General features: G+C 37.3%; 3 pseudogenes; 2 read left to right on the top strand and 1 right to left on the bottom strand.

Moving 5' to 3' along the window:
• Nucleotides 1–39,258: 39,258 nt before the first annotated feature.
• Nucleotides 39,259–40,230, top strand: LOC112858424 (small ribosomal subunit protein uS5 pseudogene; annotated as a pseudogene).
• Nucleotides 40,231–42,051: 1,821 nt separating this feature from the next.
• On the bottom strand, nucleotides 42,052–42,134 carry LOC112859101 (U4 spliceosomal RNA; annotated as a pseudogene).
• Nucleotides 42,135–42,609: 475 nt separating this feature from the next.
• LOC112858764 (diphthamide biosynthesis protein 3-like) lies at nucleotides 42,610–68,847 on the top strand (annotated as a pseudogene).
• Nucleotides 68,848–72,089: the final 3,242 nt, after the last annotated feature.

The raw sequence follows: 72,089 nt of genomic DNA, 5'->3' as shown, positions 1-72,089 counted from the left end.
CAATTACAGGACTCTGTCAATGACCAAATAATTATCAGTATTAACCCTGACTGCAAAGGCAGGAGGGGTGGTTGGCATTTATATCCTTTTCACTTTCTCTTGCCAACATAGAATGGGTTAGCAGTGGAGTGGGTGGCCTCTTGTAACCACTTCTGATTGGCTGATTTCACGTCCTTCGAAAGGGGAAGGTAGGGGAAACTGCAGGTGGGTTTACAGGACCTGTTTCATAAATTGGAGACCGGATGCCATTTCTACTATAATTAATTCCAGGGGGGTTGCTCTTTCCCATTCTCCCCTCCTTTGTGTTTTGCTGGTGAAAGCCAATCATGTTGACCCTTCACTCTGCTCTTAAAGAAACCCCTCTGCCAGGGCTGGTGGTTACTGCTTTCAGCCACACACACACTCAGGAATCAGTAAGTATTTCTCTGATTAGTTTGCATCTTTACCTCTGGACTTCATGGTTTGAGTGGTTGTTCTTTTCTTCGTGTTTGCACATCTACTGTCATAAGTCACTAAGAGAGCCAAATGAAGCCTGCCAATTCCATTCAAGCCCTCTGTGGTATTCATTGGCTAGTTCATAAGCTGCGATCTGTCTAGTAGGGGTGGTCAGGAGACCATGTGCTACTCTTGGTGTGGGGGAATCCCATAATAAAACTAATCTACAAAAAGAATATCACCTCTTGTGACATATCATGAATGCTGTTGTTATTGTTGAAAATTTTAGAGCAATAATCTTAGCTAGACAATATCATGAAAGTATAGGAAATCAACTGCCTTTTGATTTCAGTTGAGGGGTGCCTGAGTGGCTCAGTGGGTTAGGTGTCCAGCTCTTGATCTTCGCTCAGAACATGATCTCATGGTTCCTGGGTTCCAGCCCCATGTCGGGCCTGTGCTGACAGCACAGAGCCTACTTGGGATTCTCTCTCTCCCTCTTTCTCTGCCCCTCCCTGCAGTGAGCGTGCTCACACTCTCTCTCTCAAAAATAAACATTAAAAAAAGTATCATTGATTTCAGTTGAGGAGAGAAACTTTATCCTGTTATCTTGTCATTCTTTGTAGTTTTTGAAAATGTGTGTAATTTCCATGAAACTATATTTTCCTGAGGCTAGCAAAGATGAATGAGGACAAGAGGACAGTGATACCTATTTCTTTCTTTCTTTTAATGGAAGTTTTACTTGGTATGTTTTATCAAAACTTTGTAAAAGATATACTCTGATGTTTGGAATTTTAAAAACATCCACTTTAAAACCTCTTTACAAAAATTTATTTTCATGACATCAGGATTTTTGATTGAGCAAAACTGTTTAAATGTATTTCCATGGTAATAGGATAAAAAATATTGAATAGGTAGTTAAATCTGATTTTTCTGATTATTAAAGGAAAATAGCTACTTATGTATCTTTGGGCATTCCGATTTTTGGTATCTATTTTCCCTTTAGAAATACCCATACTTCATTAATTTGGGTGATGTTAATTGGCAATATGTCATAGTTCAGGCTGAGTGAAATTCTTCTAGCCAGGTCTTAAATCAATGGTACAGTAAATAGGTTGAGAAAACAAGATTGTAGAAAGAATGTGTCAAAGAAAAAGCAGAATACAGTTTTTAACTATTCACTCATTGTCTACGTAGCAGTAATTTGGAATCATATTTGCATTAAATAACTCAGTGGTTACAAGGCTTTTCTATTGCACCTACAAATGAGGGACACTTTATTCAGCAAATGTGTGTTGACAATCTATCTGGTCCCAAGAACTGTGATTGGCATATCAGAATGAATCGGAGAGATCTCCATCTTGGAAGAACTCAAAGTCTAGTGACATGATAGGCAGGAAATAAGTCACAATAAACATAGTTAATATTCTTGAATGTGTATCAACAAAATGTATATGTTACTGTTTATAGGAGTCAAAAAAGCCTTAAGTATTTATTCAGGAAGTGACATTTAAATTGGATTTTGAGGGGAGGAGTAAGAAGTTTAGGGTGAATGAAGTTAACGGATAGTGTACTGGGCAGAAGGGAAAAGGTCAGTACTCCAGAGTTGTGAGATGGTCTGTGCATGTGTGGATTGGTATATCTGAATGGCCTCCAGTGTCTCATATGTTGGCCTGCTATATCCTTGTGGGATGTAACTTAGACTGTATAGTATGTGGGTACTAGTGCTGGTTAACTGGAAAGAGACAAGGCTGGAAAGGGAGGTTGGGACCCTAGACCTCAGGGTCCATAGTTCCTCTCCTCTACCCTCAGGGGCACCATGGGGATTAAAGTTTGAGAAGCAGCAGACCAATGAAAAAAGCACTGAAGTTACCATATCTCAAGCTTTCTGGGCTAGTTTATATAAAATGGTGTAATCATACCTACCTCTCAGGACCAGTGGGAAAATAAATTTAGGAAAAACATGTAAGTGCTCAGCAAATTATTTAGTACATAGTTGACTTAGCTTCTCTCCCTCTTAAAATGCTATTTACAAGAATCCTCCAGGAACTGTTTTTGTAAGTGAACGTTCTTCCTACTTGAAATTTGTTTTGTGAATATGAGTTATGGCTTAAATTGAAGTAATCTTTCAAATCTCTTTGATTTTAGAAACATGAGTAGAAAATCTGGAAATTAGAAGGTTTGGATCTTTAGGCTAAATTGAATCTATCGTTTTTGATGTAGACTGGATTTAAACTCTTGTAAAATTTTTGCAAAATTTCTTTCTCTTGGCCTCATTTTTCAAGAAATAAGAATAACCTATTTCCAACCAGTCTCCAACAGGGTACTTTGAAGGATAAAGTAATGTATCAAAAGTGATTTGAAGAAATCCACATAAAAATAATCCAGGGCACCTGGGTAGCTCAGTTGGTTAAGCGTCTGACTTCAGCTCAGGTCATGATCTCACAGTCTGTGAGTTCGAGTGCCACGTCGGGCTCTGTGCTGACAGCTCAGAGCCTGGAGCCAGCTTTGGATTCTGTGTCTCCCTCTGTCTCTGCCCCTCCCCTACTCATGCTCTGTCTCTCTCTGTCTCTCAAAAATGAATAAATGTTAAAAAATACTTGGGCGCCTGGGTGGCGCAGTCGGTTAAGCGTCCGACTTCAGCCAGGTCACGATCTCGCGGTCCGTGAGTTCGAGCCCCGCGTCGGGCTCTGGGCTGATGGCTCAGAGCCTGGAGCCTGTTTCCGATTCTGTGTCTCCCTCTCTCTCTGCCCCTCCCCCGTTCATGCTCTGTCTCTCTCTGTCCCAAAAAAATGAATAAACGTTAAAAAAAAAAAAAAAAAATTAAAAAAAAAAATACTTAAAAAAATAATCCACAAAATCCTCAATCAGGTAAATGTGGGTTATTTTAATTTTTTTAAAATTAAAAAAAATTGAACTATAGTTGACACAAATGAATGTTGCATTAGCTTCATGTGTACAACATAGTGATTCAACAACTTTTCTTTTTTTCCTTCAAAGTTTTTATTTAAATTCAAGTTAGTTAACATATAGTGTAGTATTGGTCTCAGGAGTAGAATCCAATGATTCATCATTTACATATAACACCCAGTGTACATCCCAACAAGTGTCCTTCATAATACCCATCACCCATTTAGCCCATCCCCCATCCACCTCCCCTCCAGCAACTCTCAGTTTGTTGTTTATAGTTAAGAGTCTCTTATGGTTTGTCTACCTCTCTGTTTTCATCTTATTTTATTTTTCCTTCCCTTCCTCTATGTTCATCTGTTTTGTTTCTTAAGTTCCACATATGAGTGAAATCATATGGTATTTGCTTTCTCTGACTTATTCACTTAGCACTCTAATTCCATCCACATCATTGCAAATGGAAGATTTCATTCTTTCTGATGGTTGAGTAGTATTCCATTATATATATATATATATATATATATATATATATATATATATATATATATATATAATGGAATATATATATATCACATCTTCTTTATCCATTCATGATTCAATAATTCTTTTTTTTTTTTTTTTTAGAGAGAGAGAAAGAGAGTGAGAGAGCATAAGCAGGGGAGAGGGGCGGGGGGGGGGTGGAGAGAGAGAGAGAGAGAGAGAGAGAGAGATTGTGCTTGAGAATCCTAAGCAGGTTCCATGCTCAGCATGGAGCCTGACATGGGGCTCAATCCCACGACCCTGAGATCACAACCTGAGCTGAAATTAAGAGTCAGATGCTCAACTGGCACCCCAGTGATTCGACAACTCTTTATGTTATTCTGTGCTCACAAGTGTAGCTACCATCTGTTACCAAATAACGCTATTATAATACCATTGACTATATTCCTTATGCCATACCTTTTAATCTCATGACTTACTCATTTCATAACTGCAACACTGTATCTCCTGTTTTGTCCATTCCTCCACCCCCTTCCCTTTGGCAATAGTTTGTTCTCTATATTTATTAGTCTGTTTATGCTTTTTTGTTTGTTTTGTTTTTTAGATTCCACATAAAAGTGAAATCATACAGTATTTGTCTTTCTCTGTTTGCTTATCTCACTCAGCATAATACACTCTAGGTTCATTCATATTCTCAGAAATGGGAAGATCTCATTCTTTTTTATGTCTGAGTAATATTCCATCACATACATGCGTATGTATATACATATATACATAATAAATATATATATTTATTCCCCATCTTCTTTATCCATTTATCTATTGATGAACACTTGGGTTGCTTCCATATCTTGATTATTGTAAATAATGCTGCAATAAACAGGGATGCAAATATCTTTTCAACTTAGTATTTTCATTTTCTTTTTTTAAGATTGTTTTTTTAGTAATCTCTATACACAACATGGGGCTTGAACTCACAACCCCAAGATCAAGAGTTGCATGCTCCACCCACCGAGTCAGCTAGTCGCCCCATGTTTTTGTTTTCTTTGGGTAAATACCCAATAGTTGAATTACTGGATTGTATACTATTTCTATTATTAGTTTTGGTTTTTTTAGTTCTTTGAAACTCCATGCTGTTTTCCACAGGGGCTGCACCAATTTACATTCCACCAATAGTGAATGAGAGCTCCCTTTTCTCGATATCCTTGTCAAACTTGTTATTTCTTGCCTTTTTTATTCTAGTCATTCTGATAGGAGTAAGGTATATTTCATTGTGGTTTTGGTTTGCATTTCCCTGATGAAGATTAGTGATGTTGAGCATCTTTGCAGGTATCTGTTGGCCATCTCTATGTTTTCTCTGGAATACTCAGGTCCTCTAAACCATTTTTTTAAAGTTTATTTATTTATTTTGAGACCGAGAAAGAGCACAATTGGGGTAGGGGCAGAGAGAGAGGGAGGGAGAATCCCAAGCAGACTCTGAGCTGTGAGAATGGAGCCCGACATGGAGCTTGATCCTACAACCTGTGAGACCAGACTTGAGGTGAAACCAAGATTCTATCACTTAACTGACTGAGCGACCCAGGTGCCCTCTTCTAACCATTTTTTGATCACATTATTTGTGTGTTTTTTGTTTTTTTGTTTTTGAGTTGTATAAGTTCTTTGTGTATTTTAGATATTAACCCCTTATTGGATGTATCATTTGAAAATATCTTCTACTCAGTGAGTTGTCTTTTTGTTTTGTCAATGGTTTCCCTCACTGTCCAATATTTTATTTTTGCTTTTCTTTCCCTTGCCTGAGGAGACATACCTAGAAAAATGTTGCTTTGGCGGATGTCTAAGAGATTACTCCCCATGTTTTCTTCTAAGAGTTTTCTAATTTCAGGTATCACAATTAGATTTTAATCTATTTTGAGTTTATTTTTGTGTATGGTATAAGATTGTGGTCCAGTTTCATTCTTTTGCATGTAACTGTCCAGTTTTCCCAACACCATTTATTGGAAAGACTGTCTCTTCCGTTGTATAGTCTTGCCTGCTTTATCATAGATTAACTGACCTTGTAAGTGTTAGTTTATTTCTGGGCTCTCTATTCTTTTCCATTGATATGTGCCTGTTTTGTGCCAGTACCATACTGTTTTGATTATTATAGCTTTGTGCTATATCTTGAAGTCAGGGATTGTGATACCTCCAGCTTTGCTATTCTTTCTCAGGTTTGCTTTGACTGTTGTTTTAATTCTTAATAGCTTAACACATCTCAATAATCTGTCTTTGGGAAATAAATTTCTGGATGAAAATGCAAGTTTGTAAAAGCTTTGATTGTTTCCTTAAAGATGGTAAATACTCAATTCCAAATGTACTTTAGAGTACATCTTTTTCATTTGTTACAGCTAGGCTATGGCGGGGGGGGAGCTGGAGCAATGCTTTTTATATTTATTTTGCTAAAATAAATATGAATTTATTCTTACAGTTCTTAGTGTGTTGGCCAAGATCATCAGTCAGCTCAATAACAGTTAGTACATCTTGTAACAACTATTTTCAAAATAGTCCTAGATTTTAGGAAATTGTCTTAATTATTTATCATCATACATAAGGGCTAATTTCTGATTTGTAATCTTACCATAATAGCGATGATTGATAAAGTACACAGTTAACTAAGATAGACCTTTCTCTGATGTCACCCATTTTTCTTGGTCATTACTAGTTGCTCTAACTCTTTTGGTTTCATGAGAAGCTGACATTTTTTATTTGTGATTTTAATAGTGATTACTTTGTCCTTGATTGCTTCCATACATATGTCTGTGGCCTAGTGAAACTGCTTGTGTTCCTGTGGCCATAACCAGTGCATTTTAGGATGTAAACTGGAGTTATGTCCAATGATCAGTTTATAAAGGTTGTAAACACTTAGGTTTACACTAAATAGCAATATCAGTAGCTCCTGTGAACATTTTTTAAAAAAATTTTCTTATATGATATGCAGGGTATTTTAGTTGTGACGTTTAGATGTTGCAGAAGACATGTTACTATTATTACATTGCCATAGTACCTTTTAGAATTTGCTTGAAACTTTTATAGTGTGGTAAAATGGTATCATGGTTTATGTATTGCTTTAATTTCTTGCTTTAACTGAGAGGTTTTAATATTATCTCCACAGGAAAATAAAATGTTTTTCAACTAAATGATAATAACATTAATATTAGCAGTCATCATTATTTTGTTACAGGGTTTAGTACTGAACCTTATGCATCTAATTTAGCATTATTTTGTTGTGACATAAAAGAGAAAGTATGAGGAAAAAACCTCAGTAATGTACATGCAATATATTTGTTTCACCATTCACCCCTAAGAACACTTGTAATTTGACCTTCACAGGAGCTATAAAATGTTAGACTAAAACAAGATCATAATGCGGTATTTACCTAAGGCAACACATTATTTTAGAATAATTTTTAATGTAAACATTATAATGATAAAATTAGAAAAATCTACTTGTTATGCTGATGACCTTAAAATGTGAATTATAAATCATTATCAGTCATCGCTTTAACTATTTCTCTACTTTATGTTCTCAAATGGAAAAAAAATTGTCACTTTAAGGAATTCTATTTTGTTATCATATGGTGGTGCAGGAATTTCCTAAAAGGAAAACGAACATTTTCTGAAAGGGAATTGATTACCAAATATACGTTTAACAACCTTGAATACTTTTTGGCTGGGTCCCTGACAAAGAATGAATGAACAAATATTTACTGAGTGTCTCCTATGGGTCCAACCCTGTACTAGGCAAGGAGGAGGTAGCAGTCAGCCAAAGTGACTGCTTTTATGAGCTTATATTCTATAGCCTAGAATGGTCTACTTTGCAATACTTTCCAAAACCCCAGTTGATAGAAGTATTGTTTGAACTACAGTGATAATCTGCTATTTTCCTATTGGGAAACTGACCAATGGTTGTTTCAGATTCCTGTTTTTTTTTTTTTTTTCTTCAATGTTTATTTATTTATTTTTGAGAGAGAGAATACAAGCAGGAGAGGGGCAGAGACAGAAGGAGACACAGAATCTGAAGTAGGCTCCAGTCTTTGGGCTGTCAGCACAGAGCCTGACGTGGCTCAAACTCCCAAACCTGGAGATCATGACCTGAGCCAAAGTTGGACTCTTAACTGACTGAGCCACCCACGTGCCCCCAGATTCCTGCATTTTTAATGACATGAAAGTTGCATTTGGAATTAGATAGTAGCCATGTGGTCATGCTAGGGATTCATGAATCCCTATGGAATGAGAATTATTCATCAAAACTTCTAGATGGTCTAGGTCAGTGGTTCTTTTTTTAAAAAAAAATTTTTTTTAACATTTATTTATTTTTGAGACAGAGAAAGACAGAGCATGAATGGGGGAGGGTCAGAGAGAGAGAGGGAGACACAGAATCTGAAACAGGCTCCAGGCTCTGAGCTGTCAGCACAGAGCCCAACATGGGGCTTGAACTCACAAACCGTGAGATCATGACCTGAGCCAAAGTCAGATGCTTAACTGACTGGGCCACCCAGGCGCCCCTGTCTAGGTCAGTGGTTCTTAAACTTTAGAGTACATTTGAATCAACTTTGAAACTTGTCAAATGTAGATTCCTGACCCCACTTGGAGAAATTAAGATTCTTTTTTTTTAATCTCTTTCTTTCTTTTAAAAATTTAAATCCAAGTTAGTTAACATATAGTATAATAATGGTTTCAGGAATAAAATTTAGTGACTCATCATTTGCATATAACACCTAGTGCTCATCCCAGCAAGTGCCCTCCTTAATGCCCATTGCTCATTTAGCCCAGCCCCCCACCCAACACTCCACCAGTAACCCTCAGTTTGTTGTCTGTAGTTAAGAGTCTCTTATGGTTTGCCTGCCTCTCTGTTTTTATCTTATTTTATTTTTCCTTGCCTTCCCCTATATTCATGTGCTTTTTTTCTTAAATCCCACTTACATACAACACCCAGTGCTCATCACAACTAGTGTTCTCCTTAATAGTCATAACCCATTTATTCATCCCCCTGTCGACCTCCCCTCAGTTTGTTCTCTATAGAGTCTGTTTTATGGTTTGCCTCTCTTTTTTCATCTATGTTCATCTGCTTCATTTCTTAAATTCCACATATGAGTGAAATTGTACAATATTTGTCTTTCTCTGACAGACTTATTTTGCTTAGCATAATGCACTCTGGTTCCATGGCAAGATTTCATTCTTTTTTAATCACTGAGTAGTATTCCATTATATATATATACATATATACATTATATGTATATACACACACCACATCTTCTTTATCCATTCATCAGTTGATGGGCATTTGGGCTCTTTCCACAATTTGGCTATTGTTGATAGTGCTGCTGTAAACATTGGGGCACGTGTACCCTTCAAATCAGCATTTTTGTATTCTTTGGATAAATACCTAGTAGCGATAATTGCTGGATCATAGCATAGTTCTGTTTTTAATTTTTTGAGAAACCTCCAAACTATTTTCCAGAGTGGCTACACAAGTTTGCATTCCCACCGGTAGGGCAAAAGGGTTTCTCTTTCTTTTCATCCTAGCCAACATCTGTTCTGCCTGAGTTGTTAATCTGAGCCATTCTGACAGGTGTGAAGTGGTATCTTATTGTGCTTGTGATTTGTATTTCCCTAATGGTAGGTGATGTTGAGCATCGTTTCATGTGTCTGTTAGCCATCTGGATGTCTTCTTTGGAAAAGCATCTATTCATGTCTTCTGCCCATTTCTTCACTGGATTATTTGTTTTTCGGGTGTTGAGTTTGATAAATTCTTTATAGATTTTGGATACTAACCCTTTATCTGATAGATCATTTGCAAATATCTTCTCCCATTCTGTTGGTTGCCTTAGTTTAGCCGATTGTTTCCTTTACTGTGCAGAAGTTTTTATCTTGAAGTCCCAATATTTCATTTTTACTTTTGTTTCCCTTGTCTCTGGAGACATGTCAAGTAAGAAGTTGCTGCGGCTGAGGTCAAAGAGGTTGTTGCCTATTTTCTCCTCTAGAATTTTGATGGTTTTCTGTCTTACATTGAGGTCTTTCATCCATTTTGAGTTTATTTTTGTGTATGGTTTAAGAAAGTGGTCCAGGTTCATTCTTCTGTATGTCGCTGTCTAGTTTTCCCTACATCATTTTAGAAACTGTCTTTTTTCCATTGGATATTCTTTCCTGCTTTGTCAAAGATTAGTTGGCCATATTTTTGTGGGTCCGTTTCTGGGTTCTTTATTTTGTTTCATTGATCTATGTGCCTGATTTTGTGCCAGTAGCAAACTGTCTTGACAATTACAGCTTTATAATACAGCGTGAAGTCCGGAATTGTGATCCCTCCAGCCTGGTTTTCTTTTTCAACATTCTTTTGGCTATTCAGGGTCTTTTCTGGTTCCATACAAATTTTAGAATTGTTTGTTCTAGCTCTGTGAAGAATGGTGGTGTTATGTTGATAAGGATTGCATTGAATACATGGATTGCTTTGGGTGGTATTGACATTTTAACAATATTTGTTCTTCTGATCCATGAGCATGGAATGTTTTTCCATTTTTTTGTGTCTTCAATTTCTTTCATGAGCTTTTTATAGTTTTCAGTGTACAGATCTTTCACCTCTTTGGTTAGGTTTATTCCTAGGTATTTTATGGTTTTTGGTGCAATTGTACATGGGATCTATTCCTTGATTTCTCTTTCTGCTGCTTCATTTCGGTGTATAGAAATGCAATCGATTTCTGTACATTGATTTTATATCCTGGGACTTTGCTGAATTCATGGATCAGTTCTAGCAGTTTTTTTTGGTGGAGTCTTTTGGGTTTTCCACATAGAGTATCATGTTGTCCATGAAGAGTGAAAATTTGACTTCCTCCATGCTTATTTGGATGTCTTTTGTTTCTTTGTTGTTGTCTGATAGCTGAAGCTAGGACTTTCAACACTGTGTTGAATAACAGTGGTGAGAGTGGACATCCTTGTTGTGTTCACTAACCTTAGGGGAAAAGCTCTCAGTTTTTCCCCATTGAGAATATTAGCAGTAGGTCTTTTGTACATGTCCTTTATGATTGAGGTATGTTCTTTCTATCCCTACTTTTTGAAGGTTTTTATTGAGGAAGGATGCTGTATTTTGTCAAATACTTTTTCTGCATCTATTGAAAGGATCATGTGGTTCTTATTCTTTCTCTTATTAATGTGATGTATCACATTGATTGATTTGCAGATATTGAACTAGCCCTGAATCCTAGGAATAAATCCCACTTGATCGTGGTGAATAATTCTTTTAATGTATTGTTGAATCCAGTTTGCTAGTATCTTGTTGAGAATTTTTGCATCCATGTTCATCAGGGAAATCTGTTTGTAGTTCTCCTTTTTAGTGGGGTCTTTGTCTGCTTTTGGAATCAAGGTGATGCTGGCCTTGTAGAATGAGTTTGGAAGTTTTCCTTCCATTTCTATTTTTTGAAACAGCTTCAAAAGAATAGGTGCTAACTCTTCTTTAGATGTTTGGTAGAATTCCTTGGAAAAACATCTGGTCTTGGATTCCTGTTTGCTAGGATATTTTTGATTACTAATTCAGTTTCTTTGCTGGTTATGGGTCTGTTCAAATTTTCTATTTCTTCCTGTTTCAGTTTTGGTTGTTTGTTTCTAGGAATTTGTCCATTTTTTCCAGAATGCCCAATTTGTTGGCATATAATTGCTCATAATATTCTCTTTTATTGTTTGTATTTCTGCAGTGTTGGTTGTGATCTCTCCTCTTTCATTAGTGATTTTATTTCTTTCGGTCTATTCCTTTTTCTTTTTGATCAGTCTGTCTAGGGGGTTATCAATTTGTTAATTCTTTAAAAGAACCAGCTCCTGGTTTCATTGATCTATTCCACTATTTTTTTTTTTATTTTGATATCATTGATTTCTGCTCTAATCTTTTTTTTTTTTTTCAACGTTTTTTATTTATTTTTGGGACAGAGAGAGACAGAGCATGAACGGGGGAGGGGCAGAGAGAGAGGGAGACACAGAATCGGAAACAGGCTCCAGGCTCCGAGCCATCAGCCCAGAGCCTGACGCGGGGCTCGAACTCCCAGACCGCGAGATCGTGACCTGGCTGAAGTCGGACGCTTAACCGACTGCGCCACCCAGGCGCCCCTCTGCTCTAATCTTTATTATTTCCTGTCTTCTGCTGTTTTTGGGTTTTATTTGCTGGGTTTTTTCCAGCTCTCAAAAATTTTTAAATGTTTATCTTTGAGAGACAGAGACGCAGACAGAGTGTGAGAAGGGGAGGGCAGAGAGAGGGGGAGACGCAGGCTCTCAGCTGTCAGCACAGAGCTCAATGAGGGGCTTGAACCCACAAACTGTGGGATCATGACCTGATCCGAAGTTGGACATTCAACTGACTGAGCCACCCAGGTTCCCCTTCCCAGCTCTTTAAGGTGTAAGGTTAGGTTGTGTATCTGAGACCTTTCTTCCTTCTTTAGGAAAGCCTGGACTGCTATATACTTCCCTCTTATGACTGCCTTTGCTGCATCACAGAGGTTATGGACCATTGTGTTTTCATTTTCATTGACTTCCATGTACTTTTTAATTTCCTCTTTAATTTCGTGGTTAACCAATTCATTCTTTAGTAGGATGTTCTTTAATCTCCAAGTATTCAAGGTATTTCCAAATTTTTTCTTGTGGTTGATTTCAAGTTTCATAGCATTGTGGTTTGAAAATATGCAAGGTATGATCTTGACCTTTTTGTACTTGTTGAGGGCTAATTTGTGACCCAGTATGTGATCTATTCTGGAGAATGTTCCATGTGCACTTGAGAAGAATATGTATTCAGCTGCTTTAGGATGAAATGTTTTGTATATATCTGTTAAGTCCATCTGGTCCAGTGTATCACTCAAAGCCATTGTTTTCTTGTTGATTTTTCTGCTTAGATGATCTGTCCATTGTTGTAAGTGGGGTGTTAAAGTCCCCTATTATTATTATTATTAATGAGTTTCTTTATATTTGTGATTAATTGATTTATATATTTGGGTGTTTTACCTTGGGGGCATAAATATTTACAATTTTTAGATCTTCTTAGTGGATAGACCACTTAATTATGAGGCAATGTCCTTCTTCATCTCTTGTTACTGTCTTTATTTTAAAATCTAGTTTGTCTCATATAATATGCCTACTCCAGCTTTCTTTTGATGACCATTAGCATGATGCTTCTCCATCCCCTTACTTTCAATCTGCAGGTGTCTTTAGATCTTAAATGAGTCTCTTGTAAGCAGCATATATATGAGTCTTATTTTCTTATCTATTCTGATACCCTATGTTTTTTGATTGGAACATTTAGCCCATTTAAATTTAGAGTGAGTACTGAAAGATATGAGAAATTTGGATTCTTTAGATTTAGGTACATGCTTAGAAATTGGCATTTTTGACAAGCACGTGGTTCTAATGATGGTGGCACCTCAACCATATTTTGAGAAACACTTGTTTTTAGATTTTATATGTGGCATTTACTAATATTACAAACTCCATCTAATTATACTAATTGCTACAAAAATTACAAATTTATAGATAACCTTAGGTGTTCATTGGTGTAGATGAGATATATGATCCGTGTGAGAAATTAATTTTAGCATGAGATGTAAGAAATGTTTACTTTCTCTGGAGAATTAGGATATTTTATTCCAGTGATTAATGTCAAATGTGTAACTGACCATGCTTCTCTTTCCATTTTGCCAGTCAGGTGGCTTTGCATCACATTGATAACTAAACAAAAGTCAGAAATTGATCATCATAAATACTCTAATTTTTTCATAACGCCATCCCTGCACCACCAGAGTCTGTGATTGTTTCTTCTAATTTACATTTCTCTGTGGTTCTGATGATAAATTTTTATTCAGCAGTTATACTTCTATAAACAGCCCCAAATGCTATGTAAAATGAGATATGCTATAAACAAAATGCTTCATAATTTCCGAGTTTTATTAATTCGGACAAATATTTCTTCCAATTGAGTCTAATTTACGTATCACTCTGTTAAAGAGAAAAGTTAGTTTTCTCATTTTGCAGTGGTCATATTTTTGAAATTTGTATTCATTTAGGAAATACTGAGAATGTGGTTAATAAATATTGGCATTTGTAATAACAATTACCCCTGGACACATGTGATTATGCAAATGTGACATGAAAGAAACGGGGTGCTGGAGAGTCCTGGACCAAGAATCACAAACCTGGGATTTAGTCTTAGCTCTATTTTTAATCACCTATATGGCTTTGGAAAGTCACAATCTCCTTGAACTTCTTGTCTTCCCTTTATGAAATCACATGGTTTGGAGTAAATAATCTCTGAGGTTCTTTTTTTTAATTAAAAAAAATTTTTTTAATGCTTATTTATTTTTGAGAGAGAGAGAGAGAGAGCAGGGAAGGGGTAGAGAGAGAGAGGGGCACAGAATCCGGAGCAGGCAACAGGCTCTGAGCTGTCAGCACAAAGCCCAATGTGGGGCTCGAACTCACCAACCGTGAAAACTCACCAACCATGAGATCATGACCTGAGCTGAAGTCAGATGCTTAACTGAGGTGCCCCGAGGCTCTTTTAGGCCTATTTGCAGATCAATATGATGTCCTTAAGATTTATATAATATTAACCTTTTTTGTTTAGTTTGTCTTTATTTTTATTTTATTATTTTCTTTTGAGAGACAGAGAGAGAGAGAGAGAGTGTGAGGGGAGAGGGGCAGAGAGAGAGAGAGAGAGAGAGAGAGAGAGAGAGTATCTTAAGCAGAATCCATGCCCATCACAGAGCCTGACATAGGGCTCAGTCTCACAATCATAAGATCATGACCTGAGCTGAAATCAAGTTGGGCGCTTAACTGACTGAGCAACCCAGGTGCCTCTAGTATATCATTAAATAATAGATACATGCATATAGTCAAATGGGATATTTTTATTTAATTGGAAAATCCCTCCTCAAGAATTGATAGACTTTAAGAAATGGGCCACACTCAATTCTGTGTAAGAGGCTTCTTACACATGAGACTGAAAGCATAGGTAAAGATTTGTTGACATCTCTGACCCCTGTCTATTTCATAGTAGCTATACAAAAGAGGATATAGGTATCAGGAAAATTAAATTATGTTCAGACAAATGTAAAGTTTTCATCTCCAGATTTGTCTCAATACTTTTCCTTCTATCATCTCCATACCCATTCAAGCCTTCCACACACTTACTGCTGCTCACTCACTTGATTCTTCAGGGTAGACCTCACATGGAGATTACAAACCATTGTCATGGTGATTTTCTAATGCTAATTTATGAGAAACTAAAATCAGCCTGTGTTCATCTCTGACACAATGCTCACTTAATAAACTAGGCTTATAAAAACATTTTTTTGATGACTCAAAGACACACTTCCAGTGTTCAGCGTAAAATCTTTGATGAGAACCTCAAAATATTCAAGGCCTCTCAATAGAATTTGCTGAACATATTATGAAATCTTGTTTCCTAGAGAGTGATACACAAAACATTTTCAGCACTCACAGTGGCTGGAGCATCCCTTTTTTTTGTTTCTTCTATAAAAAAAACCTTCAAACAGAGTCAAAGCTGTCAGAATATAACCAGAAGCGGCACAGTCTTTAGGCATCTGGTTAGTAAGAAGATGATCTATGGTCAAGAGCACACAAACCACAACGAGCACTAATTAGTCTTTTTTTTTTCCCTATTGCACTGGTACTATAGGAATTGTCATCAAGAGGAATGACCATCAGATATTTTATTAACATGTGCATGTTCTTTGTCAAGCTTACGGTTTTTAAGAAATGTTTGTCTCAAATAGTGTAGTCCTAGGGACCACATTAAGAATATAAATAATTGTGGCTGAAATTTATGATCCACTTTTTCTTTCAATTTTGACATTCCATAAAAGATATTCATTGATGATTAGACAGCAAATTATGTCTTGAAGACTGTCAGGAGTTGACTTTTAGTAGACTAGCTGGGGCAACCACAACTTTTTATTCAAAACCTATTTTGGGGGTCTGTGTATCTTCCACTGTGCTAGGTACAAAGATTTGTTATACATGATCACACCCCTGAGGGAACTGGGGAGCCAAGGCATCACCCCATGAAAGTGTGACTAATTTGTGAAAAAGAATCAGAGGATAGCTTCAACAAAGGCAGCGCAGGAAGTCCTGAGGGAATGATGTAGACAATAAATGATGAATGTACAGGGGGAACAAATTACTGTGGGTAGGAGCAATCAGAGAGGCCCCGTTATTGAGGAAGGTGCTATTCAGCTGCTTGTGACTTTGTGTCCAGTAAGGAAGGGGTGGAATGTTTCACATAAGCAAATAGTGTGTTCAATATTAAAGTGACAGGAAAATGGAAATCCAGGGAATAGATCAGACCTGCTTTTAGAGTAGAGTGTGGTGACTGTAGAAGGATTTGGGGAGACAACATTGGAAAAGTAGATGCTGGAGAAAGATATATCCTTTAAAAACTTGCTCAGAAGTTTGAGTTCTTGCTATAGGTGATAGAGAACAATCAACCAGGAGTAAACAATCATTTAGGAAAGTGTAATTATAACACACATGAGGAATAGAACAGTGGTTCTCGTAGTGTTGTCCACAGGATCCTGGGCATCTCCCAGATCTTTTCAGGAATCTATGACGTCAAAACTATTTTCATAATAACACTGAAATGTCATTTACCTTTTTCACCATGATGAAGTGGTAATAATTTTTAATATTGTTAAATCTCAGCCCTAGAGTATGCATCTTTTTACTGTTCTTTGTGACAAAATGGGAAGTATGCATAAATACTCTGCTGCACACTAAAATATGATTTTTTAAAGGAAATGCACTTATTCTGAGGTAATCTGACTTAGTTACTTAAAAAAAATGAAACACCATTTTTTTTTTTTTTAAATTTTTTTTTTTTAATGTTTATTTATTTTTTTGGGACAGAGAGAGACAGAGCATGAACGGGGGAGGGGCAGAGAGAGAGGGAGACACAGAATCAGAAACAGGCTCCAGGCTCTGAGCCATCAGCCCAGAGCCCGACGCGGGGCTTGAACTCACGGACCGCGAGATCGTGACCTGGCTGAAGTCGGCCGCTTAACCGACTGCGCCACCCAGGCGCCCCTGAAACACCATTTTTACTTGAGAGAAAAGCAAAATGTGGCTACTCAGATAAGGTGCTTGATAGACATGTTCTCAGAAACTAGTGATTCTGGAGATCTAATGTAAAGTAGGGTGATTATAGTTAATAATAATGCATTATATACTTGAAATTTGCAAAAAGAGTAAATTTTAAGTGGTCTCACCAAACACACCAAAAAGGAATTATGTGAGGTGATGATTAGGTTAGTTAGCTTGATTGAGAAAATGATTTCACAATGTATATGTATATCAAAACATTATGTTGTATACTTTAAATCCATATCATACTTTAATAAATCTGGAAAAATAAAGTAAAATTTGTTAATCAAAAACAAAGTGAGCCTTTGATTTCAAGAGAAACAGCTGACAGTGTTTGTTGTCAATGACAAAATTTGAGCATTTAGATGAAAATTAGAGTTTTGGAAAACTTTTGAGGTTGACAGATTTCCAATACTTAGAGACATTTCTGATGAGATCAGTACCTTTACTAAGAAATGTTTTTTGTTTCTGTTTTTTTTTTAGGAAGAGATTTGTCAACATTTGGAAGATCTGTATAATTCATTAAAGCAATACTTTCCAAGTGCACAATGTATGATGTTACAAAATAAGGTATGTGTAAAAATATCCATTCAAACTTTAAGACAAACCAATGGAATTTAACGTATCCAAATTAAAAAATTCACGAATGTGGTTTCAGATTCCATATTGCAACTAACCTTCAAGAAATCACCTTTGGTTGAGTTTTGCTGGTAATATTAAGGGAACATATCTATAATTGTCTGAAAAGGCTATTGAAGTACTCCTCCCTTTATCAACTATGTATCTGTGTGAGGCAGGATTCTCTTCATATACTTTAATCACAATAGCATATTGTAACAGACTGAATGCATCATCTCACTACATTTTTTTGTTTGTTTGTTTGTAAAATGTAATTATTTCTGCACATATGTGTGATTTGTGTTTATATTTTTTACATGAATTTCTTAAAACTTTCAATTTCAAATGAAAATTTTATAAAAATCTGTTTTAATTTACAATATAATAAATATCAATACCTATCACCTGAATAATAGGACCTACTCCAAAGGGTTGTTGTGGAGGTTAAACTTGTAAAACCTTTGGAAAATGATGATACATAGTAAAGATCCATAAATGTTTTCAGTTATGATTATTATATTTCCTTTTACTACTATATGAGATCCTTAAGGAGAAGTGGGTGATTTATAGTGAAACTCTTAGGGATTCATGTCTTCAATGCTCATGTAGCTGCCCACACTGATAATGGAGCAAGACACTTGCTTCTGTCTCTCTTTTGCCTTGTCAATCTCATAGGAGCGTCTCTCCCTGGCAGACTATAGAGATTCCAGGGAATAGTGTTCCTTGGCTTTCAATCCCTGTTATACAGGAGAGCAACAAATGGTGCTGAGCTGCTAACAGGTAATCTGAATCACAGGAGTTAAGAAAATTAAACACAGTTTCAAAAATTAATTTGGGATTTCTTAAGGTCTTTATTATGCTAATGGGCACCTTAAAACTCCAAAGTAGATCAATTTATGTTTTCTAAGCACCTGGGCATGGAAGAATCTATTGTTTTCTTTGAATATTCTGGGCTCAGTAAAGCATTATGATGCATATTGGCATTGGTGGACCAGAGTTAGTGAGGGTCAAATGTCACAGATTAGTACTTTAATTCTTAAAAAATTTTTTAAATTTTATTTTTGGCAGAGAGAGAGAGAAAGAGAGAGAGAGAGAGAGAGAGAGAGAGAGAGAGAGAGAGAGAGAGAGTATGAGCAGGGGAGAGGGGCATAGGGAAAAAGAGAATTGTAAGCAGGTTCCACACTCAGTGAGGAGCCCGGTGCAGGGCTCAATCTCATGACCCTGGGATCATGACCTGAGATGAAATCAAGAGTCAGACACCCAACCAACTGAGCCACAAAGGCGCCCCTAGTGTTTTAATTCTTGAGATGCTTTCAGTTTCCTGGAAACATATGACATTTCAACACTCAGAACCATTGGGAAACCAGATTGGTAAATAATCTCTCATCACCTGAAGTTTTTCAGCCCCAATCCACCATGTCAGTCAACTTTGGTATGTCATGGGCACATTTTAGAACAAAGCAAAAATATAGTATAGAAGCAAATGAGAGTCAACAGGTATCAACTTCATAAAATATGTTCCTACAATTGTGATGTTATATTGTACTTCAATTTTGAACAGAGATAGATTAATTAGTGAGTTTTCAGTATGAATCAGTTATCAGTATCTCCTTCATTTTTTTGTTCCTTAATTGATATCATAAATAAATACACGTACATATGTGTGTAGATAGATAGATATAGATAGATAGATAGATAGATAGATAGATAGATAGATAGAATGTACCACAATGCACTAGGTATGCTGCTACACATGGAAATCGAACAGTGGTAAAGAAGACATCTTTGCTGAAAGCAAGTTTGAAAGCAAGACTGTATAGTCAAGTTTTGTGAACTCCCTTTTCCTTCATACACTGTCTGTTTTGTTTTTTATTGAAAGTTTAGTGGATGAACCAGAGAAAATTCAAAATTCAAAGTATGAATGTGAAATAAATATTCATTATGACATTTTACTTTATTTTTTATTTTTTAAATGTTTTTGATCTATTTTGAAAGAGAGAGAAAGAGAGAGAGAGAGAGAGAGAGCGAGAGCAAGCGCATGCAGGGAGGGGCAGAAAGAGGGAGAGAAAGAATCCCAAGCAGGTTCCATGCTGTCAGCGGGCTCAGTTTCATGAACTGTGAGATCATGATCTGAGTCAAAATCAAGTCAGATGCCTAACCTCCTGAGCCACCCAGGCACCCTTCATTATATAACATTTTAAAAAACAGTTTTATTGGAGGAGCTCCTGGGAGGCTCAGTTGGTTAAGTGTCCGACTTCGGCTTGGGTCACCATCTCACGGTTTGTGGGTTCAAGAAACACATCAGGCTCTGTGCTGACAGCTCAGAGCCTGGAGCCTGCTTCAGATTCTGTGTCTCCCTCTGTCTCTGCCCCTCTCCCACTCACTCTCTGTCTCTCTCTGTCTCTTAAAAATAAATAAATGTTAAAAAAAATTAAAAAACCCAGTTTTATTGGAAAGATTAGCATTTTCATCAAAGAGAGGTAGAAGTCCACAGGGAAAATGATAAAACATTATTGAATGAAATAAAGTTTTTTTTGCTTATTTACCTTATCATTTATCTATGGTCTTCTTATTTCCTATGGCTGCTGACTTGTACTTCGTTTTCTAAAGAGTCAAACAGGTGCATTTTCAGTTCTTTATAACATTAAAATTACTGTCAGAAATTAGTGTATCTGTGATTGTATGATATATTCTATTGGTGTTTGTATCAGCAAACTTAAAACCTCAGCTCTAGGAATTATATTTCTTCTGCTACCATATACCCAAAGCACTACACTTGTAATACATGTCTATAAGAAAATTGTATATATCAATCAATGGGGCTACTATACTGGTTGTGTCTCCCCAAAATTCATATGTTGAGCCTTTAACCTCCTGTGTTCGGAGTAAGGAAGTAATTAGGGTTAAATGAGGTCATAAGGTTGGGGCCTGGATCCAATTGGATTAGTGTCCTTATAAAAGGAGACACCAGAAATCTCACTCTCTCCCTCTCTCTGCCATGTGAAAACTTAGTGAGAAGATGGCTATTTTCAAACCTGAAAGAGAGACCTCATCATGCACCAAATCCCCTGGAACTTTGATCTCAAACTTCTTACCTCCAGAATTATGAGAAATAAATTTGTTTGTTTAAGCCACCTGGTGTATGATATTTTATTTTTTTTTAATTTTTTTTTTCAACGTTTATTTATTTTTGGGACAGAGAGAGACAGAGCATGAACGGGGGAGGAGCAGAGAGAGAGGGAGACACAGAATCGGAAACAGGCTCCAGGCTCTGAGCCATCAGCCCAGAGCCCGACGCGGGGCTCGAACTCCCGGACCGCGAGATCGTGACCTGGCTGAAGTCGGACGCTTAACCGACTGCGCCACCCAGGTGCCCCTCTTTTTTTTTTTTTTTTTTTAATTTTTTTTTTTTTTGATATTTTATTACAGCAGCCTGATCAGACTAATACAAGGGCCAATGGATAAAGAAAATTCACCTGTCAGAGTTGAAAGCAAGAAAATCAGTGATCTTGCTTTATTCTAGGAACCAATGCTAGTTCATAGGGGATTATCATTAGTTTTTACTGTTGCAAAAACACATAATATTAAATTAGCCATCTTAACCATTTTTAAATATACAGTTTAGTAGTGTTGGGTATATTTATTCACATTACTGTGCAACAGATCTCTAGAACTTTTTCATCTGGCAAATCTGAAAGTCTATACCCACTGCACTCTGATTTCTCCTCCTTTGTCCTCACAGATTTGGCACCCATCTTTTTACTTTTTGTTTCCATGATTTTGACTACTTTAGATACTTTATACGAGGGAAATCATACAATGTTTGTTCTTTTGTGACTGGCTTATTTGGTTTAGCATAATGCCCCCTCAAAGTTTATCCATTTTGGAGTATGTGACAGGATTTTCTTTTTTTTTTAAGGCTGCGTAATATTCAGTTGTATGTATATATATATACACCATATTTTATTTATCCATTCATCTGTCGATGGACATTTCGGTTGATTCCACCTCTTGGCTATTGTGAATAGAGCTAAATATGAAGGGGATTACTTAATCTGTTTAAGCCATGAAATGATTTTGAAGAGTGCATTATTATTATTTTTTTAATGTTTGTTTTATTTTTTTTTTTTGAGACAATGCAAGAGACAGAGTGCAAGCAGCCGAGGGGCAGACAGAGGGAGACACAGAATTTGAAGCTGGCTCCAGGCTCTGAGCTGTCAGCACAGAGCCTGACGCAGGGCTCAAACTCACAAACTGTGAGATCATGACCTGAGCCGAAGTTGGACGGTTAACCGACTGAGCCACTCAGGTGCCCCAAAGAATGCATTATTTTTAAGGGCAGTGGATTCATTTAAGCTTTCATGTTGGTGATAATGATGTATAATAAACACCTGTGAATACTACGGTGATTAAATAGTTGCAGGTGTGAAAGAGGACTTTTAAAACAAACAGAGAAGAAACTGCAAAGAACTGTGGTTAATGGCATAGTTGGCACATGCCAATTATACATCACTTCTTGCCATGTAATTCATTTGAACTTTTATAGCTGTTGTCATGGACAAATTTCCAATGGTTTTCTGCCAGTGATAATATGATTACTATAATGTATAAAGTCAACTGCTAGTTTTTTTAGAGACTTACTAATTGAAAATAAAAGATCCAGAGTTATTCAAATTCTTTTTGCATTCTCTCCTCCCCTCCATCTTTGTTTAATCCTGTGTTACTCTCAAGTACATTTTTCTTGGAGGGCTTCTTCTTAGGTAATGGGATACCCCAAACACTGTCCTTGGACCTTCTCTCCCTCTACACTTTCTCATCCGGTCCTGTGGTTTTAAATATCATCTATATGGTAATAATTTATATAGCCCATTCCTGCTTATTATGTGGATTCACATTTATATATTAAACCTCCATCTCTGCCTCAATTTCTTTTTTTAAAGGTTTATTTATTTTTGAGAGAGAGAGAGAGAGAGAGAGAGAGAGAGAGAGAGAGAGAGAGAGAATCCCAAGCAGGATCCACACTGTCAGTACAGAACCTGATTCAGAGCTTGGACTCGCAAACTGTGAGATCATGACATGAGCCAAAACAAGAGTGAGATGCTTAACTGACTGAGCAACCCAGGCATCCCTCTGACTCAATTTCTGTAGCAATTTCCTAACTGATGTCCTTGCTCCACACTGTAGCCAGGAAAATCTATTCCTGGTTTTTGTTTGTTTGTTTATTTGTTTGTTTTAAGATGCTAATTCTCTGTCTTTACATCTCAGCAACATATTTCTTAAAATAAACTTTATTCTTTAAAAGTTTTAGGTTCATGGCAAAACTGAGCAGAAGGTACAGAGATTTTCCATACATTCTTTGCCTCCACATACATATAGCAGCTCAATCCTTTTGACTCATAAGTGATACTATGTCATTTTCCTATTTGGAACCCTCCATATCATCTAGAGAATAAAAGCCACACTTCTCATCTGCAAGGCTCTTTATGACCTGGGCTTTGGCTACCTTTTCAACCTCTTTTCCTATCAATCCTCACTCACAAGCTGATCCAGCTACATGACTTTTTGGCTACTTCTCAAACATGCCAATTCCCTCCCTATTTCTGAACTTTCATATTTGCTGTTTGTTCTATATAGACTGCACATTAACCAGATCTTCACATGGTGCAATATTGGTTTCAGGAGTAGAATTCAATGATTCATCACTTACATACAACACCCAGTGCTCATTATAACAAGTGCCCTTCTTAATACCCATCATCTGGGTAGCCCATCCCCCACCCATCTCCCCTCCATCAACCCTTAGTTTGTTCTCTATCTGTAAGAGTCTCTCATGGTTTGTTTTTCTTTCTCTCCCCCCCCCATATGTTCATCTGTTTTGTTTCCTAAATTGCACATATGCATGAAATCATATGGTATTTGTCTTTTTCCGATTGACTTATTTCGCTTAGCATAATACACTCTGGTTCCATTCATGTTGTTGCAAATGGCAAGTTTCATTATTTTTGATGGTCGAGTGATATTCTATTGTATGTATATACCATATCTTCTTTATCCATTCATCAATTGATGGACATTTGGACTCTCTCCATAGTTTGGCTATTGTTGATAATGCTGCTATAAACATTGGGGTGCTTGTGCCTCTTTAAATCTGTATTTTTGTATCCTTTGGGTACACTACCTAGTAGTGTAATTGCTGTATCATAGGGTAGTTCTAATTTTAACTTTCTGAGGAGCCTCCATGCTGTTTTCCAGAGTGGCTGTATTATTTTGCATTCCTACCAATAATGAAAGAGGGTTCCTTTCTCCACATCGTCACCAACATCTGTTGTTTCTTATGTTGTTAATTTGAGCCATTTTGACAGGTATGAGGTGGTATCTCCTCATGGTTTTGATTTGTATTTCACTGATGATGAGTGATGTTGAGCATCTTTTCATGTGTTTGTTAGCCATCTGGATGTCTTCTTTAGAAAAAAAAATGTTTATTCATGTCTTTTGCCCATTTCTTCACTGGATTATTTGTTTTTTGGGTGTTGAGTTGAGTAAGTTCTTTACAGATTTTGGATACTACCCCTTTATCAGATATGTCATTTGCAAATACCTCCTCCCATATTGTAGGCTTTTAGTTTTGTTGATTGTTTCCTTTGCTGTGCAGAAGCTTTTATTTTGATGAAGTCATTATCATTCATTTTTGCTTTTGTTTCCCTTGCCTCTGGTGATGTGTCTAGGAAGAAGTTGCTCTGGCCAAGGTCAAAGAGGTTTCTGCCTGTGTTCTTCTCCAGGATTTTGATTGTTTCCGGTCTCACATTTAGGTCTTTCAACCGTTTTGAATTTATTTTTTTGTATGGTGTAAGAAAGTGGTCCAGTTTCATTCTTTTGCATGCTGCCATCCAGTTTTCCCAACACCATTTGTTGAAAGGACTGTCTTTTTTCCATTGGATATTCTTTCCTGCTGTGTCAAAGATTAGTTGACCATATAGTTGTGGGTCAATTTCTGGATATTCTATTCTGTTCCATTGATCTATGTATCTATTATTGTGCCAGTAACATACTATCTTGATGATTGTAGCTTTGTAGTATAGCTTGATGTCCAGAATCATGATGCCTCCAGTTTTGCTTTTCTTTTTCAGGATTGCTTTGGCTATTCAGAGTCTTTTGTGATTCCATACATATTTTAGGATTATTTGTTCTAGCTCTGTGAAAAATGCTGGTGGCATTTTGATGGGGATTGCATTAAATGTGTAGATTGCTTTGGGTAGTACACACATTTTAACAATGTTTGTTCTTCCAATCCATGAGCATGTAATGCTTTTCCATTTCTTTGTGTCCTCTTCAATTTCTTTCCTAAATGTTCTATAGTTTTCAGAGTATAGATCTTTTACCTCTATGGTTAGGTTTATTTCTAGATATCTTTGTTTTTTGTACAATTGCAAATAGGGTTTATTCCTTGATTTTTTTCTGCTGCTTCATTATTGGTATATAGAAATGCAACAGATTTCTGTATGTTTTTATATCCGTGACTTTGCTGAATTCATGTATTAGTTCTAGCAATTTTTTTGGTGGAGTCTTTGGGTTTTCTATATAGAGCATCATGTTGTCTGCAAATAGTGAAAGTTTGCCTTCTTCCTTGTCTATTTGGATGTCTTTTATTTCTTTATGTTGTCTGATTGCTGAGGCTAATACTTCCAGTACTATGTTAAATAGTAATGGTGAGAGTGAACATCCTTATCTTGTTCCTGATCTTAGGGGGAAAGCCCTCAGTTTTTCATATATGATCTTTCATATATGGCATTATGATGTTAACTAGTAGTCCATCTATCCCTACTTTGTTGAGGGTTTTTATCCAGAATGGATGCTGTGTTTAATCAAATGCTTTTTCTGCATCTATTGACAAGATCATATGATTCTTATCCTTTTATTAATGTGTATTACAGTGATTGATTTGTGAATGTTGAACCAGCCCTGTATCCCAGGAATAAATCCCACTTGATCAGGGTGAATAAGTCTTTTAATCTACTCTTGAATTTTATTTGCTAGTATCTTGTTGAGATTTTTGCATCCATGTTCATCAGGGATATTGGCCTATAATTTTCCTTTTTAGTGGGGTCTTTGTCTGGTTTTGGAATCAAGGTAATGCTGGCCTCATAGAATAAATTTGGATGTTTTCCTTCCATTTCTATTTTTGGAACAGCTTCAAAAGAATAGGTGTTAACTCTTCTTTAAATGGTTGGTAAAATTCCCCTGGGAAGACATCTGGCCCTAGACTTTTGTTTATTGGGAGATTTTTGGTAACTGATTCAGTTTCTTTGCTGGTTATGGGTCTGTTCAAATTTTCTATTTCTTTCTGTTTCAGTTTTGGTGGTTTGTATGTTTCTAGGAATTAATCCATTTCTTTCAGGTTACCCTTTTGGTTGGCATATAATTTTTCATAATATTCTCTTATTATTGTCTGTATTTCTGTGGTGTTGGTTGTGATCTCTTCCTTTTTGTTCATGTTTGTTTATTTGGGTCCTTTCTTTTTTCTTTTTAATGAGTCAGGCTAGGGGTTTATCAATTTTATTAATTCTTTTGCAGAACCAGTTCTTAGTTTTGTTGATCTGTTCTACCATGGTTTTTTGTTTGTTTGTTTTTATATCATTTATTTCTGTACTAGTCTTTATTATTTCCCCCTTTCTGCTGGCTTTAGGCTTTATTTGCTGTTGTTTTTCAGCTCCTTTAGGTATAAGGTTTGGTTATGTATTTGAGATTTTTCTTTCTTCTTCAGGTAGGCCTATATTGCAATATACTTCCCTCTTAGGACTACCTTTGCTGCATTGAAAAGGTTTCAGACTGTCATGTTTTCATTTTTATTTGCTTTCATGTACTTTTGAATTTCCTCTTTAATTTCATGTTTAACCCATTCATTCTTTAGTAGGATGTTCTTTAATCTCCAAGTATTTGTGGTCTTTAAAAATATTTTTCTTGTAGTTGACTTCATGTTTTATAGTGTTGTGGTTTGAAAGTATGCATGGTATGATCTCAATATATTTGTACTTGTTGAGGGCTGATTTGTGACCCAGTATGCGATCTATTCTGGAGAATGTTGCATGTGCACTCAAAAAGAATGTGTATTCTGCTGCTTTAGGATAGGCTCAATGTTCTGAATTTATCTGTTAAATCTATCTGGTCCAGTGTGCCATTCAAAGCCATTATTTCCTGTTGATTTTCTTCTTAGATGATCTGTCCATTGCTATAAGTGGGGTGTTAAAGTCCCCTCCTATTATTTTATTATTGTCAATGAGTTTCTTTATGTTTGTGATTAATTGATTTATATATTTGGGTGTTTTTGCATTGGGGGCATAACTGTTTTCTATTGGTAGATCTTCTTGAGGGATAGACCCTTAATTATGATATAATGCCCTTCTTCATCTCTTGTTACAGTCTTTGCTTTAAAATCTAGTTTGTCTGATATAAGTATGGTTACTACAGCTTTCTTTTGGCCTCACAACCTTTCCAAACCTCTTACATAGATTTGGTTTCTTTACTGAACTTCAGAACTGTTGCTACTTGATATCATATTATACGTTGCTTTGTTTGTGTTTGTTGTCTCTTTTTCCTGCTAGAATGAAAACTCCACAAGAGCACGGATGTTTCCAGTTGATTTTCTATTGAATCCCTGTTGCCTCAAACAGTACTTAGCATCTTGTAGGTTCTTTATACCAAGTGTTTGAATAGAGATGGATGCATTTTGTGCTAATTATTTTTTAATAGTGATTCTCCTCATGTTTGTATGCTCAACTGTTCTATGTCTTCATATCCTGCTCTTCCTGTTTTTTTTTTTTTTAATGTTTATTTATTTTGAGAGAAAGAGAGAGGAGAGAAAGAGAGAGAGAGAGAATGAACGGGATGGGGGGTAAAGAGAGGGAAAGAGAGAATCCCAAGCAAGCTCGATTCCACTAATTGGGAGATCATGACCTGAGCTGAAATCAAGTCAGACACTTAACTGACTGAGCCACCCAGGCACCCTTCCCTTTTTATTTTTATAGCAAGAAATTAGATTTTGCTCCAATGGGTTTTGGTTCATTAGAATATTTTTATTGAATTTAAGGACATGCAATTATGTTCTTTTCATCATCTCTAATGACTTTCCCTTTTATTCCCTCTTTCACTACCCATGACCAATGCTTCAAACCTTTATATTTGTGGATTCCGTCAAATCCAACATGTTGCTTAGTAGAATATTTTCTGATTTGTCCATTGAAAATACAGTCCTTCTTAAGTATAAATTTCCTCACATTCTCTGTGTTTTTTTAAACCTCAAATTATATTTAATTCTTATTTAAACTTTCTTTTCCTCTTATAGCAGAGAAAGAGGGCTCCAAACCATTGTCCAAATTTAAGCTTTCTTAATCTTTCTTTTGGCCCTCTTTCCTACCATCTCATCTCCATAGCTCCTTTGTCTCAGAAGTAATCTGTTATCTTCTCATTATCAAATCCAATAATTTTTTTTCACCTTCATACTTATGACCACGTGACTTCTCTTTGACATTTGACTCTATTGATCCATCCTATATTTCATATCCTGTCTTATTTTTTGTGACTTTCTTTAGCTTCTTTGTTTCTCTTTCTATATATTTGGCTATCATACGTTATTTATTTCATTCGTTCTTGTTTTTCATATACAATAACAACAACAAAAAAATGGATGCTTCTTGAGGTTCTATAATCAGTTATTAGGAACCAAAACCCAACTCAGACCAACCTAAGCAATAAGAAGAATGTAACAGTGGGCATGATTCATAGGCTCTAATATTGTCATTAGAATCTGTCTGCTCTATATTCCTCCATTCTTTGGTCCCATATAATGACAAAGTTGACCACTGGCAACTTTAGACTTACATTATCATTATAGATATTGATCCTGGGGAAAAAAGAATGCCAATTTTTGGGTAACTTTATAGCTGTTTAAGGTATACTTTACTGGCCTTGCTTGAGTTCTGTGATCATTCCTGAATCAATCACTGTGGCCAAGGGAAGGGAGGACTTGGAATTACCAGGCCTGGACCACATACTCACTCCTGAATTTGGCATTTTGGTTATATCTCTTTCTAAACTACATGGCCTGAAATTGGGAGAAGGATGGGCTCTCAAAGAGACACTGAGCATTTTCTCGTCCTATTCTTTACATTGTATCCCTGGGCTATTCTGTCCACTGTTTTAACTTCTATTATCATCCGTATGCTGATAACTTTCAAATCTCACAATACAAATGAACCTAATTACACTGCAAAGCCATTGGAAAATGAAATGGGGTAGAAGTTTTTGCCCTAACTGCAATGGCTGATTCTGATGAGAAAAACTCAAGGCCCAGTATGGTTTCTGAAGTGTCACTACCAGGATCTGGTAAATGAATTCAGTAGCAGAGTATTATTCAAACTCAGGTAGACTTGCAGGAATTCTTTCTAGTCTCATCAGGAAGTCCACGTAAGGCATATATGAAGCAGAATTGACCCCACAGCTAAGGGAGGACTAGAAGGAATCATTGGAGCATCAGGGCCCTACTCAAGCAGGCTGATTTTCAGTATAATACCCTCATGCTAAGGACAAATTAGAAAAGTATATAGACTCATTGGGAAGAGCATAGGATGGTGGTAGGCAGGAGTCCAGTATGGATGGGACCAGTATAAGGCAGGGATGGGAATTGGAAATCAGTGGCTTGGAGTCTACACCCAGGGTTTATTCATGTATAACAAGGACCAGATATGGTTAGAAGTAAAACTTTGCTATTAACTCAGAGTATTGTGAATGTTCAAAGATAGGCTTTTAGGCATTTCTGTTTTTCCAGTTGTATTTGTGTTTTCCTCTTTGTAAGTAAAGAATTACAAATGAAACAACTAGATTGGATTAACTAATTTCTAAGATATCTTCCAACTATACAAGTCTATAATTCTAAGAGTATTGGAGAATATAATTAATAACATAAAAGCAGAGATTTTTTTCTGTTTTTCCCCATTAATTCATAAAGCTAGAACAGTTCTTTGAACAAAATAAATATTTGTTGAATTTCAAAAACTGTTGTTGTAGACAGAAAACTAAAAAGTGGGATTTTCCTTTTATTCTATATCTCTGAATTAAATAATTAGATTTAACATTTTTTGTAATTTATGACATTAAAGAGGGCTGATGACAGTTGACAGGAAACTTGGAGAGTTCTTCACTATTATAAGAAAATTGTGATAGAAGTAGGTCAAAGACTTTTGCAATGCTAATTTTCAAACAGATTTGATTTCAATTTACTTAAATGGCTTTTGGTCTTACCTGAAGTGAAGAAAGGAGGTAGAATCGTAAGCCAAATGTTTTTATTTTAGTATTTATTTTTGAGTAGCTTTAATTCTAAAAAAAACCCAGGCCTTCATCCAATACCATTCTGTGGAAGACTTTACTACATGATGGTATAATGTGCAAAATTTCCTTAGACTCATTATTTAATTAGGAAACCCCAAATTTGAAGTTATCTTTTTCAGAGTTGAAATCATGAAATGTTGGTAGTGTCAAGTTGTAACACCAAATTATAACACTAGGTGGCATGAGATGCAAGTTGAAAAACAATAGTGTTATCAGAAAGTATAATAGCTGATCTATACCTGCATCTTAGTTTACTTTTATATGTAGGCATATAAATCTGGGAAACTCTCACTAGGAGAATGTGAATTTTATTTGAATGAAATACATATAATAAAATGAACAAGGTATGAAGCTCTTAGTTTAAGAAAAATAGGTTTAAAAAGAGCAATAGTTTTTGCTAGTTGAAGTCAATGGATACTGAATTAAAAAATTAGGGGGTAGGGGCACCTGGGTGGCTCAGTTGGTTAAGTGTCTATCTTTTGATTTTGGCTCAGGTCATGATCTCATGGTGGTGGGATTGAGCCCCACTGGTCACCACACTGAGTGTGGAGCCTGCTTGGGATTCTCTCTCTTCCTTCCTCTCTGCCCCTCCCCCGATCTCTCTTTCTATCTCAAAATAAAAGTAAATAAAATAAAAAAAAATTAGGGGGGTATTAGGGATAAATAATGTTAGCCCCAGGCAAAACTGCCGAGTGGTAGAGTAATTCCTCTCTTTGGTATCCTGTGGAAATCAAAAGAGATGGTTCTCTACTTTCCCATTTACTTTTGGGAAGTCCCTTTTCCCAGCTGCTGCTCTTCCTGCTATCCCCAGCTGCTCCATGTTCACCACTGTGGGCACTTAGGAAACTCATTTTACTTGTACATTCATCAAAACATGCCTATTCTATGTCTCATCCCTTAGAGTCTGAAGTTTGAGTTCTTTCTATATATTGGCTAATCAAAAAACAAACCATACCTATTCATGGATGGAGAGCTAGCTCGGGTTTGTTTTCATTCTCTTAGATGAAGTGCAATTTCTACTGGTCAAGATCTGAGCAGGAAACAGAAGGCATATGCAATGGGGAAAGTAGAGAGAACATTAACTAGTGGTAGGGAACCGCCTTGGGACTATTGACAAGGAGGATACCATTACCACCCCTTGCCATGGAGTAGGTGCCTCCCACAAAGAGCTGTGGATAGAAATAGGAGAACGAAGTCACTACAAACTCAAAGCTCCAGACTGCTGCTGATGGTTGTGGTGTCTGTGTTTCTGTTAAAAGATAAACTGAGGAATATTAAAATTTTTAAGCGTTTATTTGAGCAAAAATTGATTTGAATCAGGCAGCATCCAATCTAGCCAATAGAAGGAAACTCCGAGGAGCTCTACAAACTGAAAGACTTGTAGGCAGAAGAGAGCAGGAATGAGGAAGTTATACTAGACAAAAAAGGAGGTTGATTATTCTAAGAGTACTTTTCCTTCAGGGGATGGCAAGGGTCTATCAGGCAGACTACATAACTAGTGCTAATCAGGTGATTTCCTCTTTTTCTTTTTTTTCCTTGAGAAATCGAGAGAGAGAGAGAGAGAGAGAGAGAGAGAGAGAACGCACACAAGTGAGTGAGGAGCACAGAGAGAGAGAGAGAGAGAGAGAAAGAATCCTACAAGGGGCAGACAGAGAGAGAGCAATGAAAAGAGAGAGAGAGAGAGAGACAGAGAGAGAAAGAGAGAGAGAGAGAGAGAAGCAGGGCTCATCTGAAGCGAGTATCCAGCTCACTGGAAGCAGGGCTGGAGTACACTTGATGAGGGGCATGAGCTCATGAACGGTGAGATCATGACCTGAGCTGAAGTCAGATGCTTAACTGACTGAGCCACCCTGGGCACCCTGATCAGGTGATTTCCTGATTGACTGTTTTAAAATTCCATTTCTGGAAGAGCCAAAATGGTAAGTTAAATCTTAGTATGGTGATGCGGAGCTTAGCATAAACAAATCTATCATGGGCCTGTTTTTTTTTTTTGTTTTTCGTTTTGTTTTTTGTTTTTTGTTTTTTTTTTTAACAATTCCCTGCTTTTGATCAGACCCTTAGTCTAATTGAGAAATTTGATAGAAAATGTAAGGCATTAGTGCTATTCTCAGGTACCACTCTGGAGTTCTTGCAGGTTTTGCTAAATCTCTGTGTGTTATTTACAGGTCACAATGTTGGGTTCACATTCTTTAAGTTGGTCATTCTGTTTGTTCCTTTTCTGATGTTCTATTCTTAGAGAGGTCATTTGCTCGGTGGTTAGCAGCTGTGAACATGCATTTAAAACTTTTGAGAGACTACAGTGCACCGGGGAGACTACTATGATTATTATGAGCAGGATCATTCTTGATGTATGGAGTGCACTTCACAGCCATGGTCCCCAGGACCCAAAGCACTCAGACCCAATCCAATCAGACTTTTGAGGAAGTCCCTTCCTTAAGCCAACTGACTTGTTCAGTGATCTTATGTAGCTGAGTCTCAATTTCGCAGAAATGTTAATTTAAGTGCAGCAAATGCTGTTGGCCATAGCGCAGACATCTTGTTTACCTGAAAGATAATTAAGGGCTATCCTATTATCATAAACAACTTTGGCCAGAGAATCTGGGAGTTTGGTTGGGCAGCTATTTCTTTATCAGCAGAAAACTTTGTCCTTTTAACAGAGAGAAAACCAAATTCTAATTTTGCACCAGTGTGCTTTTGATATTAAAATTCATTTTAAAATCTTAAATACATCCATTCTAATCTTGACTAGCTTGACTACACTAAAATTTTTTTCCCAACAAAACTTCTACAACTATTTATATGCATTCAGATTTATTGTACTTTTTTCTTCTTTTTTCTCATACTGGAACAATAATTCATTTTACTTTCCTTACCTACTTTTCAGACACATTTTTTTTCCTTTCACTTTTGTTATTTCCAAGTAGTTTTAATTACATATATTAATTAGAATTCCTTACCCTTCAAATCCTTTATTCCTAGTGAAAACTAAGAAGTGAGCAATTGTGGATTGTCAGTTGCACTGGGATTTTCTGGATTGGCAAATTTATAAATACATTTCATAATTTCTAGACTTCTTCCTCATAGTAAATTTTTAAAAATAGCACAAGGCATGTTAACTGATTGACCCAAGTATCTTTAGCTCTTTTGTAATAAGAAGCCAAAAGTAGATAAATCTGTATTTAATAATTAATGTTTCAGTATTTTATCTTATTTGGAAATGATCTAGATAGTCAATGACTATCCATCATTTAAATTTTCTCAGTATAACTTTAAAGTTTCAAGTTACTGAAAAGATTATGGAAACTATTTTTGAGTAGATACACCATAAAGCATAATTCTTATTGGAAAGTTCATTTATAAACTTTTATCTTAATTACATCTATTTAATTCACCTGTTCTTAACAATTATGTTTCGATTAGTCATGAAAATTTTATGAGACATTAAATAACTAACCATTATCTTAATTATCTCTTTTGTTAACAAAGTCTGCAACAGAGATAACAGGCTTATTTGATTTTTAGTAAATCTAGGTAGAATAAATTTATATTTAATGCTGATAGCATGTTTTTTCAAAATTAAACTAAAAACGGTAAACTCTCCTTAAAAATTTTTTTTTACTGAAAATTATCCTCAATCAAATGGAGTTGGAAACTATTTGGGTTAATTACTGTATTTCTGAGAATATACTTGATTTATATAAATACTTGTTTGTATTTAAGACAAGTCAACAGAGGTTTTTACAAATTAATGGGGACAATGCCATCTGGAGGTAGAAAAAATATCACATGTTTATAACATGTACACATAGACATACATAAACATATAGACAAATGCAAATACATATCTTATAGCTTTTATTTTAAAATTTTAGCCATGAGACATCTCCAACAATGTAACATTTTTATCCATCAAAGAACAGTTGGACCCAAATTGTGCTTCTGGCAGATGGAATAAATTAAAGTTACCCTCTCAGATGACAGATGGCTAAAGATTTTTACTAATATTTGTGCAAGATAGTAATCAAAATAACTTTTCCTTTTCTTTTTTTCTTTTTTCTCCTTCTGATAAGAATTACCTTGGTTCCTAGAGAAAACCAAGTAGAATACTTGCATCTCAAAAAGCATAGAGAAAGAATGCAAGTTCCCCCAAGATAAATTCTATTCCCTAAGTCTTTTTTTTTTTTTTTTACAATATCTTTGGGCCTTTTGAGATGAGTAGGGGAGGTTTGGGATTGGTAAATAGGATAGGTGGGCTTTGAGTTGTTTCTAGAGTCACATTTCTGTTCCTATAAAGACTAGATTTGTAAGACAAGTACAGTTGTTTTTGGTTCCTCAGAGGACTGGATTGCAAACTGAAGGATATCAAGAGGCTGACCCACCCCATCCAACTGTATTATCCTCAATATGTTTCTTTATATTATGGAGAAGATCTTCAACTAAGATGTAAATAAAAAGTTCCTTATATTCTAGATTTTGAGTTGTGTGTCTTGGAATGTTTTAGTAAATCATTCCACAAAGATTTTAGAATGTTTCCTTCTGGGTACATAGTTTCACTTTAGCTTAGAGCAGAAGGTCTAAAATAAATTCCTATCAGGCTCTGAATGTCAGCTTCCAATTTGGCCAGCTTCTCACCATAAGAGTTACTTAAAAACACAAATATTGTTTTCAAATATCTTGTCAGGCTACAGCTAACAACAGTAAATATTCCTTGCAGCTCTGAACAACCCCTTGGACTCAAGAGGCATCCCCAAAGAGGGTGCAAAAGACACTGTCCTCCTAAGAACCAGAGCCACTCCCAAAGATAACCAAAGAAAGACAGACTTAGACAATTGACCTGAGAGCTGGCAATGGTGGTAGGACACTAGCTGCAAATGAAGTACAACCCCCATTTCTGTCCAGCCAAATCGGGTACAACCTGCATTTCTGTTTGTCCTTATTTTGGGACCCCAACCTGACGGCTGCCAAGCCAAGTTCTTAGGACACAAAATGAGACAAACAAGAAGGTAATGGCTGTCCCTGGGAGAGTAAGGATCAACAACCAATGGGTACCCGAAAACAAGTTCACAAGTCACAATTCAAAGATCAAATTCTTATTAGTGTTTTTTTCTGCCTGTCAGTGTGAATTTGGAAAGGAACAATGTAAAATTTTTTACTTTCCTCTCTCAACCAGGCATTACAGACAGAGATCTAGGAGAGCTAACTTGGGTAAGAATTCTCACCCCTTTCTGGCTTCTGCCAGTTTTCCCAGGATCCTGTCTGCAGGATCTAGAGCAAGTGAGGTGCCCCAGCAGGTCTCATTCTGGTCAACAGAAACTATGGAGGAGGAAAAGTAATTTCCCCTCTACCTTTTATGGTGAGTGCTTGGCTGAGACCGCTTTTTCTCTAGGTCATCTTATAAATGGATAAGCTTATCTAGGTTAAAATTTCTCTACTGTGGTCCCTGTAATTCAAGATTATTATATCCTTGATAAGATTAACCTGCTTATTCAGCCTTAAACTTTTGTTTTTATTCACCTGAGGCCCAACACTAGACCCACTCCAGCTTAAGTCAGACCTAGTCTAACCCCAGACCCAATCTTCTTTCCAAGTCAGACACAATCTGACTCAGTCCAGTTTCTGGACCCAGTCCAAAAAAAGAAATGTTCAAATAAAGTCTGAAAGCTGATAACATAAAAGCTGCAGTTGGAATCTGAGCGACACTTACCGATCACCTCCAAAGACAGTGAGAAGGCAGGCAGCTCATGGGGTTTAGCAGGTCCCTTCATCTGGTTGTTCACTGCTCCCAGAAGCTGTCAGGGGGCTTCCTTCAGTTTCCTCTTCTGACATCAGAACCGTTAAAAGTTAAACTGAGGCCTGCCTCAGGTCACTTGGGTGGCAGAGCTGTTTGAGCTCCTTCATAGGTTAGTTTTGTTTTCCTTTCCATGCAAAACGGTTCTGGCACTTTACCCTGAGGAGAATATCATGGGCCATAAGTGGGACTGAAGTGGGGGTGAACTGGGCAAGGACATCTCTCTGGCTTGATTTGGAAGATTCCACAAAGGATTGAGCCCAAGCACAATCAATATTCTACATATAATAGACAGTTCTGCTATACTGGGTCTTAAATAAAAATTAAATTAGAAAATGCATTTTCTTATTTCTTTTTCCCTGGCCCAGATTGTTCTATGAGAAGAGATTAACATGTCTCCAGAGACTCTGGTAGCAAAGATTTAGAAATCCTTCACCACTCCAGACTGCCCACTAGTTTTCTGAGGAGAAATTTTACAAATAATTAGAATGTTGGTCACCTTCTCACTTAGACTCTCAGATTCTCCTGGTACTTAGCATCAGGTTGCTAAGCATCTGGGGGTAAAACTATACCATCCTTCATGCTCTCATATTTTACTTTAAATAATCTCCAGGCAAATTTATATGAGCCCACTGTCCCGGGTACACACAAATGACCCTCAGTGGAAGCATTCTTCTCAGATTCAAACACAACTGCTTCATAACCTGCTTTTCTAATCTCCTTTTCAGGTAATGCCACTGCAGTCCACCTGTGCGTGATCCTGCATGCCCCCTTCTTCCTACTTCTCAGTAAGTCATTCATTTCTATGTATTTCTTTAGTACCGCTGGAATATTCTCCTCTCTGTACTGTTTGCCATGGTCCTAGGTTGGATCATTTCTCCACATGGGTCATGTGCTTTGGTCTTATCTAATTGCTTGCTTTTCTCTAAACGAGCCATAGACCCTCATGCCTTTGTGTTGCATCTCTTCATTTTATCTGCTTTCATTAATCAGCTCATTGTCAATTCCTCTGTGATGTGACGCAATGGCTGACTTCCCCAGTAAACTGAACACTCCTTTCTTTTGGTTCTGGTGGTACTTTGTACATATTTCCAATATGTTATAGCAATTATTACTGCAGTATACATGCTTTTTCTATATGTGTGTCATCAGAATCTTGAAATTCCTTGAGAATTAGGGCTTTGTCTTAATATCTAAGGATCTCTAAATAATCAAAGTCATCATTGAATAAATGTGAATTACTACATAAATGATCACACACACACACACACACACACACACACACGGCATGAAATGGAGTGCTCATATTCCACTGATGAGATCTAGGCAAATGGCCTTACTTAACAAAGGGGAAGCTGGGAGATATAATCCAACTTCATTCCCATGATTGGTGAATAGCTGGCTTGTCTGCCATAAAGAATTGTGTTCTTAGGAGCATACATATTTGGAAATAATAGATGGTCCTTTTAAATAAAAGATTTTGTCATTATAGTGAATCCTGATCATTCTTTTTGCCTTCACATCTATTTTTGTCTGTTATTAATATAGCTATACCGGATTTCCTTTGAGTGATCTTTACCTGGGGCATGTTTTTTATTAATAAAAACTTTGTAGCTTTCTATTAATCATGTAGATGTGTCTAGTAAATAGCATACAATGGAACACTTTCTATAAATCCAACAGAATAGTATTTCTTTATTGGTAAATTTGAACATTTAAATTTGAATTTTATACATAGTGTAATTTATGACATATTTGGATTTAATTCCTCCTTATTTTACAGTTTTTATTCTGTCCTTTTTGTATCATTTCCCCCCTTTTATACCTTCTTTTGAATACAAAAAGATTTTTAAGATTCCAATTTTCCTTTACTCACACTATGTGCATCATCACTTTCCTAGCTAATACCAAACTGTTTTCTAACATGGCTTTACTATTTATACTCCTATCAGCAGTACATGAGAATTTTCTTTGCTTTCCATCCTCACCAATACTTGATACTGTTTGATTTCTATTATTTTTGGCAGTCTTGGAGGTGTGCAAATGGTAGCAGTTCTCTATGTCGTCTCTGCACCGGTCCTATGTCAATTATACGTGTCACAAATGTCTTTTTCTACTTTATTGCTCACTCCTTCTCTTTCTAAGGTGTTTTTTGATGAAAAGTTAACTTTAATGTAATTAAATTTATAATTTTTTCTTTGAATCAGTAATCTTTATATATCAAATATCTCTCCCTCTCCTGAAATCTTGACGATATTTTCCTGTACGATCTTCTGAAAGCTTTATGGTTTGCTCTTCTCATAGGTCTTTAATTTACACTGAAATGACATTATTCTGTGGCAGGAGACATAGAAGGGAAGGAAAAATAAGATAAAAACAGAGAGGGAGGCAAACCATAAGAGACTCTTAAATAAAGAGAATAAACCGGGGTTGCTGGAGGGGAGGTGGGTAGAAGGATGGCCTAAATGGGTGATGGTATTAAGGAATGCACTTGTTGGGATGAGCACTGGGTGTTATATGTCAGTGATGAGTCACTGGGTCCTTCTCCTGAAACCAGTATTACAGTGTATGTTAACTAACTTGAATTTAGATATTAATCTAAAAAGAACTGTTGTTAACACACACACATGCACACACACACACACACACACACACACACAAAATGAAGATACCCAATTACCCTAGATCGTTTATTTACAATTTGTAATAACACCTCCTTTCCCCTAGTTTGTATTCATTCCTGTCATGTGTTACATATTCATGTATGCGTGTGTTATTTCTGGACACTCTTTTTTGTTCCATTGATCTGTTTGTCTATCCCTGAAGCATTACTAAACAGTCATATTTGCTCTAGCTTTATAATAAGTGTTGCTATCTTCTGGCAAGTTTCTGTCTAATCCATCCAGTGTAGCCTTAAGATGGAAGGCTCTAGGTTCCAGGAGTCAGGACATGCCTTTAGGACAGGAGTCATTTGAGTACCAATTTATCACACTGATTCTTGCTTTTTCTTCATTCTGAGGCCTCTGAGGACTTCTTTCACTTTTTGTATTTTTAGCTATTTACTTAAAAGAATCTTTATTGCAAGTCAGCTCACATCGGTGTTTTGTCTGAAAAGATTTTTCAGGATATCTTGTTCTTTGTATTGCCAGAGGCCAAAGCCTCCTCCATTTGGCAAGGAGAAACAATGTGCTTTAAAGCACATTTCCAGATTTTAGGAGGAAATGTTACTCCAAAATTTTTGTGTGAGTATAAACAGGGAGAGGTGGTTGGAGAAGACAAGTTTAGTTTCATGACTTATACCCATCATCATGCAATCAATTATTCTCAGTTCTTGATAGGCTCTACCAATTAAAATATTACATCTAGCATGGAATATTTTCATAGAGATTTAGCCTGCCATTTTTTTCCTATAACAAATAATAAATTCCTCTTAGTTGTCTAAATGATGGTAGTATCTCAGAAGACCACTTTTTAAAAACAAACACTTAGCTTCTTCTCCGGGAATACACCAAATGGCGGATGACGCCGGTGCTGCAGAAGGGTCCGGAGGGCCCGGGGGCCCTAGAATGGGAGGCCGCAGCGGCTTCCGCGGAGGCTTCGGCAGCGGCATCCGGGGTCGGGGCCGCGGCCAGGGTCGAGGCCGAGGCCGGGGCCGGGGCCGCGGCCGCGGAGCTCGCGGAGGCAAGGCCGAGGACAAGGAGTGGATGCCCGTCACCAAGCTGGGCCGCCTGGTCAAGGATATGAAGATCAAGTCTCTGGAGGAGATCTATCTCTTCTCTCTGCCCATCAAGGAGTCCGAGATCATTGACTTTTTCTTGGGGGCGTCACTCAAGGACGAGGTCTTGAAGATTATGCCTGTGCAGAAGCAGACCCGCGCTGGCCAGCGGACCAGGTTCAAGGCATTTGTTGCCATCGGAGACTACAACGGACACGTTGGTCTGGGTGTTAAGTGTTCTAAGGAGGTAGCCACCGCCATCCGTGGGGCCATCATCCTGGCCAAGCTTTCCATCGTCCCCGTGCGGCGAGGCTACTGGGGGAACAAGACTGGGAAGCCCCACACTGTACCATGCAAGGTGACAGGCCGCTGTGGTTCTGTGCTGGTGCGCCTCATTCCTGCCCCCAGAGGCACTGGCATTATCTCAGCCCCTGTACCTAAGAAGCTACTGATGATGGCCGGTATCGATGACTGCTACACCTCAGCTAGGAGCTGCACTGCCACCCTGGGCAACTTCGCCAAGGCCACTTTTGATGCCATTTCCAAGACCTACAGCTATCTCACCCCTGATCTTTGGAAGGAGACTGTGTTCACCAAGTCTCCCTATCAGGAATTCACTGACCATCTTGTAAAGACCCACACCAGAGTCTCTGTGCAGGAGGACCCAGGCTCCAGCTGTGGCCACCACATAGTTTTGTATGAGAAAAATAAAGTGAATTGAAGCTTGAAAAAAAAAATAAAAAAAATAAAAGCAAACACTTATATAATCCTTACTATGTGCCAGACACTATTTTAAGAGGTTTACAAATATTAGCTCATTTAATACTTATACGACTTGATGAAATAGGTGGTGTTATAACAGATGGATTAACTGAGACATGGAATCATTAATTAAGTTGTGTACCATCAACAGCTGGTATGTGGTAGAGCAGGAATTTGAATCCAGACAACCTGGCTCCAGAGTCAGCACTTTTAACCACAGGACTGCATAATTGAGCTCATGTTTCTTTGGCATTCACTGTCTCCCAGGTGATCAAAACCTTAATGATAAAACATGATAGTAAACTCTGAGGAGAGAAATGAGAAATCATCTAAAGTTATTTCATTACCTATATTTGGTATAATTTATAATAATTTGGCAGTGAGATCTCAAATGCAAGTATGATCTAGAAGTGGACTGTAGCATGCTCACATTATATTTTATTTAGTCAACATTTTTTATTTAAGCGATTTTAATTATTATTTTTATAAGTTCATTTATTTATTTTGAGAGAGAGAGAGAGAGAGAGAGGACATGTGGGAGGGGCAGAGAGAGAGAGTGAGAGAGAGAATCCCAACCAGGCTTCACACTGTCAGCACAGAGCCTGATGTGGGACTCACAAATCATGAGATCATGACCTGAGCTGAAACCAAGAGTTGGATGCTTAACTGACTGAGCCACCCAGACACCTCAGATTCAACATTTTTGAGTCCTGATTATGTGGTAAGTATTTTGCTACATGCAGAGGTAAAAAATATGAATAAGACATGTCCTCCTGCTTCCAATGCTTACTTCTAGAATCTAGCAGAAAGTTCCCCAGAATGTCAGATGTGGGTTATGCTGAACAGAGGTATCTCTCTGTAGGAACTTTCTTAGATAAACAGTTTATGAGAAGTGTATATATATATATATACATATATATATATATATATATATATATATATATATATATATATATGAAAGCAAGTAGGAAGATGAATTGTTTTGACCATTTGTTGATTTGCTCCTATTTTACATAAACTGGTGGCCTATTTCTATTTTCTGGGACAGTGCCTAAGGATTTCTTTTCCTCTGTTCTGGACACTGCAGATAAGATGTGGATGTGATAGATTAAGTTTGAGCATGTTAGTTTCAGGGAAATTGGTGAAGAAGGAAAAAGAAGATGGCACATCTCAGAGTTCACTAACTGTCATTTTTCCTGGAATGTGAAACAGGGAAAGCAAAACTGTGGAGTGTTCTAAGGTAATAAGGCAAAAGATTATCTGCAGTGTGAACATGATGGCCATGACTTCTGATTCTAGTTGCATAATCAACTTGTATGTGACCTTGAACAATTTGTGCTTGGGCACTTTTTCACTACCTGATTTTCAGAATTGTAAAATAAAAGCAAAACCAAAATGAGGTCAAAGTCTCAGAAACCAAAGCTGATAAAAAAGTATAAGTTCTCTGAATTTTTAGGTTATTGTTTAGTTGCGAGTTTTGTGTTTTTGTGTGCTTGGTGAATACTTTCAAATAATGTAAAAAAAAAGCCACAAAATATGTTCTTCATATAGAGCTGACTCAACTAGTACACAATCAATAATATAGGTTCTTGGGTCCCTCTTCCAGGAGTAGGAGTAATTCTATACTACTCTTTCCATTCACCTTATTTTGCCCAGCTTCCTTTCCTTTAGTGACAGATATCATGTAGAAAACCCTTAAGTGGTATTTTGGTGAGATAGAACATTTATGTAAATTGATTTAATTAGCAAAACGTAACTACTGTATTGATTTTTGTACTAAAGAAAATGTTTGTCATTGTGCTTGTTGTATGTCATATTAGAGAAGTTTTCAATTAGCAGTAATTGTGCCTCGGATAAACCTCATTGGCTATGATACTGTCACTAAACAGAGCTTGTCTGTCATATTAGAAACCACATTGGAAATTTTAGAAAAATGGAGGAAAGAATTAGGCCAAGGCTTCCATATATATATATATATATATATATATATATATATATATATATATATTATATGCGCATATATATGTGCATATATATATGCGCATATATATATATATATAACATTTTTAAAGTGTGTATTAGTAACAAGATTTATAGGTGAGAAGAAACAAAATGAGAGCAGGAGCCTTTTAATAATCAGGAAGGCTAATGGAACACAGGTTCGCATCATTATAAAAGCATTTCAAAGAACTGGGAATCCACCCCACTTGGAGCTTTGTGCATGATTCTGAACCTTATATGAGAGGAATGATAATGAAGCATCAATAAAGACAGCCACGATGATAAAAGATCTTTAGGTCACAGATCCTTGTTGAGACTAAAAAAATGAGGTCAGTGCTCATTCTTGAGAGGGAAATGAAAGGTGAACATGACGAATGCAGATAAAATTTGGAAGATAGAAAAGGTATATAAAAGGAAACTCTTCAAGGATATAATAGTTCAAAAGCAAGAGGGCATGAAATAGAACAAAGAAGGGACTGACGTTTAAAGAATATTATTGAGTGCAGTTCAGATGTGAAAATAATGACCAAAGGTGGCCATGGAAATTCCCATTTAGGAAGAAGGAATTTATTAGATAGTTAGGTAAAATCACAGGACAAATTGGAAAGTGTTGCAAGTAAGACCTGGAGGTTCTTTCATGAAGAACTTTTATTTTACATGTTGTAGTCTATGTTATAGATAGTTTGCTCAGAGGTAAAAGATCACATCTATTGGGAAGTTGATGGAATGTTATATGCTGCATTTAATTCACTGCTGGCAGTCAATGAATTGCTGTATACATGAAATTATATTCTGTAGTTTTTATTTACAAGTATTTACATGCTGACATAAAAGCCTGTCGTTAGCAAAAGCTATATTTGACTAACTATATAAAGTATAAAAAGACATCCATAGGGATTACTCAGGTAGGTTTGGGAGGAGACCAGAGGTCAATTTATTCCAATTGAGTACTTTCTTTGTTAAGTGAAAGTAAACTGTATGTACATGAAATTTGTATTTCCCTGGACTACATCAGCTTAAGGGTAAAATGTGCTTATATTAATTACAGTAAATTATGTGGGGTTTTTTTTCTGGATTTTTTGCTATCTACTATTTCATTATTCCCATTACCCCTTGTATCCCTTCTGTACATTTCTGGGCATCTATAGGGATGACTCCTGTGATCTCACAAATACATCTTTTTAGTTGCTATGTTAAGGCTTTTCCTTTACATAGCATGGTCCCAGCAGGACCATGCTATATGGAACCTTCAGTGGGACATGGGCCCTCACCTATACTCAGCTCCCCTCCCCGTAGAGGTGCGAAGGTGTCTCCCATGTTGAGTTTTGTTTGTCATGAAGATACCAAACTGGTGCTGTCTTGGTCTAGGTGCCTTAGGTTTTAGTGAAAAGATCGTGTATGTATATACATACACGATCTTTGTATGTGTATGTATATATATGTGTATATATGATACTGTCACTGTATATATGATATGTATGTATACATACATATACATATTCATATACATATACATACACATATATATGTGTAAGTATATACATATATATGAGTATATATATAATGATTTAAACCTGACTAAGATTGAGTAAATGGGTCAGGATAGATGGCTTATGATAAACACTTTGCTTTCTCTTTGCTGGTGACTAAGGTTATTTAGCCAAGTTATTTATATTCTTTGGACACCTTCTTTCCTGAGGGCCTTGCTTCTCAGTCCTGAATGCTAATGCATTTCTGTGTTTTCCGCTTCACCCCTTTTCCCAAGTCTGTCTGAAAAATTTAGACATATCAGAAGCCTGGAAATGAACTATTTAGGTAGAAGCTGGGGAGATCAGGTTGAGTGCAGAATCTTAAAAAATGAAACAAAACATACAATAAGGAGAAGAAGAGATAGAGAAGTAGAAGAAAAAGGAAATGCAAAAAAGAAAACAATTTAAAAGAAAACAGTAAACCAGTCTTCTGGTCTGTTTTCCTCCCTTGCTCCATATGTGGTCTTTCATTAACAGTCTAAATCTGGTGTTTCTCAGTTCAATATTTAGCTAATTTCCCTTTTCTCGGCATCAAAATCTGGTGTTTCTTATCAGATGGTATCAATTAGAACCCAACAAAATCTTTACATTTTACACTTTAGACAGTAGATACAATTTCATGGTTGAAATGAAATTAAGTTTTGGGCAGTGATAAGCTTAGAGGGGTCTACTTTGATTCTCCTTATTTTTTGTAAGTTTATTTTTGAGAGAGAGAGAGAGAGAAAGAGAGAGAGAGAGAGAGAGAGAGAATCCCAAGCAGGCTCAGCACAGAGACTAATGAGTGGCTTGATCTCATAAATCATGAGATCATGACCTGAGCTGAAATCAAGAGTCTGATGCTTAACTGACTGAGCCACCCAGGCTACCCTACTCTCTTTACTTCGGAAGTGTACCCTTGTGGTTGCTGCAGAGAAAGAAATTCTCTTTATAGATCACAACCTTACAGGCAAGATGAGGCAAGCCCTAAATGCCAGTACATCAGGAATTTCTAAGGCTAGAATAGCTTTCAGTTCTTTTTAAAATTAAAAAAGAATTTTTTTAAATATTTATTTTTGAGAGCGAGAGAGAGAGAGAGAGAGAGAGAGAGACAGAGTGTGGGTGGCGGAGGCACAGAGAGAGAGAGGGAGACACAGAATCTGAAGCAGGCCCCAGGCTCTAAACTGTTAGCACAGAGCCTGACATGGGGCTTGAACTCATGAACTGCAAGTTTATGACCTGAGCCAAAGTCAGACCCTCAACGAACTGAAGTGCTTCTAGCTTTCAGTTCTTAAAGAGAGGAAGCATGCCATGTTCATTTGCTAATGACTTTAGTTGAAGAGTGAACATTGGTTATAAACAGCAAAATTAAGAAGGCTATGGCAAGTTTCTGTGGCATCGTTAAAACCTGCTGGAAAGGAAGTTCAGTTTTAAAATTGAAATAATTGTAATTCACATACAGTTGTAATATATAATAGAGAGTGATCTCTTGTACCTTTTGCTCAGTTTCCCCCAATGGTAACAGCTATAGTGTAATAACAACCAGGATATTGACATGGATGCAATCCAACAATGTTATTCATATTTCCCCAGTTTTACTTGTACTTTCACACATATGTGTGTATCTGTATATTGTATGTGTGTGTGTGTATATTCTATGCAGTTTTATCATTTTTTAGATTTATGTATCTGCTGCCACAGTCAAGATACTGAACGGGTCCAATACCACGAGGATTTCTCATGTTATCCTTTTATTTTATTTTATTTTATTTTATTTTATTTTATTTTATTTTTTAAAGTTTATTTATTTTGAGAGAGAGAGAGAGCACGTGCACGAGTGCATTAGTGGGGGAGGGACAGAGAGAAGGAGAGACAGAATCCCAAGCAGGCTCTGCACTGTCAGTGCAGAGCCCGATGTGGTGCTCAACCCACAAACTATGAGATCATGACCTGAGCCAAGATCAAGAGTCTGATGCTTAACTGACCAAGCCACCTAGGCACCCCATTGTGTTATCCTTTTATAACCACACCTACTTTCCTTCTGCTCCCACGTTTTCCTTAAACAACTAGTAATCTGTTTCTTATTGCTATATTTTGCCATTTCACTGAAGTTATATAATCATGCATGAAGTAATCTTAAAAAAATTTTTTTAAAGTTTATTTATTTTTGAGAGACAGAGAGAGAGAGAATGAGTGGGAGAGGAGCAGAGATAGAGAAGGAGACACAGAATCTGAAGCAGGTCCAGGCTCGGAGCTGTCAGCACAGAACCCGATGTGGGGCTTGAACCCACGAGTGGTGGATCATGACCTGAGCCAAAGTTGGATGCTTAACCAACTGAGCCCCCCAGGCGCCTCTGAAGTGACCTTTTTTAAAAAATAGACTAGGGGAGGGGGTCCTGGGTAGCTCAGTTGGTTGAGCATCCAACTCTTGATTTTGGCTCAGGTCATGATCTCATGGTTCGTGGGATCCAGCCCTGTGTCAGGCTCTGTGCTGACAGCACAGAGTTTGCTTCAGATTCTCTGTTTCTCTCTACCCCTTCCCTCCACTCAAAATAAATAAATAAACTTAAAAAAATAGACTTTATTTTTTAGAGTAATTGTATGTTCACAGCAAAATGAGAGCAGAAAGTACAGAGAGTTCTCATGTACTCTAACACATGCATAGCCTCCCCCTCCAGAATGATGCATATATTACAATTGATGAACCTGAATTGACACATCATTATTAGCTAAGGCCCATAGTTTATACATTTTATATTGGGTTCACTTTTAGTGTACATTCTGTGGGTTTGAACAAATGTATAATGACATATATCTACCATTACTGTATCACACAAAATAGTTTCACTGTCCCAAAAATCTTCTGTGTTCTGTCTATTCATTCCTTCCTCCCTGCAACCCCTACAACCACAGATTTTTTTACTGTCTCTGTAGTTTTGCCTTTTCCAGAATGTTATCTAGTTGGAACCATACATATCATAGTTGGATTTCAAAATTGGCTTTTATCCCCCTAGTATAATTCTCTGGAGATTTAGCCAGGTTGTTGTGTGTATGAATGGTTCCTTCTTTTTTTTTTTTTAATTGCTGTAGTACCCCATGATATGGATGTGCCACAATTTGATTAACCTTCCACCCCTTAAAGGACATCTGGACAGATGCCTGTGTTTGGCTGTTATGGTTAAAGCTGCTGGGTCCACTCACGCACAGGTCTTTGTGTGAATGTAAATTTTCATTTTTCTGGGATAAAGGCCCAGGGGTACAATTGTTGGGATGTATAGTAGATGAGTGTTTAGTTTTACAAGATGCTGCCAAACTGTTTGCTAGAATGGCTATATCATTTTATGATTTCACCAGCTATATATGAGTGATCCAGTTTCTGAACATAGCTTTGCCAGCCTTCGGTGGTGTCACTTTTTTATTTTAGCCATTCTGTTAAGTGTGTACTGAAATTACACTGTGGTCTCAGTTTGTATTTCTCTAATGGCAAGGGATGTTGAACATCTTTTTCATGTGCTTCTTTGCTATCTGTATATTCTCCTCATATGGGCTTTCATAGGACAAAATTTTAAATTCTGATGAGGTCCAATTTATTAGTTTCTCTTTTTATGGCTTTTGCTTTTGTTGCCAATTCTAAGAACTCTTCCTAGCTCTAGAGCCCAAAGAATTTCTCTTGTATTTTTTTTCCTGAACATTTACAGTTTCAGAGTTTTATATTTAAATCTATGATCCATTTTGAGTGAATTTTGAACAAGATGTAAGATTTAAGTCAAGGCTTATTTATTTTTTTTGCCTATGGATACCCAATTGCTACATAATCATTTGTTGAAAGGCCATCCTCCCTTCATTGAACTCTTATGCAGCTTTGTCAAAAATCAGTTAAAATCATATTTATGTGGGCCCATTTTGGGTTCTTTATTTTGTTTCACTGACCTATGTGTTTATTATTAAGGTAGTCTATTTTTGTGATCTAATTTGATGAGTGCATGTACTTTACATGAATTCACTGTATTTTATTTTTATGGTCATTCTAGACTTTTCTTGTTGTTAAAAATTAAACTGGTGAATCCAAAAGCTGAGATAATGAAAATAACTAAAGTGGACTGAGAACTTATTATTTTCCAGGTACTACTCTAGGTACTTTCTTGTGTATGATTTAATTTGTGCAACAACCCTAAGAAGTAGGAACTATCCTTATTTTACAGATGAAACTGAAGCACAGAGGAATTAAAGCTTATACTGCTCTTAGGTCAGAATATGCACTATGACTTTCAAGGTATGCCTAATATTCACAGTGTTAGGCAAGTTGCTACAGAAGGGTACTTATTTATACCTTGTGGGGCCCAAGCAATATGGTTCATGAAATATGTCTTTTAATACCATGTTGAAAGTTTATGCCTATATTTTGCTGACAAGTTGACCCACTATAAAAGTAACGATGTAATTAAAAATTTTTTTTTTAACATTCATTTGTTTTTGAGAGACAGAGAGAAACACAGCGTGAGCTGGGGAGAGGCAGAGAGAGAGGGAGACATGGAATCTGAAGGAGGCTCCAGGCTCTGAGCTGTCAGCACAGAGCCCAATGGGAGGCTTGAACTCATGAACCGTGAGATCTTGACTTGAGCCGAAGTTGGATGCCCAAATGACTGAGCCACCCAGGCGCCCCAATAAAGGTGTAATTTGAAAACAAAATGTGACTACCTATAAGTGCACAGAATTTTCTGAAAGACATTTTTGAATGATCTTTAAAGCACTTTGTTTACTTTCCCTTGCTACTTGATGGCCCTTACTTTGCTAATATCCACCTTATTATTTTTTTAATTGATGTATAGTTGACTTATCCACATTATTTATATTAAGTATAAACAAAAAGCATGAAAGAGAAAGGTTATTATCTTTGGATCCTAGACAGTGCCATTTTTTCATGGCTTTATTTAAATTACACTTGGTACACATAGAAATTGTTGCTTTTGTAGGTGAGCTTAGAGTTTTTCTAATAGTGAAAAGAAAAATGATTTCTCCATGGAGCTCTCCTCACATGGATGTTAAATGAAAAAAAATTTGAAGCTTCTTAAATATATTCAGTGGAAAGCCCTTAATAATATTATGAAAGTTTTTTTTTAATGAGTGGTTTAATGATTGTGGTTATAGAAGTTATTTTTCCTTGTTACTGTAGTATTTTTTTTTTTTTTTTTTTTTTTTTACTTTCATGGTGGTATTGACATTTGACGGTTTTCTGTTATTATGTATTTATAGTTGTGGTGGCTAAATAATGGCTCCACCAAAGATATCTGTTTTCTAAACTCTGGAACCTGTGACTATTACCTTATATGGCAAAAGGGACTTTGCAGAAGTGAGTAAATTAAGGATATGGAGATGGGAAGATTATCCTGCATTATCTGAGCAGACCCTAAATGTAATTACACAAGACCTCATAAAAGGGACTTGGAGGGAGCTTTGTGAAGATGGTGGCAGCAAGAGACTGAAGTGATGCAGGGAAGGAGTCCTGAGCCAAGCAATGCAGATGGCCTCTAGAAGCTAGGAAAAAACAATAACATGAATTCTCCCCAGAGCCTCCAGAAGGAATCAGCACTGCCAGCAGCTTAACGTTAGCCCAGTGAAACTGATTTCAGACTTCCAGTCTCCTAAACTGTAAGAGAATAAATTTACATTGCCTTAAGCTGTCAAGTCTGTGATTATAGCAACCATAGGAAACTGATTACAGTAGTCTTACACACAAGTAGAATAATGGAATATTGCAAGCCTAGTCTGATTTGTAGCGTGCTGAGGCCAGGATCTCCTGAAATTTAGTGTAAGGTGGTTGATTGCATAATTATTTTTCTTTTGATACAAATGTCTTTAAAAAGGTGGCTTGCATCATCTTTGAGGCCAGGGCAACTGGAGAGAGGTGAGCCTGTGGGATGATATCCAAGGGAAAAGTTGACCTGAGAGGGATCAGGGCAAGCCAGGAAGGAAATTTCAAGATAGAGTTCAGGGAAAGAGTTCTTATTGGACAAGTCAAAGTTATTAGGAGAAAGAAAGCTAAGGGCAAGGTGAAGATGGGATAACAGAAGGTCAGTGGAGGGGGACGTTGAGCTAGGCAAGGCTATGAAAGTTGGTATCGGTTTAAGACTCACTGGAATGATGAACTGGAGATGGCTCAAGGTTACTTTCACTTTGGTTGCCTAGCAAACAATTGTGTAAATTATGTCCACCAGAAAAGTGTGCAGGGCAATGTATGCAGTTACCTGATGCCTCCCCTTGTTCCTTAAGGAGCTGCCACCCAGATCCTGTTGACAGTACTGCCTATGAGGAAATTTAAGAACCACTAGTTCAGAGAAGACAAGAAACTTCAGGTCCTTTTCTGCTGTTGAAACAATTACTCTATGGATGGGGACACAGAGTACCAGTGCCAATAAAGGCATTCCTGCTTGTGTCTCAGTCACATGTGTCTATGTTCTATTTTTTGTGTTTTGGGCCCATGGCAGAACTGAACATAGCCTACCACATAAGCTTTCCAAGTGTTAAAGAATAATATTCAATAAAAGTTCCATTTTACATTCTCATTTTCTTAGCAATTGAGTTTATGTTGTTGTAGCTTTTCTCCTTTATTTCCCCAGTGAGGGGAGGAGGATCTGATCATTTTGAACTTGTCTGGAGTTGTTGCCAGATAAAAGTGGAAAGTAGAAAACCTTCTAGGTGGGTTGAGAGGGAGAGGAAGAGACAGCAGGGATAAAATGAGAGTGTCTTGTTTCTTCCTTTCCAGGGAGTATCCCAGGAAACTGTTAAGCCCCTTTTCACATTCCACATGGTGCCAAAGTGACATGGCACTGTCACAGTGGGATATTAGACCTGGTTGAGGAGAGTGCTGTAGGCCTGTGGGAGGACACATTCGGTGTAACACTGAGAGTGCAGCCTGTCATTATCAGGCTTCCTTGGAGATAAGGAAGTCTATCGGGGCCTAAAACAGCCCTCATTGGGGCAAGGAGGATGCAGAGGGGCCTAGAGAAGCTAAGGGTACTATAAAAAAACAAGCCATATTTTAGCAGATGCCAGTGTGGCAGACAAAGGGGATCATGTGAAATGAGGGATATATTCAAGAAGGTGTGAATATTTGAAAAGCAGGGTCAAATGTACATCAGACATCCCTTACATTGGTGCCACAGTGATAAGTAAGCGCCCCAAGATTTAGGTCAAGCAGAAAGCAGAGAACCTAAGTAAGTGATCCCTGAAATTATACCCCCAAAAACTAATCTAAAAGATCCTGAATTAATCTTTTTTAAAAGTTATTTATTTATTGAGAGAGAGGGAGGGAGGAAGGAAGGGAGAGAGAGAGACAGAGAGAGAGAAAGAGTTAGTTATTGGTTAGTTAGTTAGTTCACGGGAGGGGGAGAGAGAGGGAATCCCAGGCAGGGTGCACAGTCAGCCTGTGAAGCCCCATGTGGGGCTCAAACCCATGAACCCATGAGATCATGATCTGAGCAGAAATCAAGGGTTGGATGCTTAACTGACTGAGCCACCCAGGCACCCCCTTAATTAATATTAAAGAAAAGACTGAGATACCTTAAATGCACATATGAGAGTTTTTGTTTTATTTTGCTACTGTATGGGAATGAGGGCTGGAAACAGAATAAATTTAGTTATAAAAATAAATTTACATTAAAGTTTTTTTTTGCGCATTTAAATAGGAGGTTACAGATTTTATCCTTGCCACCCAGGATTATTCTTTTATCTATCTATCTATCTATCTATCTATCTATCTATCTATCTATCTATCTATCTATCTACCTGCCTATCTATCTATCTATCTATCTATCTATCTATCTATCTATCTACCTATGTATCTATGTATTTATTAAAGTAAGCCCTACACCCAATGTGGGGCTTGAGCTTATGAATCTGAGATCAAGAGTCACATGCCCTAGCCAGGCGCCCTTCTGATGTCAGTCTTTTTTAATTTGTGTTCTTAAATCTACTCCAGGACTGTATGCTTTACTCTCTGTTTTCCTACCCACGAAAATCTTCCTAAGTACTTCTTAGTTATCTCAAAGATTGGTCATCATTGACTTTATACTTGCCAAACCTAGTGCTTTCTCTGCAGTCCTTATTCTATATGATTTCTGTGCCAGTCCTGTGACAATCTGTCCCCAGATTCCTCCTCATGCATATTCTGCTCTGTGTTGTGTGCTGGTGTCTGAATCCTTGTTGCTGTACTTCCTGGTCTCCTGGAGTTGTTCATGACTGAGTTAAGATGAGGAGAGGCAATGGTGAAGATTGTAAGGGAATGTCTCTGCTAACTTCAAAATCTGAATCATCCCTAGATCTGCTTTAGCTATTGTTTTCTTATTCTCTTGATTTTTAGACACATTTACTGCCATTTCAAAGGTCTATGGATTCTAATTTTGCATTATGTTACAATAAACTGTTCACTGCCTTCCTTATCTCCAGCCTCAAATATATGTAAGTTTCTAAATGATGGCATAGCATGTGACTTACAGAGAATTGACCTTAAATAAATGTTTATTGGCTAAATGAGTAGGTAGAAGTATGGGATGAGGTAATAGAATAACTCCTCCTGAGGGAATTATCAGAATCAATGTTTTGCCAAGATTCTAATACTTGCTGAGGATCACCCTCTGTGTTCCTCATCAGTGTGTGTCTTATCCCCAGGTGTTTTCATACAGAAAAAGGTGAGAAGCTTTGCTTTATGGATAAGAGAGTTTCCTATACAGATATACTTCCTGAATCATTGGAAAGTAACAAGACTACATTGAAAAGTAAAGTAGATCCGAACATAGTACAAGTGTAAAGACAATGCTTCTCAAAATTTTCCTCTTAATTATCCATAAGGACAGAAGAAGGCGAATATGTATGTCTGGACCTAGATCCATAACAGTGGTATAGATTAGGAAGCCAATCTGCCACCAACGGAGAGTTTCTCTTTAGAATTAATTTAAATGTACATTTGATCCTATGATAGAAAAGTCTTCTACCTTGAATCAAGTTGACTTTCGCAATGTGTGGCCCCAGTTTTACCCTGTGACTTCATGTGTCTGCTGGCTAACTGCTCCCTAGCACTTGCTCCATGTTGTCCATGCTTCTCATTTGAGAAGCACAGCATGGGGGTACAGACAGATAACTTGATGTTGGCAGATTTCTTTCTAAGAGAACATTTTTGGTGGAAGAAGAGAGCTGGAGGCCACCAGGTGTTTGTAATAGGGGCAGGAGAGAAAGTTTGTCATGGGGGTAGGAAAGGTCAATGAACATTTAGGGTGGGAATCACTTTGGGTTTTTCCTTTGACTAGTCCTGATGTCTTAGAATTCATATAAATGAATTTATATGCCTCATATGAATACCTAAGTCTCTGTAATTGCTATTTGGCCATATGTCTGTAGCATGCTGACTTCTAGGAAAATATCACTTGGAGCACTTGCTATTGGTTACAACTCCCATGCTGCTGAATAGGATCATGTTTTACAACTGGGATTGGGGTGCAGGAGTGATTGGGATGAAACACTAGTGTGTTCCCTTCTCAAATGGCACCTCTATCTTTTTGAAACGCTCAATATATGTCACATGCTAATTAATGTGAGCCACAACTTTTCCCTTTAATAATTCTAAATGGCTCTACTTCCTGTTATGAAATTGCCAGCAAGAGAAAAATCTTATCTTGCTAGGTAACCTATGTATCCTGCCCCAAACCACAACTGCGAATCTGAATGCAGATTTACCATCTGTGTACATATTGTCACCGTGGTCCCAGACCACACGTCACATATCTGTTTCTTTTAGTAAGGTTGACATTTCTTGCAGTGCACTTCACCTTTGCTCTTACCGGATATGTACAATTTCATTTAGGAAAGAAGTGCTGAGATGGGAGGAAATAGAAGCTTTGAATACATTGTAAATCTGATATGCAAATTTTATCACAGTTGCATTATTTGCTAAAGTTCATTTTGAGGCATCTGGGATGTGATTAATTTTAAGGGCAATACAGGATGTTGTTTGCTGAATTTATAGGCCCTGTGGGATAAATGAACCTGCCTGTTTCCTTATTACCAAGGGAATTTTTAATAGAAAATGGAAGCATAATAGTTAGAGTAGAACATTATAGTACCTTATTTTTACAGAGGCATAAACTATACTAGGAACTGAGCCATAGGATAAATGGGCCTATTGCAGCATAGGTCAAGCTAGTAAAATTAAAATGTGCTCAATTCTGTCTATGTGTACTTTTCTGTGCATCACAAGCATATCTTGTACCTCTTAGAGAAAAGGACCTATTCTATCCTATCCTATCTATCTATCTATCTATCTATCTATCATCTAATTATCTATTATCTATGTCAATCAATCAATGAATCAGTCATCTATCAATATTTTCAAATGATTCCATATTTCCACAGCCATAATTACTACTTTCTTAAAAAAATTTATATTCCATAGGATTCACAACAATCATTTGGCAATTGGTCTAGTGTTATTTTATTTGTTTGTTTGTTTGTTTTTTACTTTCCTAACTGATTTGTTTAGGAAAGAGAACCTTGGGATGTTTTCCATTTTTTTTCTTTATTTAAATTCAAATTAGTGTAAACATACAGTGTAGTATTGGTTTCTGGAGTAGAACTGAGTAAGTCATCACTTACGTATAACACCCAGTGTGTATCCCAACAAGGGCCCTCCTCAATGCCCATCGCCTATTTGGCCCATCCCTCCTACCCAACATCCCTCCAGCAACTCTCAGTTTGTTCTATGTATTTAAGAGTCTCTTATGGTTTGCCTCCCTTGCTGTTTCTTTCCTATTTTTCCTTCCCTTCCCCTATGTTCATTTGTTTTGTTTCTTAAATTCCAGATATGTGTGTTATTTTAAAGTTGATATTTAAATTCTATATTATTGCACAGCTAGTATCTTTTTTTCCTAACTGGATTATAAGCCTTCAGGGAACAGGGACTATAATTTACTTTTTGTATTACCCATAGGTAATACGATTATCAATGAACAGTGTATTGACTTTCAATTATATAGGAACATTTTTTAAACCAATATAGGAAAATTGAGTTTCAAAATATTCAGCAGTTACTCAAGAAACCAGGTGTATGCAGTCAGATTATATCCCTCCTCACAGGTAACTACCCATGCCAATTCATTTCATGAACATTATTGAGAATTTAATTTTTTTAAAAGTTTATTTATTTTTGAGAGACAGAGAGAGACCAAGTGCAAGTGGGGGAGGGGCAGAGAGAGAGGGAGACACAGGATATGAAACAGGCTTCAGGTTCTGAGCTGTCAGCACAGAGCCCGACACGGGGCTCAAACTCACAAACTGTGAGATCATGACCTGAGCCGGAGTCGGATGCTTAACCGACTGAGCCACTTGGGTGCCCCAAGAATTTAATTTTTAAGGGCTGTGTATGGTGGAAGGGAGAATGGGTAACTTATTTTTTCTTTGTTTACAAAACTATTTTATTTTTCTCCTGGGAGCACAAGAAGACATATTTTCCCCAGTATCCATTTGTGTCCAGGTGGACTGTGTCATTAAGTCCTTCTAATGGAAGGCGAGTGGAAGTGATATATATGCCACTTTGAGGCCATAAACAGCTCTTGTGCAGTTTTCCTTGTTCTTCCTTCCTAACCACACAGCTGGAAGGGAGAGCTTTTAATATGGTAGAACTATGGAAATATCATGAGTCCTGAGGTTGAGTACCTGCAAGAGTGGCCCAGAAGATGTGATGGCCAGGAACTTTAGCTCTGGATTTTATATGAGCAAAAATATTGTATTATTGAATAAAACTGCTGAGACATTGCAGCTGTCACAAGTTAATGTTGAATAATACATGAAGAAAAATCAGTAATAGGGATTGAAGAGTTAAGAGCTTCAATTAGAGGAAAACAAATGAAAGATGAGAGGGAGGGGGATTGGAACCAAGTGATTGGTCTTTGATTGGGCTCCATGGAGTGGATGATCAGAAGACACTGCTGGCGGTGTTAATGGCTGTAGGAACTTTAAGAAAGAAGGTGTGAAATATTTATTTGAAATGTTTTTAGAATATAGTACTTGAAACATATAAAAGAATACACAGTGATGTTTAATTTTGAAGCATAGTAATAAAATGAACACTTGTGAACACACCGCTGAGCTAAGAATCAGAACTTTATCATTGTTGTTGTAAGTGGCAGCTGTATGGATAAATTTGATAAACATGATGAAAAAAAGTGAGTCTCATAAGATTATAACATTTATTTATAAAGCTCAAAAAAGCATATTAAAAGAATGAGGTATTTAGGGATACATATAGGCCTAATTTTTAAGTTGCTATGCTGTGCTCTTTTGTCCTAAACCTTTGGTAAAATATTTTCTGAATTTTGTTGGTATGCTGGGAGGATAAGAGCTGAAATTTAATGAGAGAAGAGAGATATATAAAATCTGACTATATTCTCACTTCTCAAAGTGAGTTCTGTGGGCCAGAAACCTTGGCATAACTTTGGATCTTGTTAGTAATGCAGAACCTCAGTACTAGTGAGACCTACTGTATCAGAACCTGCATTTTAAGAGCATCGTAGGTGATTTGTATGCACATTAATCTGAGAAGCACTGGACCACAGCACATTGTACAGCCCATTCTCCAGAATCCCTGTTCTTCTCCTTCTCCTGAATTGGCCCCATATACTGTGTTCATTGGGTAGTTCCACAGAAGGACAAAAGAAAGGATCGGGAAACTAATGTCTACTGAGCACCCACTTGGAAATACAGACATATCTAGGGTTACCCTTCTTTCCTCTTTCCCCAATCCCTAATTCTCTGTTATAATCAAGCTTATGGTAGCAGCAGTCATCAACTCCTCTAAATCCCTAAATCACTCTAATTGCTGTTTAGCTATATGTCAGTAGCATGCTGACTTCTAAGGAAACATCAGAACACCTGTTATTGGTTATACTCTTACGTAATGCCATGTTCCTGAAAAGGATCATGTGTTACAACTTGGGTTGTGGTGTAGGAGTGATTGGGATGAAGCACTAGTGTGTTCTTTTCTCAAATGACACCTCTGTCTTTTTGAAATTCTGGGTGTATTTCACACACTAATGAATGACCTTGCTGGCTGCTAATGCAAGCCAGAAAGCATTAATTTGATCCAGTTTTTACCAAGTACTGATGGATCCTGTCAGGAATAGGGCTAAAAGATGAGAGTAGACATTTCCTTAACTAGATTTTAAAAAAGGACAGACTCTTTAGCTCTGTAAAATGAGTTGACATGTGGCATTAAATTCATTGCTGTTATCTGTCATTGACTTTTCTGGGCAGAATAATGAATGCTAAACTTTGTTAGAAATATGGCTCAATCTTAATATCGCAAATGTGTTGGTAGACCAGAAGGAATGTAATTGTTTTATCAGAATGACTTTTGTTTGTGGAAGTGTAATTAATGGAAGAGATAGCTGATGCCATCAGAATTTTCCATTTATGTTTTGAAAATCCAACAAAAACCTAACAATGAAATACACACACAAAAAAATAAATCATACTTCGGAATATAAAAGAGATTAAAGAGTAACTGAGGTGGCTTCTCATTAAGCATGGTGGACAGCATATATGCATTCTCTACCACCGCCACTGAAAGCTCCCTAAAATGACAGCATAGAGATTAAAAAAAAAGTTATAAGTCCCAAGGGCAAAGAGACCAGGAGAGGGGAAAAATACAACATAATTTGGATGCGGAAAACAGATTGCTCTGGTAATTTATGGCCACATAATTAACTATCTCAAAAGTTAATGGATTAAAACAAATATTATATCATACTCTACAATTTTTATAGTCAAAAGTTTGGGCAGGATTCAGTTGGGTGATTCTAATATTTCATATGGTATTGACTGTGATTCCTGAGGGGTATTTCTCTGCAGTTGGACTGATTTGGAGTATCCAGGATTGCTTTATTCATGCACTTGAGCAGAGGGAGCTGGAGTCTGGGCTTAGGTGGATCTCTTTCTCTCTCCATGCAGTCTCAGGGCCTTCCAATGTCGTCTGTCCTACAGCATGGTTCGATTGTTTCCCGGTAGTTCAGGCCATCTAAATGAGTGTCCAAGAGACAGGATCCGTAGGCTGTCACTCTCTTAGGGCCTGGGTCTGACAACTCGCACAGCTCCATTTCTGCCATATTTTATTAGTCAAAGTAGTAGTTTCAATAGAACAAATGGGCCAAAATAATTATGGCCATCTTTATTCCCCAGATATATGAATAGTAACAGACCTAGAAGATGAGGAATCTGAAACTCAAGCTAGCAGTGAGGGAAACATCCAGGTCAGCTGAATGTGCTCCAGAGCCCTAGAAACTAGGCTTGGGAATTTCAGGTACTTCTGAAAAGAGGGAGTGGGTACAAGCAGGGCCAAAAATGTAAGGATCAGTTGAAAGTCTATATAAAAGCCGTTAGATCTTCTGATCCCCTTCCACAGTTTGCTGAGCCCCTTCTCCATAGAAGACTAGAGGTTAATTTCTGGAGAGGTTAAACGAAGCAGACTCTGGACTTGGGCATAACTGAAAGCAGGTGAAACATACAGAAAACAAAGATATTAGATTAAAATCTTCACACTGTGCCATGAAATCCCCTTTCCCTCATCTCTTAAATGAGCTTTGATGATACCGGCAGGCTCTCAGGTAAAAACTGGAGGATTCCTCTCTTGACATTTATGTTTCAGAGAAAATTTCTACAGGTGTGGACAGTTAGGGGCCCAGCGGGACAACACCATCAGATCCACTGTCAGTGAAGCGGTCAACAAGTCACATCTACACATGCAACATCTACTTGGTTTTTTAGTGCCTCATTGTTAAAATCAGCAATCAAGGATCGATAGACATATGAGGCAGATTCTTTTAGAAACCAAACCAAATAGGGGTGCCTGGGTGACATAGTCAGTTAAGCATCCCGCACTTGGTTTCAGCTCAGGTTATGATCTCACGGTTTGTGAGTTTGAGCCCTGCATCGGGCTGTGCACAGATGGCATGGTGCCTGCTTAGGATTCTGTCTCTCCTTCTCTCTGCTCCTCTCTTGCTTGTGCTTGCCTTCTCTCAAAGTAAATGAATAAACTTAAAAAAAATTTTTTAGATGCCAAATCAAATATGTAGAAATAAAGAACATAGGGTAGATAAAAAATGTAAAGAGCAAAATAAAATAATGAAAACTATAATTAATATCCCTAAGTGATGAGAAAATATATTTTATAAATGAAACAAAAAGGACATCAAATAAACTAGAATTCTTAGAAATAAAAACTATTGGATCATATTGAGTAAACAAAGAAATGAAAACTATGGGGCCAGAAATTAAATATTAAATAGAATCTTTGAAAGATATATTTGAGGAAAATTTATGAATAAAACAACCAAAGAGATGAAAAATTTGAGAAATTATAAGAAAGTTAAAAAATAAGTTCAAGTGGTCCCCTATCCAGGTGCTAGAACAAGCAGAGATAACAGAGAAAACAGAGGGGAATAAAAATTGGGGAGAATTATCAAATAACAGGCTAGAGGCTATGGAGTGCCAGACTGATAGGGACCACTGAGAGAAAATAGGACAGATGAGAAAAGGATCCACACTTTGGTACATCATCATGAAATTCCAGAAAATTGACAAAGAGAAACTCCCAAAGTCTCTGAGGATGAAGAAAATTGACCAGTTTTCAAAAATTGTACTCAATTTCAGATGAGCAACCCTGAATACCAGAAAATAATGGAATGACATATTCAAAATTCTGATTGAAATGATTTCCAATCTGGAACTCTGTGTTCAGCTAGGCTATCAGTCAAGTGGGTAGGAAAAGGCATAATGCCTCTACCTGGTTAAAATGTGATAGAATATATTCAGCATGAAAAAGTTGTGAGTGATAATTTCTGTTTATGCATTCAATTCTCAATTAGACTCTAAAGTTCCCAAGGGATATGATTTTAATTTTGATTTGTCCTACATAGCATCTGAATAAGGTAGGCATTTATAAATGGTGTTTATGAATAAATGGACTCTGTTCAGCTTTAAATCATGATTATTGGAATCATGTGCTGAATATAATAGCATTGCTATTATATTGCTAAATAAATATATTGCATTGCTAAATAAGTAACTTATTTTCTTAGTTGCCGTTTCTTGATACCATACCTATTATTTATTCTCAGATGTTTTTTCATGAATTGTCTTTATTTAGAAAAAAAAAAATTTGTCTTCTTATTCTCTCATTTGGTCCAACAGTTCAAAGAATTTGTGGCTTGAATGTTTAAGAAGAAGAGTGGAATAGGATGCTCACATTTGTTATAACAAAATACTTTTGGAGCCTTTTATGGTGATGTTGGCCTGGTAACACTAGGTACCAATAAATTAAAGACAAAATTTGAATTTTCCCTGTTGTAATTACTATCTGGACCAGTAATCAGGCGCTTAATTACTCTCTGCATTACTGTTGGTAATAAAGTGTTTATGGCCACCAGTGAATAGGAGCTATATTAAATAAGGGAACAAGCTGATTGGTTTATACAGTAGAGGGAGATGGCTCTGGACCCTAGGAATAGCGGCTCAAGGAGAACTCAGGGATCTGTCGGAGGACCTGAAAATCAGAAAAGACTACAGTTAGAATTGTCAAAAACAGCAGAGATCAAGAGGGACAGTAAAGGGAAAGTCAGCTTGGATCAGATGCAGAAGTATTCAGCGTCTTGAGAAAATTCAGACTTCAGAATGATAGGAAGAAAATTTGACCTCAGGTGGTTGAACAGAAATATTCAGAACTAAATAATATAGGAAGTCACTCATTAACTAATGCACACCTATTTGTTTTTATTTGCATGTAGGTAATAACTGTAATTTCTTCTGCTTGTAGCAAAGCTTTTACTTTTTTTTCTTTTTTGCTTTAAGAAGACTGACTTGATAATGTGGGATTTCTCATTGAGATAATTATAGAGGGTATGGTAAGAATTTCATATCACTAGCAAGAGTGTAAAAAAGAGCCTTCTGTGACCTCACACATCCTAATTAATGTACAATCTCATGATGGAGGCATTTTATTACTTATGCTCCCAAGGCAATACCAAGGTTGATTGCTACCACTGTGTTCACCCCTGAGCTAATCATTGACAAATTCTGTGGTGTGCTGGGAGCTGTACAAGGGCAAGACTAGGACATGGGGACAGTGAAGAATAAATGCCTTTGTGGTAGAGATGCCAATCATCTCTTCCCTACACACTCTTTTCATTAGGGAATCTGCTTTCCTGTAATCTGTGGCAGGGGTAGCCTTATGTATCACATGACACTATGGCTGACTGGACCATGGATGGACATCTGAGCCAAGTTAAGCCTGGAATTTGGTGCTGGGATACTGAGAGCTTGATTCGAATAAACAGCGGTAGGCACTGGACCCAGGAGATGATGCAAATTTGGGATTTGTGGACTTGTTGGCCACATGCGGTCATTGAGAGGGAAGGAACAGTAGACACAGGTAGATTCAGCTAATGTTTGACTGCTGCTGGGTGGAGAGTGATAGTGATTGGCTTTTTAAATCCAAGTCTTATTCATAGGAGTCCTAATTTTACTTAGGTACTTTGAGGATGTAAACTTCAGATACCCTCTACTTCCCATAGATTGAACGAAATTCTGCTCTTTCAGCAGTAGAGTCACATTCATCATTCCATTCAGTTTTTCTAACCCAGCAATAAAATTGACCCACTGAATACCAGTTAATATATGGTTATGGAACGCCCAATCTGTTGCAATCACATGATTTCACAACTACTTGGATTTTATCTGTCTCCTTTAGAAGATTATAATTCCCTGAATTTTTAAACAAGGAATCTACACCAGTTTGTTTCACGTAACATGTGGCCAATGGCTTTTTGAAATTGGATATTTCCTGAGCTGTAGTAAACTTGGCTTATGAGAAACATGTTTAGTTTAATGCTCTAATATAATAGAATAATATTCCTAGCACTAAATATTGACATATATTTTCAATAAATTTCCTTTAGAGCTGTTTATATGAAAAGCTTGGTGTATATGTGTGTTACATTGTGAGTATCCTCCCAAACGATTGATTGCATTAAGCATATCAGGTCCTTTATGACTCATAGAGGAATTCTAGAGTCAACAGCCTGCCTCTTAACAACAGGCATGAGGAGCAGAGCCTGGCAGTATGTGGCTGGAAGCCTTTGGTCATTATGGTTCCCAAATAGTCATTCTGATTCCAAATGGTGTACAGGGCAGATGGTGGGCTTCTCCACCTTTAAGAACATTTGGATGAGCATGTATCACTGTAAATTCAATTATTTGGCAATTGTTAAGTAAAATCATCTTTAGAAAATAAACTGTCTTTAGAGATATTTTCCCAGTTCCAAATTAAAAAAATATTGCCTATATAATAACACAACTGTAATATTGAATTAAGCTGCCTATTTATTGACTTTCCCAAGAAATTTCTTTCTTGCTTTTCCTGTGATACGTTGTAACATTACCATAATGGGACTTTATTATTTCTCATTTTCCGCATGCATTGCTCTGATAATTGGGAAAAGTCAGAAAATCCAACTATTGAAATGAGTGACCTTTACGTTTGGAAAACTAATTTGTTCTACATAAATATAGGAGCTCACGTTACGTCACTTAAAATACACAAGACTGACCACTGTCAATTTAACTTTTTATTAAAGGAAATTATCTGCTTTATCAAAATATGTATACCATATCTTTCTGTTTGTTTTTCTTTTTTTGGTCACTTACCCTATTTTATTTTTTGCCTCCTTCTCCCAAAATTCAACAATTTTTTTGATATTTATTTTTACACTTGAGAATTTAAAGATTTTGGATATAGGCAGTAATCAATGTCCAGGAAATTAGCAGCAAAAGTGTCATAACTGATATAGGCAGAGAAAGTACATGATTTATTCACCTTCCAGCCCAGTTTCCTCCCAGAACTCCTGTTGGAGGAGAGAAGCCTTGTGCTTTAGGACATCTTGTTCTTTTTTTAGTTGTTGTTTTTGTTGGTGGCAGTGTTCACAGTTGCAAATTACATCAATTTGTACTTTTAGAAACCTATAGTGCTATGGAATCTGTCCCTAAGTACTTTCCTACTTCTATTTCTGCTCTCACATCCTAGGTTTTTGCCTTGTTTAGTATTCAGCCTAGTTCTTCGTCCCTTTGATGAGGGGAAAAAACATTTATATATAAAAGGACTGCCAGTCCTGAGGACATTACTTGGAACTCTCCAGCTGCAGGCAGGAACCACTGAGTTCTCTCCAATGTCACTTCCCATGGTCATGAGCTGAGGGGGCCAAGATTCTCAGGGCCAGTTCCCACAAACCTCACATCCCTGCTTACCTTAAGTTTTGCCATTACATGATGAGACCTTCCAGATTATCCATTATTTCAAAAACAATTCTCTTCTCATTGCTCAGAGCATACTCTGGTCTGATGCTCTCTTCTGCCTTTCCCTGTCCAGACTCTTCCACTCTGTCTTCGGGAGCCTAGGGTCTGTCACCTGTAAGCGGCTCAACACCTCTGCCCCTTGTCTGATTGTTCCTATGACATTCTTGTTCAAGTGACACCAGCTTTTACTGGTACCACTCCCTCTGCAGTCCCTCCAGAAGTAGCTATGTTTTTTTCTCGTGCTCCGTGTGCACTTCAGGGCTTGGAGGTGAATAGATGGCTTCTTATTTTTCTTCATTGCCTACAAATCTCTTTTTGTCTCTTTAAATACCTAGTTCTTTAGTTCCCAACTTCAGATGTTACCATTACTTCACCTTGTGGTGCCATCTACCCTCCTCTCAGGTGCCTCCTCTCACTGCTGGCTCCTGGGTGACTGTGACTGTGGCTCATTCTTCTCTTGTTGCTGAGTTCTGCTCTCTGCTTCAGGAATCTCTTCCTCCTCTCCATTTTCCTGACTTGTATATTTACTTATATCTGAAGCTGGTATCACTGGTGACTACACCACCTCCCACATCTCATTTTCCTCTTTGACTTTGCCTCCCAGCCTGCTGACCACTACCTCTTACCCTATATCCACTTGATAGTGCTACATCTTAAAGAGTTCCTATCAATTGTTCCACATTTTGCTGTTTTAAACCTGTAAATGTCCTCCCTCCCCTTTTTTTCCAAATTAGATTCCATGTTTTGGCTCTATAGCCATTCCCTCAGTAACATCTTTATCTCTCTTGACCCCCTATCTCTTTATCTCTCTTGACCCCCTGCTCACAGGCCTTGCCTCAGGTTTAGGACCCCAGATCTTAAAATCATCAGACACTCAGAAAATTCTATTTCACTTTTCCAGTAAATTCACCTTTAGCCTCCCTAGATGACTCTTTCATATCTTCTCTTTAACCCTTCAGTTTCAAGACACTACTTATTCTTTCTTACTTTCAACTGATAACTTGGCTTTGTATTTCCTAGAGAAAAGAGATGCCACCAACAAGAAATGCTTCATGTTTCTACCACCCACTTGTATTGTTAGCCACATATTCTGCCTTTCCTCCTCTGTTGCTCTTGACTTGTGTTCTTGATCAGTTTGCTTCTTCAAATCATTCTTAGGTTTTCCAGCTCCCTGTCTTTAGCACATCTCTAAATGTTGGATTGCCCCAGAGTTTTTTTTCAGCTCCGTAATCTTTTCTAGTTACACTTTCCTGAGGAGAGCCTGTTTAGTCCCATGGCTTTAAATACCATCTCTGTGCTGATGGCTCCCAAATTTTTAGCTCCACCCTAAACTCTGTCCTGAGCATCAGAAGTATACTCTGACTGCTTACTTAACATTTTCACTTGGGTGTCTTTTAGACTTTTCTAATCTAACGTGGTCAAAACTCCTAGTTTTCTCAAAAAGAAATAAAAATCTATTCTCTCTCAATCCTTCCACATACCAGCAAATGGTACTGTCATCCATCCAGTGGTTGTTCAGGCCAAAATTGTGGAAATTGTTGTTGAATCCTCTTTCACTCATTGTCCCTGTTGAATCCACCAGCAAGTCCAATTGCCCATATTTCCAGATTATATCCTGAATCTGACCACAGCCTATCATTTTTCAGACTTAGACCAAATTGTCACTATGTCTTACTCAGTGCACTCAAAAGTTCCTGAAATTAGCACAACTCACATGTCTGTGTTTATTGTCCACTTCCCCACATTAAAATATGAACTCTTTGAGCATAGAGCCTTTGTCTTGTTCATTGCTGTGTGCCTAGTGCCAGTACCTGGCACATAGTAAGGGGTCAGTAAGTAGTTTCTCCTGATTAACATTTCAGTCTATGGAGTCTGTCTTTCAGAGTAATCATTGAACTATGTGGAAAGTATTAAAAACTTACATTCCTGAAATCTGAGCAAATTGTCTAGTGTCCGTGCTTAAAATTTTAAAAAGGTAACTGATCATGCTGGTGCCTAGATTTCAGCTCCAAACTATTCACATGACATGACTGTAAAGAGATTATTTAAAAACATATATACCTGTGTATATATAATAACACAAAAGTATATACAATTATATGCACATATGTGTGTGTATATATACACATAAACATATATGTACATTTAGTATATACATGCACAAGCTTACTATTTTATAAATAGAGTCATATTGTAGATGCAGTTTTTTCCCTTTGTTATTTTTTATTTGCTTCTCCCTTCCCTACTTGTCTTTACCTATTACTATAGTTCTCCCAGCCCCCAAATAACCATCTGCTTTGTTTTTCTCCTGAATTTTTCTTCTGTACACTATTGTAAGTATAAAGATGTAAATACATTTGTTATATGTATTTAAATATATAGCTATAGAAAGATATTTGGTTATTGTTTTACAAAAATGGGATCACATTAAGCTTAATCTTGTGCATTTCACTATTTAAAAGGATACCTTTAGCAATTTGTTGCAAATGCTTCTACAAATTACAGGTTCCTATTCTTGCCATAAAAAAACTAAGACTCCATTAAAACACTCCTGTGACATATAAATGAAGAGAGAGGGCTGAAGAATTATATCACTCTATTGAATAGCCCCTAAATAGTAGTTCAAGTAAGAATAGCCTAGGGGTTATTACTATGACTGGTGAGGGAGTCATGAGAATTGTGTATATGAGGACCTCTGCAATGTTGCTGTGGTAATGAGAGCATTGGTTTGGGAGTAAAATGGCCCAGATTTTTTTTTTTTTTTTAGTTTATTATATAAATTTTTATTTTTTAAAAAATTTTTTATTATTTATTTATTTATTTATTTATTTATTTATTTATTTATTTATTTTTCTCCCTCCCACCCCCCATCAACCCTCAGTTTATTCTCAGTTTTAAAGAGTCTCTTATGCTTTGGCTCTCTCCCACTCTAACCTCATTTTTTTTTCCTTCCCCTCCCCCATGGGTTTCTGTTAAGTTTCTCAGCAACCACCTAAGAGTGAAAACATATGGTATCTATCTTTCTCTGTATGGCTTATTTCACTTAGCATCACACTCTCCAGTTCCATCCACGTTGCTACAAAGGGCCATATTTCATTCTTTCTCATTAAAATGGCCCAGATTTTAATTCATATTCTGACACACTGGCTAGCCTTTGGCAATTCATTTAATCTCTCTGGGGTAACCTAATTTCTGGACAGAAGACTTGGGTTCAAGTTTATTACTAGGATTGTAATCTGATAAAGATCTTAAGTTATTAAGTTCTCTGATCTGCCAGCCAGAGATGGTAATAATATTTGTCATACCAACCCCATAGGTTATTGTGTTGGATTCTAGGAGATAAAATATTAAAACATTTCTTAGATTGTGATGTGATTTACAAATGGGAGTGGCCATTATTTTTTTTCCTCTCACATATCAGTTGAAGGCTGTAACAGACATATTTGAGTGTTAGTTCAGTTGTTCCCTGTCCATTGTGGTAGCTACTAACCACAGGCAGCTATTAAGCACTGGCGACGTGACTAGGCCAGATGATACAGGCTGTAAGTGCAAATGCACCCAGGATTTTAAGATTTAGTATGAAAAACAGAGTAAAATATCTCACTATTTTTTTAATACTGATTAGTTGTTTAAATGATGCTTTGCAAATATATAGTTAAATAAAAATATTATTTAAATTAATGTCACCTTATTATTTTTTTCTTTTTATTTTAAAATTATTTATGTGTCAGGAATCACTCAGTTGAAAGTATGACCTTAGTGAATATGTTTGTACGAGGTGGGCTTGCTGCCTACCTGCAGCTGGCACACGGTGGGACTTTGAGACTCTTCGGAATTCCCTGTCCAGGGCTCCTGTAGGGTCACCTCCAGCATGAGATCAGGTCTACCCATTTCAGGTAAATTATTGGCACGTGTGGGCTCCTAAAGAGCTAGCAACCTAAAAATGTTCTGCTGTTTTCCTTAATTAGTTTTGATGGATTAAGTTCCCTAACAGCTGGTTGTTTATATCATAGGAATTCAGGATGGCTCGCACATTCTGTCTTGTTCTTGCTTTGATTACCTGCTCAGCCTTCAGCTCTGATTCCTGCCTGATTTTACACTGCAGCTTTCATCTCTTTAACTAAGAGTCTCTTGTGATGACCTTCTCTTAAATCCTCCATCAGCTGGGTCCCCCTAAGCCCATCTCCTTGTTAAATGTGCAATATCTCATGCCTGATGGCTGTAAGGTCATAACCAGTGGTCTGGCTTCACCTCTTGAGTTGAATCCAAATGTTAACAGCCTTTGTTACCACTGAGGCTGGGCTCTAACAAGGATCTTGTTTGTTGTTTATTAATTTTTCACTTATAGGCTTCATGGTTACCATATACAGTACTGAGTAGATTGTCTTTTAATAATGCCACATTGGTTCACTGGAGTATCAATAGACGAGGCATATACATTAATCTGAACAACTTGGAAGTATAAATGCAGAATGAATGCATTCGAAAGTGCGAATCTTGTGTTCACTAACCTTATGATGGCGATCATTTCACAATATACATGTACATCAAGTCATCACATTGTAAACCTTAAACTTATACAAAGTTATATGTCATTTATTACACACTAAAGCTGGGGAAGAAACCCCAACTATAACAAACCAAAGCACAAATCTTGAGAAGCTATACAGATACTCTAATAACATTGCCAATACTTAAGCATTACTTTACCGTCACGCTTTGTAAGGTTTTATTTTTATTATATCTGCATTTTGTTTCTAGAGTTTCAAGGGACTCAGTCCTAGTGCAGAAATAAAATGTACCCATCAGAATATCCACAGCTCACCTAAGGATGGTCCAAAGCTGGGAGGGAGGTTTGTGCAGCTGGCTGGCAGAACCAGTATTCCAAAGAATGAGGGCAGGATAGAATGGTAAGCTAAATCAAACAAAAGTCAATTTGACTGCATGTCCAGAAGATTAACTACCTGAAATAAAAGGTGGAGAAAACATGGTTTAGCAACATTATAAGAAAAAAGAAGAATGGTCTTGAACTAAATTATTAATATACGATTTCAATTTCAGGGAGATGTGACTTACTTTGCTATCTTTGAAAATACATACTTTTAAGCCACGATGTTATCTTAGTTGTTCTTATCTTACTTGTTCTGGCTTTGGAGCCAGAAAGATGAAAAGCCAGGTGTGTTTTACTTTATGTATAAGTTTGTAAACAAACTGAAATCTTTCTTGTAATATTTGTAGTTTAGGGAAATATTTTTTCAAGACTTAAACAATAAGAGGATAATTGAGTACTTCATAGTTTCCTCATCTATTCAGTAATTCATTACTCTATTTAAAGTTATACTTTAGAGTTCCTCTGGTGATTACACCTGGCTTGGCCAGTGCCCATGAGGTTATACTGGCTGGACGGTGTCAGGTGGCGGGGGTAGCTGGAGTGATGGCCTTTTGTTGGCCCCAGTGACAATGGTGGTTTTCACAATGAGGTGGACATTGAGGACTTCCAGTAAGATGAAGACTCAGTGATGTTTTTCTACCCCTGCTTGTGTGGAGATGACTTCTCCATCACCGAGAAAGATTTGGAGACTGGGAAAGATGTGGCAATGTGTTTTAGTTATTTTCTCATTATAAAAGTCATTGATGACCAAGACCAGTTTATGTGTGGAGAAACAGTTCCAGTCCCTTTGACCAACAAATAATTAGTTAATAAGTGCTGAAGAAAATTTTAGGAATCCAAATGCCTAGAAGTTGGAAATGAGCCAAAGTGGAAACATCAAATACAAAGTTACTGGCTTCTTCACAGGAGACAACCATTTTGTGGTTTGCTATTCTGTTAGATGGTGGATTCTTTCCACTGACTTCTAAGTTCATCTTCAATCAAAACAGCAAGTGCATGGCAGGGCATACCTGGATTTTGTGCTCAAAACTTTGAATTGGAAGTGTTCTTAATTCTCTACCTGAGTTTAAAGGAAGATAATTTCAGATAAGTGCTTTCTTTCTCTCAGTATCATTTTTTAGTGAGCTTGTTTTTTTATTTTATTTTTTCCTTTATTTTAAATTTAAATTTTAGTTAACATACAGTGAAATATTGGTTTTGGGAATAGAATTCAGTGATTCATCACTTTATACAGCATCCAGTGCTCATCATAACAAGTGCCCTCCTTATTACCCATCATCCATCTAGCCCATCTCCCACCCACCTCCCTCCATCAACCCATAGTTTGTTTTCTATCGTTAACAGTCTTTTGTGGGGGTGCCTGGGTGGCTCAGTTAGTTGAGCTTCCAACTTTGGCTCAGGTCATGATCTCGTGGTTGATGAGTTTGAGCCCCACATCAGGCTCTGTGCTGACAGCTCAGAGCCTGGAGCCTGCTTCAGATTCTGTGTCTCCTTCTCTCTCTGCCCCTCCTCTGCTCATGCTCTGTCTCTCTCTGTCTCAAAAATAAATATAAATTAAAAAGTAAAATAAATTAAAAAATTAAAAAATTTTTTAATATTAAAAAAATTTAAAAAAAGGAGTCTCTTGTGGTTCTGGGGTGCCCGGGTGTCTCAGTCAGTTGAGAATCTGACTTTGGCTCAGGTCATGATCCCACAGTTTGTGAGTTCGAGCCCCACGTTGGGTCACTGCTGTTCAGTGACTGCTTAGGATCCTCTGTTACCCTCTCTCTCTCTGCACCTCCCCCACTTGTGCTCTCTCAAAAATAAATAAACATTAAAAAAAAGTCTCTTGTGGTTTGTTTCCCTTTTGTCTCCTGCTCCCTTTCCCATATGTTCTTTGGTTTTGTTTCTTAAATTCCACATATGAGTTAAATCATACGGGATTTGCCTTTCTCTGATTGACTTATTTTGTTTAGCATAATACATTCTAGCTCCATCCATGTCATTGCAAAAGCTAAGATTTTGAGTAATATTCTATTATCCATCTATCTATCTATCTATCTATCTATCTATCTATCTATCTATCCATCCCACATCCTTATCCGTTCCTCAGTCTATGGACATTTGGGCTCTCTCCATAGTTTTGCTATTATTGATAGTGCTGTTATAAACATTGGGGTGCATGTATCCCTTTGGATCTGTATTTTTGTATCCTTTGGGTAAATACCTAGTAGTGCAATTGCTGGATTGTAGGGTAGTTCTATGTTTTAGTTTCTTGCGGAACCTTTGTGTTGTTCTCCAGAGTAGCTGCACCAGTTTTCATTCCCACCAACAGTGCAGGAGTATTCCCCTTTCTCTAAATCTTCACCAGCACCTGTTATTTCTTGTGTTGTTAATGTTAGCCATTCTGTCAGGTGTGAGGTGATATCTCATTGTGGTTTTGATTTGTATTTCCCTGATGAGTAATGTTGAGCATCTTTTCATGTGTCTGTTAGCCATCTGGATATCTACTTTGGAAAAGCATCTATTCATGTCTTCTGCCCATTTCTTCACTGGATAATTTGTTTTTTGGGTGCTGAGTTTGGTAAGTTCTTTATAGGTTTTGTATACTAACCCTCTCAAAAATTTGAGAGAGAGAGAAACAGAGAGTGAGGCAGAGAGAGAAGAGGAGAGAATCCCAAGCAGGTTCCACATTGTCAGCCCAGAGATCATGACCTGAGCTGAAATCAAGAGTCAGATGCTTAACCAACTGAGCCACCCAGGTGCCCTAAAAATAAGTTACACTTTAATAGAAGGTCCAGCTGCTTGTCTAGTGGCTATTGAAAATGTAGATGCTATGAGCAGAAACAGACTTTAAAGACTTGGCATTTTTGTACTTATGGATTTATGGGCAATTTGTAGCTAGTTTCCTCCCTGCGTGGTGCTGCAGAAGAACCAGAGGACTAAGTTAGGTGGAAAGGTGATACTGCTGTAATTGTTGCACACATTTAAATTCTAAGGTCCTAGTAACATTCCTTAAGATGCTTGTTCCCAATAAACAAAAAAATAAACTCAGCTATAAGGTAGGCTTCCCAACATCCTTTGTGATGGTCTTCTTAGGTGCTGTTTATACTGAACTCTTCTGAAAACTGTGAGAGTTGACAGCACCTTTTCCAACCCACCAGACTTGTATTTGCATTTTTGATGATGATACAATAGCTTCAGGTCCATAGCTCAGTGAAATACAGTGTTCTGTGTTGAAGGAAAATGAATGATGAGGACATGTTGTACTCTACTGATTGAACATAATGCAAGGACGACTTTGGTTTGATGTGTTTGTATTATCTAAAAATCTTGCTTCTGACAATGCTTTGGGTCTCTTAGTTATCCTGCAAGGCCACAGGCCTGTCTGCACCCCTGTCCTCTGCATTGGCCTGCCTTTGTCCTGTGCCAGTCTTTCAGCACAGCACAGCAAATAGCTTTTCTATCATAGAGGACATCCTATTAGGGGCCAATGAAGAATATAGGTCCTTTAAAAAAAAAAAACCGGATTTCTTCATCTCTATGTGGTGATATTTTTCTCCATAAAAATAACAAAACTTTTAGGTTTTAGTTTTGTAACATTTGGATACCTCTATAAGATGATTTTGAAGGGAGCAGGTACAAATTTTGATTAGCCACTTTTTTTTTTTCAACGTTTTTTTTTTTTTTATTTATTTTTGGGACAGAGAGAGACAGAGCATGAACGGGGGAGGGGCAGAGAGAGAGGGAGACACAGAATCGGAAACAGGCTCCAGGCTCCAAGCCATCAGCCCAGGGCCTGACGCGGGGCTCGAACTCACGGAGCGCGAGATCGTGACCTGGCTGAAGTCGGACGCTTAACCGACTGCGCCACCCAGGCGCCCCGATTAGCCACTTTTTAAAAAAACTTTTTTTAACGTTTGTTTCTGAGAGAGAGAGAGAGAGAGAGAGAGAGAGAGTGCAGAGGAGGGGCAGAGAGAGAGAGTGAGACACAGAATCCAAAGCAAGCTCCAGGCTCCGAGCTGTCATTACAGAGCCCAACATGGGGCTTGAACCCATGAACCATGAGATCATAACCTGAGC

Source organism: Puma concolor, chromosome B1 (genome assembly GCF_028749965.1).
Source record: "Puma concolor isolate L17-30 chromosome B1, mPumCon1.1.hap2, whole genome shotgun sequence".
Taxonomy (NCBI): Eukaryota; Metazoa; Chordata; class Mammalia; order Carnivora; family Felidae; genus Puma; species Puma concolor.
The sequence above is the reverse complement of the archived record's forward strand: the minus strand, read 5'-3'. Positions and strand labels throughout refer to the sequence as shown.